The sequence below is a fragment of the Erpetoichthys calabaricus genome, chromosome 6, assembly GCF_900747795.2.
Source record: "Erpetoichthys calabaricus chromosome 6, fErpCal1.3, whole genome shotgun sequence".
NCBI lineage: Eukaryota > Metazoa > Chordata > Cladistia > Polypteriformes > Polypteridae > Erpetoichthys > Erpetoichthys calabaricus.
The window spans coordinates 60,389,986-60,462,074 of NC_041399.2; positions in this window are offsets into that span (position 1 = coordinate 60,389,986).

Consider the following 72,089-nt stretch of genomic DNA (forward strand, 5'->3'; position numbering starts at 1 on the left):
ATAACAAAAATGTAATGCATCCAGGACACAACTTACATAAAAATGTGATTGTGAAATAATGATGCAGCCTCTGTCCTTCATAATCTATAGAGCAGTACTGCTCGAAATAAGTAGACTTACAACATTTTACAAAATGAATAACAGTGTCAAGTATCACTGTGATGAATGTTTCTTTTTTTGTGTCATCTTGTTCCTGGACTCACATATTGATACACATACTCACACACACTGCTATCTCTCCAAAAGTGATTAAAACATGTTCAGGGATAACTTCAAAATATGCAAATCTGTGTTAAAAATATGTAGGCAAAATTCTGATCCTGTCAATTTCCCTAAACCTGTTAAAGGTATTCTCATTGTCAACTGGGTACACATTTTGTGTGTCTCATCTGAGGACATGATACTTTACTTCTTTCACAACACAAAGTTATTATGTTGCTATGTTTATTCTGATGTTTCTGAAAGTATTAAACCTTATAATAAATGTATTTTTCATAACTGCTTTTACTTATTGAGAAATAATAGAATTAAAGGTTAAAAGTAAAACTATTAATTCAGACTATAGTATTTAATTTTCAAAGCTTCACTACAAACAAAAAAGTCTTTCAAAGCTCACCTTTACAAAGACAATGTTTTCTTCTCTCAAAGCAAGAGATTTATGTTTCTTTTTACATTAAAGGCAATTACAATATTGATCAGTTTAGTCCTAACAAATTAGCTTGAAAGACAAGGAGCAATAGATAAAGAAATTACCTTGTAAGCTTTCCAAGAGTTTACTTCTTCTTGAATGCGTACTTTAGATTTTATTATAGTATATGTCAGTTATAATTTAGGCTGAATAATACTGAGGTATTTAATCAATTAACCTAGGAAATATAAACATCACTAGTTAAAAAGAAAATATTAACCCATAACAATTTTAAAGTGAAATCTGAAGTTTCACTTTTTCATATGTTAAATGTCATATATTAATTCAGTAGTGACTAAAATCAAACATGAATCTGATGTCATTAAATTATTACGACAGTTTAATTCATGGTTGTATTCAAATAAAATAACCTTTAGAGGAGAAGGTATAAATTAGAAATAGCTGAAATATTTTGTGAAATAATGCAATTAAAGATTTCTTGAGTGGCAGAACTCTGTCCATCCAGCAATCTTCCTGACCTGACTATCACAGCAGACTATTCCAGCAAGCATGGGGTGCGATGCAGGAATATCTCGACAGGGCGATAGTCCATCACAGGGTGAACATGAACACACATAAACTCACCTGTAGGTAACCAACAGACACAGGGAGAACATTCAAACTCCATGTAGGGAGGACCCAGGGAATGAACTCTAGTCTTCTTATTGTGAGGCAGCAGTTTTACCATTGTGCCATTATGTTGTGAGTGCCACAAATAAGCTTCAGTAATAGGTTTAGGTTTAGGTTTCTTTATTTAGTCATGTTTACACAAGAAAACGTGAAATTTGCCTTCTCAGATGCATCTAATAACAGGTAACAGACAGAATGAAATAAAACAGACAAATAGAAATAAGAAAGGTTAAGGTAAGGCAGTAAGATAAAACATTTACACCAAAAAAAAAAAAGGTTATAGGATATATATCAAAACCTTAAACATTATCTCCGATATTTCTTATTGAAAAGTCGTATGACACTAGGAAGAAAGGAGTTTCTGGAGCGATTTGTGTGGGTTTTCAAAGCAACTATCCTTCCTGATTTACTGAAGTTTAGTTCTACATGTAATAGATGTCTGTCATCAGTTGAGATGATTTCCAGTTTCTTTAGCATTGCCCTCTGACACACACTAGTCAAATCATCTACATCAGCCCCAATAACTTTACCTGCATACTTTGTAATCTGCTGGAGCTTTTTTGAGTTTTGGTTTGTCAGACTATTTAACCAGGCAATGAAACTGAAAGTGATCACGGACTGGATCATACTACGATAGAAGGACAACATGAGGTCCTTGTCTACTTTAAATAGTTTGAGTTTATGGAGGTGAAATAAGCGCTGGTTGCATTTAGAAAATAATTTTTTTTGTATTTGTATTCCAGTTAAGATTGTTATCTAGATAAGTTCCTAAGTATTTATATTCAGTCACTATTTCTACCTCCTCTCCCAGAACTACAATAGGTGAACATACAGATTTCTGTCTCTTAAAATCAAATATTATTTCTTTGGTCTTTTTTACATTCAGAGTGAGAGATTTTTTATTGCACCAGTTTACCATCCAGTCCACTTGATTTAGATAGTGGCTTTCATCCTCCCCAGATATGCATCCTATGATCATGGTGTCATCCGCATACTTAATAATGGAGCAGTGGTCATTGTTCTGTCTCAGGTCACTTGTGTACAGAGTAATACACTGAATACTGACAGCTACTTCCTTCATTTAAAAAATAATAAGTATTTGATAAACCAATGATGTTGCCCATGTAGCTCATTTTCATAAATCCCACCCCAACCTGCCCCTTTCTCGACTGTGGTTGGTTTTGATAAACAAAAAAGACTAAAAATGAGAAACAACTACTAAGAAATGATAAGTGATGTATGTTGAGTAAAAAGTGATGAGGTATGTATAACCATTGAGTGGCAATAAGTAAGTAATGGTGTGAGACGAGTACAAAGTGAAGAGCAACTAGTGAAAAGTGAAAAAGAATATATGATATGGATTAATACTGATGCTTCAAGGCTGGAGATAGGAAAAATGACCATATCCTAAAATGGACACCATGCTACACATTCACTACTGAGGCTAAATTAAATCACATTAACATCATATGTTAGGCAAGAAGTAAACCTTGATAGAATTGAAATCCATCATCGGGCTAAGTTGCTACATTCATCTGTTTTTTTTTTTTTGCTTGTTTTTTTTTAAACTTTATTAAAGTAGTTAATCTCCTCAGATGTGACATTGGCCACAGGCAAAGAAACAAAGATACAGTAAAGAAACAATCTGTTATCAAAAGTCTGATCATTTGTCTAAGCTTATGTGGACTGAAATAAGAAGATTCCGGAAGCTTAATTAACCTGTGTTTTCCCTCCTGCGAACATAGAAGAAGGACAACTGGACTTCACGTGTTCTTTTCTCACTGTCTGCCAAAGCAAAAGTTGTCCCAAAACCATTTTCATATTGTTTTTTCACCAGATGACAATCTTTTGTGTCACCAACTTTGTCAATTTTTATTTTCTTTTTCAAATAATTTTCTTTTTCTAGATTTTTTTGTTGTTATCTGTTGTGAGTTCATTAATATTTTAGTACTATTTTTAGAATAGTCCATCCTTAATAAAGTATCAATATCTGCTATAAGGTTTTTCGCATTACTGTTTCTAACTACTTACCTCATAAACTACTCTGAATATGTAGGCAGAATGTTTATTACCAATGATAGATATTAGCATTCAAAGGTAAAGCGTTCACCAAAAGCACTGATTTGTCTCAAACCTACTGTTCCTAGTCTCTGTTATGAAGAAATTTTTAAACTACTGTTAGAATGCAGGAAAGACACAATAATCAGAGGAAAGAGACACGGTAAGAACAATGATAAGAAGGGTTGATTAAGTGAAACCCTTTTAGGCCTCCACTATCATCTGTCGTGTTTGAAAAATCATAAATATTAATAAGGATATTTAACACTGAGATCATTTGCAATATCTTTTGGAGCATCACTAATTTTGTATGGTTTTTGAAAACATGGATAACAGTAATGGGCATAGATTTGACTGTGGATTTAGGAGGTTTTACTGTATTGACAATGGACCTGATTCAGAATGTTAAGGGAAACAGGTAGAAAAATGTTTGTATTTAATAAGAACATGCATTACAACAAAGCATCACATCTCAAAATAGGAATTGAACATTTAATGCTTAAAACGTTGACTATACTTTTTCCTTGAGGAAAACATCAATTCAAATTTTCATTTTTTTAAAACTTTACACTTATTGGCACTCTGCCTACAGCAAAAGTTTATCGAGAGCTAGTAACTGAGAAGCAAAGAAGAAATTTCTGATGCATCAACATAAACTATAGGAGATTTTAATCCTTAAATTCCAGCCAACAAAGTTTCCAACTTAATGCAATATATCAAGCGCAACAGCTGTAACTCCTTTCTCAATTGGGCATATGGGTGACATAAGAGACTCCCCTAAAGATACTTACCATACAATAAATAAACTCAAATAAAACCAAGTTTGTGATACATGGAATTACACAGCCTGAGTGGGTTAAATCCTCATGCAATCCCATCAGCAACAACAAGATGCTGGTGAACATCCCATGTGGCCCACTTCCTTTGTTGCTAGTTATACTGTATGTTCTCATGCATTTATATTTATATATTGGAAGACATGCAAGTATAAGGTTTGTTGTATGGTTATGAGAATGGTTAAAAATACAGGGAACATTTTTAATGTAACACTTGCTTTAAGCCAATTTCTAGTCCTCCTCTAGACTGGAGGAGGATTTACTTGAGGGACCCTAATGTCACTTTTGCCCAACATCTCTCCTTGTCCGTCTCCACCTCCATTAAGACCAACTGACCATAGAAAAAGTCATCATCCTTGACATGGATCTCATCGAGGACATATGTTTGCAAAAGAGCATGCATGCTGTGTGTCAGAGGGATGCCAACTGACATTGCTTATTTTTTGCTAAGCTTGCCTTTTTTTCTCTAGACAATAAACAACATCACTCCTGTGCCCCAACTCTTTTTATTTATTTCAGAGTGGTAGTCTATATATATATATATATATATATACGAGGGTTGTCTGGGTTCCGCGTGGAATTACTTGAAATAAGTAGCCAAGGATTTTTTTTTCTATTTTTCTCATGTACTTCGATCCTTTTTAAACTTTTTCCAAGTATTCACTGCCAACATCAATGCACTTTTGGGCTCTTCTGACCCACGCCGCAAAACACTCGCGAAAGGCTGTCTTTGGGAGGTTGTCCAGCTGTTCTTTGACAACTGCAATCAGTTCCTCTCGAGTTTCAGAGTTGTGGCCTCGCAGGGGTTCTGTCACCTTCGGGAAGAGCCAAAAGTCACATGCTGCAAGATCAGGCGAGTAGGGTGGCGGGTTCAAAACGTTGACACCACTGTCTTCAATGAAATGCATTAGCCGTGTGGGCTGGTGCATTGTCATGATGCAAAAAGTGCTTTCACAAGTTCTTGGACCGGCCTCTAGCCATCGCAGAAAAAACGTCACGCAGGCACTGAGTGGTGTACCACTCAGAGGTCACAGTTTTCCTCTCCATCAGAGGAATTGACGCAACAATGCCATCGATGTTGAAAAAGATGGCAAACATGGTGCGTTCCACCGAGCGGATTAAACCATCAGAAAAGTCGTAAAAAATCATCACTCGAAAGTCACGCACGCAAGGAGTCGGGAGCTTCGCCGCTAGCGCCAGCTGCGCACTCTCAGTTCGTTTGCTTCTCGTGTTCATTCTGAAGGAAGAGAGGGAGCAAAACATCTGAACAAAAACATGCAACCACTACACAGCAGAACAGGTTTCGAGGCTGACACTCGACAAACGATAAAATTCCGCGCGGAACCCAGATGACCCTTGTACAGAGCTCTCTGTATTGAATTCTTTTGAGAGCCTATCCAACAATGCAGCACACCAGAATGCAATTAACGCGTCTGTCGAGGGCTGCTTGTCTGTCACCAAGGCAACCACAGGTTCACTGGTTTGCAGCACTTCGTAGGTTCGCAGCATCTGTAGCCCGTTGTGTGATACAGGGAACATTGTACCTTGGCTACTGATCTGGCCCCGATCCTGCCCGTTAGCTGTGTCTGTGTGTGGTAGAGTGGTAGCTCCTGCTGCAATAAATAACCTTGCTGTTCCTGTTTTAACCGGAATAAAGCTGGTTTTCCTGTAGTCCTTAGACACAGCTTCATGTTTTAGGTGCAAGACAGCGACTCACACATCACAATATGTATTTTCACACAGTGTAATATATATATATATATATATACTAGTCATTTAGCCCGTTACAATAACGGGCGCTAGAACAGTAGTGCATAAACATTAGTAGGAACAGTCTATATTAAATGGCAAGGGACTTTGACCTCATTCTTTTTGTTGGTTGTATTTTTCTTTCTTTCAGCCTTTCTTTTGTTGATGTTTACTTGCTGAGCTGACCGTTCTTCGTGGGCTGCCGCCGTGTATTGTGTGTCTTTAATTTTCTGTGACAGTAATGCTGTCTTGTACGGCTCTATTCAATAAGGGCGCGTAGATAATTTAGTTCAAATGGCTCTGGAATATGTGAAGAGCAACAGGTGCAGATCTTTATTTACGTGCGCCTTTATTCGCTGCGCCCAATTGAGGTCGTCCTTTTGAGGCTCGCCTTTTTGTGCACGCCCTTATTGAAGGATGCCTGTGCACGCCCTTATTGAAGTATACCGTCTTGTACGTCCGCTGGCTTGTACATCCGTAATATACATCCGTAATATACCTTTAATTTTCTCTGGTGGTAATACAGGCGTGTGCATCGGTAATATGCCTTTAATCTCCTCTGACAGTAATACTGGCTTGTATGTGGCTGTAATATGCGTCACTGTATTGTGTACCTTTAATTTCCTCTCGCAGTAATACTGGTTTGTATTTCCGTAAAACGCCTCTAACTTTCTCTGACAGTAATATCGCGCATAGCACCGTGCCCCGCGCATGCGCACTTCACCAGAAGACACCCACACACGGACACCTGGACGCACATAGGGATTTTATATATACATATATATATATATATACAATATATATATATATATATATATATATATATATATATATATATGTATATATATATACAGTAATCCCTCACCTATCGCGGGGGTTACGTTCCAGAGCCCCCCCGCGATAGGTGAAATCCGCGAAGTAGCGACCTATATTTATTTTATTATTTATACATATTTTAAGGCTTTATAAACCCTTCCCACACTCTTATAAACCTTTCTCACTCTCTTGTTAACCTTTCCCACGCTCTTATAAACACTTCCTATGCTCTTAAACACTTTCTACATTCTTAAACACCTCAGACCAACACTGCACACTGCCTGCACGCAGCGATCAGACGTCAATGTGTCTGCACTCGCTTTGTGAAGGGGGGCAGCTGAACTCACGCTGAGCAGAAATGGACTTTGTGCTGCTTCTGCCAAAATGCCTGCTTGTCGCTCTGCTCGAGGAGTGTGTGTGTGTGGGTGTGTGAGAGCTGAACGCACCTTCGCTCAAACCCCCCCCCTCCCCGGAAGCGCAATAGGCTCCTGCCACTTCGCATTGTCAAGGGGGTGGGGAGCTGAATGAACGCTAAGGAGAAGTGGACTTTGTGCTGGGTTTGTGCTGCTTGTCGCTCTGCGTGTCAATAATTTAAAAGCCTGTACAATCAGGCTTTTAGGTGTACATCACCAATTTTCCTGTCTCACTGTCATGTCTTGCGTGAAGTTAAAATGTTTTATAATAGTGAGATGTTACTCATATCCTTAGCCCGACATCCACATATCATATGTGTTAACAAAGTGTGTTTTATAAGTTTACATGTGTTTAAAGCATGTGGGATGGGTATTTTAAGGCTTAAACTAAAAAAATGTTTATTTATATGGTCTTTCTATATCACGGATTTTCTCCTGTTGCTGATGGGTCTGGAACATAACTTCCGCGATAGGCGGGCAATCACTTGTATTTAAAAATCCGCGAAGTCGTGAATCCGCGAAAAGTGAACCGCGAAGTAGCGAGGGATTACTGTATATATATATATATATATATATATATATATATATATGTATATTGTGAGACATGCCCGGACACCACCAGTCGGAGACCACATTTTTATACAAAACACACGTTTATTTTCCTCCTTCCAATAAACACAACACTGTCCCGCACAGCATACTGTACTCCTCGCACCAATCACCTTTCCTCCGGGCTTCTCTCACTCTGTTCGTGGGCCGCCTTTCCTCTCTCCACGGGAGCTTCGTCCTGCTCCCACTCCCGACTCCAGCTCCCTGATTGGAGGCAGGCGGCCCCTTTTATTCTCACCCGGATGTGCTCCAGGTGCTTGATGTTCTTCCGGCAGCACTTCCTGGTGTGGCGGAAGTGCTGCTCTTGCACCTGGGAGCACTCCGGGCATCCCTGGCAGGATCATCCTCCATTTTCCCGGGTGTGGTGAAAGTACACGTTTCCCAGGCTCCCTGAGGCTCGGGGCGCCCCCTGGTGGTGGCCACGGGCCCCAACGGGCTTGAGCCTCCTTGCTCTTCTCCCGTGGTACCCTCCTGATCCAGGGCGGTTGCCCCCTCGTTGCCCGGAGGATGAATACGCCACCTCCCGGTCCTTCCAGGCGTCCCGGCCAGGTCTGTCCCCCAGCCTATTGCGACACTGCCCCGTCGCCAGTGAAGACTCGTTGGGCGGAGCGGCCTGTCCCATGAGGGCAGATTCCCCACGAAGCAGGTCCTACTGCGATCGAGGGTCTGGTCCTGCAATCCAACACGCAGCAAGAGGGGCGGAGATGCTGCCTGGACACCACCAACTGATGTCCTTCCATGCCACGCACAGGCAGCGCTCCCCCCACTGGCGGCCCCTGGGTGATCCGCGGAACGTCCGCGGTGCGTGTGCAGGCTGCTTCCATGCAGCGCATGTGTGTGGTTGACTGAGGTGCCGGGCAGCTCACAAAATATTTATAATTAGGGTCCCCCGCCTTGGAACAGGCGGAAGGTCCCTGTCCGGTCGCCATTGTGAGAAATGCCCGGACACCACCAGTCGGAGACCACATTTTTATACAAAACACATGTTTATTTTTCTCCTTCCAATAAACACAACACTGTCTCGCACAGCACATGTGCTCCTCGCACCAATCACCTTTCCTCCGGGCTTCTCTCTCTCTGTCCGTGGGCCGCCTCTCCTCTCTCCACAGGAGCTTCGTCCTGCAGCCACTCCCGACTCCAGGTCCCTAATTGGAGTGAGGCAGACCCTTTTATTCTCACCCGGATGTGCTCCAGGTGCTTGATGTTCTTCCGGCAGCACTTCCTGGTGTGGCGGAAGTGCTGCTCTTGCACCCGGAAGCACTCCGGGCGTCCCTGGCAGGATCATCCTCCATTTTCCCGGGTATGGCGAAAGTACACGTTTCCCAGGCTCCCTGAGGCTCGGGGCGCCCCCTGGCGGTGGCCACGGGCCCCAACGGGCTTGAGCCTCCTTGCTCTTCTCCCGTGGTCCTCTCCCAATCCAGGGCGGTTGCCCCCTCGTGGTCCAGAGGACGAATACACCACCTCCCAGTCCTTCCAGGCGTCCCGGCTGGGTCTGTCCCCCAGCCTCCTGTGACTATATATCTATATATAAACACACACAGTGAGTGAAGTTTCTGAAAGTGTTAAAAAAAAAGTTACAGAACATCATTACCACTAAGCTCATCTTTTCCTGGAATTTAAAGCTAACTAAGCAAAACACTTTGGCTTTGTGTTACAACTTTCCCAGCATGCACTACACTCCTTTTAAGCTTAACCAGATTAAAGCTAAAAGCAAAACTCCTATTATCTGAAAAGTTTAAAGTATCTGTTGTGCATGCATTATTACTTATTTTACAGAAAAGTATTTCAAACTTTTTAGTAAAATCACAGTGAGGCAATATTACAGGACTTTAATTTAAAAAAATACAAATAATTTAAACCAAAATGAACCATGATTATGTACATGTTGACTTATTGTTAAGCATCTTACAGTTTTTAGAAATAACACAGTACCTCATAAGCTGTAAAAGTCATAATGATGACATTATAGGCCACCATTAACTGACAGAGAGATGTGCAGTCTTTGCTGAGAGATTGCTAAAAGTGTCACTGTCCCCTTACAGCAGCTGTATTCCTTGAGACTACATGGGTGCAAGGGTTACTTGGGATGCTGGGAATTAAAGGCAGCAGGTTCGACCTCTCCATAGCTAAATGTACAGCTGCCTATGTAGCTGCTAACCAGAGTTGACTTTGCTGAGTGCAGTCTTTGCTGAGGGATTACTAAGAGTGCTATGTTTCCTGAGGCAGAATGACTGGAATGTGTAATTAGGATGCTGGGAATTCCAAGCAAAAGTTTTTTCAACTTTTCTCAACTAAATGACCGTCTGCCAATTGAGCTGCTTACTTGTGACTATTGATGCTACTGGTTATACACAGGAATACATTCACACAAAAGAGCAAAAATGATTCCTCACTGTTGGTGGCAGCTGCTATATGTTCATTCACATCAGTTTGATACATTAATAGGTAAAAAAAATAAATAGATAAAAGTTAATTGCAAAGAATTATTAAGAAAATTAATTGCAAAGAAAACAGATGAAAATGATTTGCAATTGAGTCAGGAACAATTTGAGGATTTTTGTGGTCATTCATTGCTGCAAACTTGTATCCCAAGAATGTCATAGCCCAGAACCTGTTTTTGTATATGTATGTTAAAATCTGTATTTACTACATACAGTTTTTTCATGTTTTTGTGTGGGATTTAAAATTATTCATTTGCAATACACAATAGCCAATTGAGTAATTTTCCATTCAGTGAGTTTACTCTCACATTGAATTTAATTTCACTACTTTTAGTCCAGTACAGGACCATGGGAATACGGTACTTTTCTGTCTGTGCTTTGGACAAAAATGCACTTCCTACATTTGTTGCAAGGTTTTACATGGTTTCATTCTCTTCTATTTGATTAGAATCACAGACTCAGAAACATATACAAAATTGAATATGACATGGAAGATAGGTTGCTGATTAAATGTATGCAGTGGTTATCTGCTTTGGACAAACCTTTTGCAATCAGTTCATTGTAACTAGCAAATGGAACATTTAGGACTTTGAAGTTCTTCAAAAATATGTTATTTCCTACTTTTTCTTTTTAAGATTATTTTCTTTAAGTCCTTGAGCATGCTTATTTTTTAAAGGTGCCAATAAAGTGCATTTTGGACTCCTGAGAATTATATTTCAGTGCTTGGAAATTATGTTTTTGATAAAATAAATAAAGAAATAAATCATAAGTTGTTATCAGCATACAGAAAATTGCTCACAAGAAAATAGAATTTCCAATTTTATTTTCTTTTTAGCAGCGCTTAACCTTTCTCTCACTTGTGAATAGAACAGGTAATGATATTACAATTGTAAGACTGCAAGGTCAAAACAGTCTTATAAAACGATGCACTGTGCAAAATTAAGCATTTAAGCTGCTTATTGAGTTTTAATCTTTTTAAAGTTTCATGGCTGTAAAAGAAATATCTGAAATGCATTTCAATTTGCCAGCACCCAGGTGTGGCGTTCCTTTCTACTTGTGCGTTTCAGTTTTCACTGAAGATAATAATCTTATTTATTAGATGGAGGCAACAATTAGATTCCAATTAAGATTAGATGTTACATCAGGGCATATCCCATGGATAATTTGATTATTGTAAAACAATAAATAATGAATGATATTTCTTACTAAAAAGTAAGCTATTAAATACATATGAAGTAGAAAGCTATCTCAGTATTAACATTTTTACCAAATATAGTAAAATGACTTCATCTTTGCTTGAAAGCACACCGACATACGAATCTTACCATGAGTTAAAAATTTTCATTTTTCAGGGTGCTTTGAGTCACTTGCTACATTTCAATCTAACAAATAAATCAGTCAAAACTTACAGCAAGTTCTTCTTATTTTGTTTACTTAAGTCAGATCAAAATCAACAGCTCTGATACTTGTAATTTAAAGATCAGCAAGTCATTTTGACTTATAAATTAGCTGTAAACTAAGATAAATAATCATTTTAGGGGAATTTAGAATTAATATAGAAGCTGACAGCCTAAGTTGGAGCTTTCCCTCTTTTGTAGATTCTGCAGTGTTCAGACTATAAGATATTCCTCCAGTCAGTTGGATCAAGAGGGTTCATGAAATGGATGGACAGATAGCTCAGTTTCACATGATATACTAAAAAGATTATGAAGGGTTATGTTTAGATATGTGTAGATGTACATCTTATTGTCAGTGTGTTTTAAATACACTCATATTTTTTTTTTTATTTCAGTTAGCAATACTTTCGGGAATTTATACAATTAACAAAATGTGGATTTTAAAAAAGCAACCTCATGTGTTCTATGGGTACACCAGTTTTCTTCTATCAAAGACGAATATGTTACATTTCTTGGTAACTCCAAATTTTCCTAAAGTGAGTGTAACTGTTTATATGAATGTGTCCTGTGCTGTCCAGGGCTAGTTGCTTTTATGAAAACAGTTTTTTGAAGATAGAGCTTCTGTTTGTGGAGAATCTGAAACTTAATTTAATGAGTTCACTACATAGATTCATGGATACATTATTCTCTTCACCATAATGCGATGTATTATCATTTATTTGGAAAATCTATTCTTAAACATGTTTTATAAATTAATACAGTATATGTGTTTGTTTTTCAAAGTATGTAATAGGTACTTCTATATTTCTTTGTATATGTATCTCATTTACTAAATTACTAAGAGAAACAGAACACATTGTGAATAAAACTAAAACAATTATATTCATCTTACTTTTGTAATTTTTCTTCCAGTAATTTACTGGTGTTATATTTAAATTCAATTATTATTTTTTTTAATCTAGGCTAAAAATAAGTTATAATTCAGGCATAAATAAAAACAAATATTAATTAATATCTATTTAGAAATATTGTGATGTAAAGTTAAACATAGCATTTATATTTTATTACATTTTCATTTTTGTTTTGTTATTACAAAATTATACAGTATACTCTATGAACAAATGTACCAAATATAAATTTGACCCATTATTCAGTGTTTCACTAGGAGCAACAAGTTACGTGAACACACTACAGTTGGACATCAGAACATCAGTACAATCAAGACAAGAAAAGGCCATTCAACAAACCAGTACTATCAACTTAATTCTTCTAAAATAATAGCAAGTCTAGTTTTGAAAGTTCCTAAAGTCCTACTTGTCTGCCACACTACTTGGTAGCATATTCCATGTGTCTGTGGTTGTCGGTGTAAAGAAAAACTTCCTTGCCTTTGTTATTTCATCTGGTCTGGTTAACATTAGTCACTTGAGACTCTTAACAGCTTTTTCTGGTGGTCACAGCATCACTAGAGACTTTACATGATAAGTTGTGTCTGGTAGAAGACATAGTAGATGATAATTTGATTTGGTGAATGTGTTCTCCTGATTGAAGTTCTACCTTTATGCATTTAAACTCAGAAGGATGACTCTATAGTCCTGTTGAGAGACTTTAGTGGTCATGTGTAGAATGACAGAGATACTTAGAATGGCATGATTAGTAGAAGCCTGCTTAATCTGAAACCAAGCAGTGAATTTTTAATTGTACCAGAGTACCATGGACCATAGTGTCATATGAACTGAAGTCTTATATTCTGGACACTCAGATGATGAGAAATTTTGATCAGTCAAATGAGCTGGTACAAATGTAAAGAGTGTTCACTTGAATGACATGTAAGACTCAAACAGTTACTGAGGTTCTGATTGAAACAGTATTCAATGCTTCTGTTGGAAAGAGTTACACTTTCACATCCAGAACAGTTTCTGCTTCTCTGAAGAGGTTGCAAGCATGGATTAGAATGGACCCTGTTCAAGTAGTTGAGGTATCTGTAATAACTTGTGGCCAAAAAGTAATTAGTACCTGTCACGATGGTGTTTATAGGACCCATTGGTGGGCACAGTCTGTAAGAGAAGGTTTTCCATGTAATAACAGCAGAAAAGTTTTAGATTCAGTGAGAAGGACCACAAGGCTAAAAAGGCAGCAGCTACAGTAGTGGCTAAAGTAAACACTTAAGTGATGTTGAGCTATGGTGAGGCCATGTAGAATTATTTGCTAACAGCCCCAAAGAGGTTCTGGCAAAACATTTAATGAGGATGGATGAGAAGGATAAAAACCAAGGCTGTTCTCAGCAGTGGTGGAGAAGTGTTAACGTCAACCTGAGATAACATTTGGGGTGGAAAGATCTTTATTAAAAAATGAGAAACATATGCTTTTCTCTATATATGAATAGCCAGAATCATTGGTTGGCAAGGTTTCATGTTTGCGGTTGAGGTGACTATGCTGATTAAAAAATGTTGTACTCCCAATGCCTCAAGAGTGGATGAGAACTGACAGAAAATACTGAAAGCAGCAGATATTTTGTTTAACACACCTCTTTAATGTTTTTATTGTATAGTACGGAAGGCAGGGATAGTACTTCTATACTGGAGTGGCAGTCCCCTTTTAAAAAGCAGGATAAAAAGAGTAGGAGGAGAATGGGCATCCTGGGCAGGGAGGTGCATTGATTATCAGCTGGACAGATGGCCCAAGGGAAATGATGGATGGATTGGCCAGCTGGGTGCAAAGATAACTCCATGCCTGCTGATAAAAAATAATGGATGGACCAGCAGAAGCCAGAACTTGGGAGTGTTTCTATCCCCCATACGCTAGGTGACAATGGCCCTCATATGAGAACCCAGTCGGGGTTAGGGAAATGGATTCAGGAAGTACAACGCTCTAGAGGTCCCTTGGGATTGGTACAGGGCACTTTCAGGGAGGGGAGGACCACCATACTTTGTCTATGGCCCAGAAGTGCTTCCTAGAGGAGACAAAATGGCACCGGAAGTATTCTCAGGTCCAGCATAAAAGGAAGCTTGCTGCCACACATGGGCGAGTCAGAGTTGGGAGGCAGCAGGTAACATTCAGCAGAGGAGAGAAGAAGAAAGGACTGGTGATTTATTGTTCATTTATTGTATTCTGTGCCTTATTACTGAGAGGTTTGTGAAGAGGTGCCTTTTGAGAGAATAATAAACCTTTATTTTACTCATATAACGTGTGGTGTATTGCTGTGTCTGTGGTTTGGGTATTTTCTGGCACCCCCTTGTAGTTATATACCCTTCAGGCTATCTAAGAAAGCACATTCTGGGCTACTGAAATGTGGACTCTGTTTGATATCTGTAGCTCATATACTGGATTTTATCCAGATCATGAAACACTGGAAAAAACTTCTATGTTCTTTTATAGATAATATGAGTTGGACAAATGCAATCTTGGAATAAGTTTATGGCCATGTACCCTGGAAGGTGCTATATGAGTATGGAGTTATTGTATATAATTGGACTTGGAAAGCATGTAAAATATGTTTGTACTTGACGTTAACTCAAGATCTTTAGTGTAAGTACTAGACTCTGTCAGGAGTGCATTTTGTCTTGGCTCCTTTTCATGATATTTATGTACAGACCATCAAGGATCAAGCAAAGTCTGGAGAGGGTCCAGCTTGGAAATGTAAGTCTTGCATGCCAGCTGCCTGCAAATCATGTTGCCTTCTTGGCCTTGTTAGACTAAATCTCCAAAGTCTCTTACACAGTGATGCACACAGAAAGAGAATTCGCAAGAGAATTTTAGGCCATGAACCTTTCCTGGAAAAAACAGCTTTCTTTTTTTTTTTTTTTTTTAATTTTATTTATTAATGTTATTGTAATCATTCCATACAAATAGGTCAATTTATACAAATTAGAATTGAAGACAAATCAAACCCCACCCTTGAGAAGGAGAGCATGGCCAAAGGAGAATTGCTTAGGGCTTTTTAATAGGGCAAAAATAAACAAAAGAAAGGAAAAAATATATATAGGTAAATATAAAATGGAGAAGGGAAAGAAATGCGGAAATAATTATTTCTTCTTATTCTAAAATACTATTGATTAGATCCTGCCAGGTTTTGAAAAAGTTCTGTACAGATCCTCTAACTGAGAATTAGATTTTTTCCAATTTCAAATAATATAAAACATCGGTTTCCCACTGACTTATCAGAGGAGAGTTAGGATTCTTCCAATTTAACAAAATAAGTCTGCGTGCCAAAAGTGTAGTGAATGCAATCAACGTTTGCTTGTCCTTCTCCACTTCAAGTCTGTCTGGAAGAACACAGAACACAGCTGTTAATGGGTTAGGAGGGATTGTGACACCAAGGCTGTCTGAAAGGCACTTAAAAATTTTGGTCCAAAATGATGTTAATTTGGTGCAGGCCCAGAACATGTGACCCAGTGAGGCAGGAGCTTGGATGCAGCGTTCACAGGTTGGATCTTGCCCTGGAAACATTTTGGGCAGTTTTAAGCGAGACAGATGAGCTCGATATATAATTTTTAGCTGAATAATTCTATGCTTTGCGCATATGGAGCTCGAGTGAATTCTCTGCTTTGCTACCTTCCACTCCTTTTCTGATATGTTGATTAAGAGATCTTTTTCCCAATGTCCTCTTGGATCTTTGAAAGGAAGGGACTCTAATAAGATTTTATATAATGCGGAAATGGTGTCTAATTCCTCGAAATTGAGCAGTATTTTTTCCAGCATGGTGGAGGGTACAAGATGAGCAAAATCAGGCAGTTTCTGTTTTAACAAAGTTTCTAATTTGAAGATAGTGAAAGAAATGTGTAGCTGGGAGGTTGAATTTGGAACGCAATTGTTCAAAGGAAGCAAAGATATTGTCTATATAAAGATCTCTGAGCAATTTAATCCCAAATCTTTTCCAGGTATTAAAAACTGGATATGTTTGCGAGGGTTGAAAGAGGTGGTTCTCTTGCAGAGGTACCACAGATAAAAGTTTTCTATTTTAAAATGCTTTCTAAGTTGGTTCCATATTCTGAGTGAGTAAAGCACAATTGGGTTATTAGTATATTTGTGATAACTTGCATTTATTGGAGCGCAGAGCAGGGAGTATAAAGAAGTACTACAGGATTTTACTACTATTGCGGGGCAAGCCTGTGTATGTTCATTTTTTTGTGTCAGGTTTTTATGGCTTGTATGTTTGCTGCCTAATAATAAAACTGAAAATTAGGTAAAGCCATGCCACCTTCTGCCTGAGGTCTTTGTAGGGTCGCTCTTCAGATACGTGGGTGTTTTGAGTTCCAAATAAATGAGGTTATAGTTGAATCTAATTGCTTAAAAAACGATTTATTGATATATATTGGAATGTTTTGAAATAAAAAAAGAAGTTTAGGAAGGATATTCATCTTAACAATGTTAATTCTTCCGGCTAGAGTGACATGTAAGGGTTGACCATCTATGCAAGTCTTGCTTAATTTTTTCCATACAGACGGCAAAATTTTGTTGATAAAGAGCTTTATGTTTACTTGTGATATTTACACCTAGGTATTTAAACTGATCTGCTATGGTAAAAGGTAGGGTGTCCAATCTAATATTATATGCTTGTGAATTCACTGGAAAGAGTATACTTTTATTCAGATTAATTCTGAGACCAGATATCTTTTTAAATTCTGTAAGTGCTATTAAAACTGCAGGCACAGTGTTTTCTGGGTCTGATATATATAAAACCATATCATCTGCATATAGAGAAATTTTCTGTTCCAGTCCTTCTCTGATAATCCCCTTTATCTGATAAAAATTTCAACAGTGAACCGCCAGTGGTTCAATGTCGATTGCAAACAGCAGTGGTGACAAGGGGCATCCTTGGTGCCACGTTCTAGCTTAAAGTAGTCTGAACAAATGTTGTTAATACAAAATGAAGCTTCTGGATTGGTATACAGTAGTTTGATCCATGCACAAATATTCGGGCCAAACCCAAAACAGCTTTCTTCTATTTACCCAATTTCATTTGTGTTTTAATTACACTTGTTTTGGGAATATATGTATTTTGGGCACTTTCTGTTATTTATTATAGGAGATGTGGTTTCTCATTCTCAAAAAAAAAACTTCTTTCATAAATTGTAAATCTTTGCTTTAGTTTATATTTGTGCAGTTTCAAAGACAAACACAAACCTGTCTATGCTGTTATAGCAGCTACTTAAAAAGCAATATTTTCTTTTATATATCAAAGTGGGTGTTCCAGCCAATGGCTGAAAAGGTAAAATTACCTATGATCAAAACATTTTCTTTGGCACATATACATTATAGATCTGCATTGATTTTGGTTATACTGTTGTCTGAAATAGATTAGTGTAGCTGCACTTGTCCAAAATTACCAAAGTTCTGCAGTTTTTAGTTTACTTCATCGAACAATTCAGGCAATAGTGTGAGGCATGTTTTAATTAATTCCACAATCCATGCCTGTTCATTTTAAAAGAGGAGGTTGGGAGCATGTGCTGATTACACACCACACGTCAAACCATCTGGATTGAGATCCGAGTGCAGCTGTGAAGCAGGTGACACCTCAGCACCACACTGAACAGTGTGAGGTTTTTACAGTGGCTGGAATGCCAATCCTGCCACCAATGCCCAAGTTTTCCCTGCAAGTATTTTAAGTATTTGGTCATTTTAAAAGTTTTAGTAAAATTCAAATCAAAACAGTTCACATAAAAATTTAGAAAAATTGTTACTACAATGAAAAGAAAAGTTCTTGTTTTATTTAAGGCTTACTTATCTGGTTTCATTTTGGTCATATATCCATATTATGTGTAGAACAGTCAGCATGGTATGCCAATGCTCTATTTGTAAACTAATCTAAAAGCCCATGCTAGCAGTGAAACAATTTCCTAACTAACTTAATTAACACTGTTTTACATGTATAGCTAACAAAGTTCTATTTCATGTTAACTTACAGGGGGTAAAAGACTATACCATAACCTAAGTAACTATGAGAAACTGATATTGAAATTAAGCAACAACAACAACAACATTTATTTATATAGCACATTTTCATACAAAAAGTAGCTCAAAGTGCTTTACATAATGGAGAGAAGAAAAATAAAAGACAAAATAAGAAATTAAAATAAGACAACATTAATTAACATAGAAAGGAGTAAGGTCCGATGGCCAGGGTGGACAGAAAAAACAAAAAAAAACTCCAGAAGGCTGGAGAAAAAAATAAAATCTGTAGGGGTTCCAGGCCACAAGACCGCCCAGTCCCCTTTGGGCATTCTACCTAACATAAATGAAATAGTCCTCTTTGTAGTTCGGGTTTTTCACGGAGTCACTTGATGCTAATGGTCATACAGATTTCTGGCTTTTAATCCATCCATCATTGTTGGAACATCATGGTGCTTTGGGTAGATGGTGGTGGCGCACGCCACCACCAACAGGACACCGGAAAAAGAAACAGAAGAGAGAGTAGGGGTTAGTACAGATTTTGAATGAATAGTTATTATAATGAATTAGATATACAGAGTATCAGGATTAAATTATAGTGAAGTTATGAGAAGGCCATGTTAAAATAATGTGTTTTCAGTAGTTTTTTAAAGTGCTCCACTGTATTAGCCTGGCGAATTCCTACTGGCAGGCTATTCCAGATTTTAGGTGCATAACAGCAGAAGGCCGCCTCACCACTTCTTTTAAGTTTTGCTCTTGGAATTCTAAGGAGACACTCAGTTGAGGATCTGAGGTTACGATTTGGAATATAAGGTGTCAGACATTCCGATATATAAGCCGGGGCGAGATTATTTAAAGCTTTACAAACCATAAGCAGAATTTTAAAGTCAATTCTGAATGACACAGGTAACCAGTGTAGTGACATCAAAACTGGAGAAATGTGTTGGGATTTTCTTTTCCTGGTAAGGATTCTAGCAGCTGCATTCTGCACTAGTTGCAAACGATTGATGTCTTTTTTGGGTAGTCCTGAGAGGAGTGCGTTACAGTAATCTAGCCGACTGAAAACAAACGCATGAACTAATTTCTCTGCATCTTTCGATGATATAAGAGGTCTAACTTTTGCTATGTTTCTTAGGTGAAAAAATGCTGTCCTAGTGATCTGATTAATATGCGATTTAAAATTCAGATTACAATCAACGGTTACCCCTAAGCTTTTTACCTCCGATTTGACTTTTAATCCTAATGCATCCAGTTTATTTCTAATAGCCTCATTGTATCCATTATTGCCAATCACTAAGATTTCGTTTTTTTCTTTATTTAATTTGAGAAAGTTACTATTCATCCATTCTGAGGTACAAGTTAGACATTGTGTTAGCGAATCAAGAGATTTGGGGTCATCAGGTGCTATTGATAAATACAGCTGTGTGTCATCAGCATAGCTGTGGTAGCTCACGTTGTGCCCTGAGATAATCTGACCTAATGGAAGCATGTAGATTGAGAAGAGCAGTGGACCTAGGATAGAGCCTTGTGGAACACCATATAGAATATCATGTGTCTTTGAGTTATAATTACCACAACTAACAAAGAATTTTCTCCCTGCCAGGTAGGATTCAAACCAATTTAAGACACTGCCAGAGAGGCCCACCCATTGACTAAGGCGATTCTTAAGAATATTATGATCAATGGTGTCAAATGCGGCACTCAGATCTAAGAGGATGAAAACAGATAAATGGCCTCTGTCTGCATTTACCCGCAAGTCATTTACTACTTTAACGAGTGCAGTTTCTGTGCTGTGATTTGTTCTAAAACCTGACTGAAATTTATCAAGAATAGCATGTTTATTGAGGTGCTCATTTAACTGTATAATGACCGCCTTCTCTAGAATTTTACTTAAGAAAGGCAGGTTAGAGATGGGTCTATAATTTTCAAGAGCAGAGGGATCGAGATCATTTTTCTTAAGTAGGGGTTTAACTACCGCAGTCTTAAGACAGTCTGGGAAGACCCCCATATCTAATGACGAGTTTACTATGTCAAGAACATTATCACTAAGCACGCCCGATACTTCTTTGAAAAAATTTGTTGGTATTGGGTCAAGGGCACAGGTGGAGGGTTTCATTTGAGAAATTATTTTATGTAAATCAGGTAAATCTATCCTAGTGAAAGACTTTAATTTGTTTATTATGGGGTACTGGGGTTTAGGAGGATCCTTAGTGTTGGGGAGATATACTATGTTATTTCTAATATCATTAATTTTTTGATTGAAAAATACAGCGATAGCCTCACAGGTTTTACTGGAAGTACTTAGGAGGCATTCCTTTGAGTTACCTGGGTTTAACAGACGATCAATTGTTGAGAATAAGACTCTGGGATTACTAGCATTGTTATTTATAATCTTAGAGAAATAGCAGCGCCTCTCAAGACGGACTGTGTTATTGTATTCTGTTATTTTAACTTTTAATATTTCATAGTCAATAGTTAGTTTAGTTTTCCTCCATTTACGCTCAGCTCTACGGCATGTTTTCTTTAAATCAGACACTCTTTGGGTCTTCCATGGTATAAGAATGCTAGAAGATTTTTTAACTGTCTTTTCAGGTGCAACTAAATCAACAGCAGCCCTCACTTTAGTATTAAATCTTTCCACCTTACTATTTACATTCTCCTCGCTATTATAGTTGGCACTATAAACGGACTGATTGGTTAGAATGTTTGAAAGTTTTAAAGCTGCTGATGAGTCAAAGAAGCGTTTTTTAACAATATGCTTCTCATGAGTGTTTTCTATCATTATTTCTATATTAAATAGTAGAAGAAAATGGTCTGATAGACCAATATCAATGACCTGCTTTATATCAACTTTTAGTCCTTTAGTAATTACTAAGTCTAACGTATGACCTGCTTTATGTGTAGGCTGATTAACGAGCTGTCTCAAATCAAAAGAGTCCAGGAGGTTCATAAATTCTTTTACTTTCTGGTCACATTGATTATCTATATGAAAATTAAAGTCGCCGACTATTAAGAGTGTGTCATAGTTCGTAATTAAGATTGACATCAAGTCAGAGAATTCCTCAAAGAAAGACGCGTTGAATTTTGGAGGTCTATACACGGATAATACTAGAACGTGAGAATCTCCCTGAATAATAATGGCGAGATACTCAAAAGACTTGAATTTACCAAAACTGATAATTTTACATTTTAACCTGCTTGAGTAAATGTTTGCTAGTCCTCCACCCCTCTTTCCTTGGCGATCAGCACGAGTAAAACTGTAATCCGGAGGCGCAGATTCGATTAAAACAGCTGCGCCATCTGAGCTAAGCCATGTTTCACTTAGTGCAATAAAATCTATTTTTTTATCACTAATAAGATCGTTGATAAAAAACGTCTTGTTAGTTAAAGCTCTAACATTTAATAGAGCCATATTCAATGTTTCGGAGGAGCAGAGATGAATACTATGTGCGTTATTGATATATGGAACAGGAATTAAGTTATTTTTATTAGCGCCGCTCTGCGTGTATTTTTTGTTTAATCTATGATATGTTTTTATAGTTTTAATACATTGTTCATCTAAAGTAGTAACTTTAATTAAATTATTGGTGTTTATGCCGTATTGCCTAGATTTTCTATGTGCATTAAGATTGGTTATTACAGTATTTATGTTGTGCACTTTTATGGAAGATTTTATTAAACAATTATCATGACCAAGCACAGGAGTGGCAATTCGGAAGGGGAATAAGCAGACACTTATGTGGATTTAACATTAAAATTCAAAGATTGGCTCTTACAATTAGATTAGATAAACTTTATTAATCCCTTGGAGAATTCAAATGCATACAGCAGAAATATAAAAAATAAAAATACAGACTCTCAGGAATTATAATACATCCAATCAATCGATCGATAAATAAAAATAAACTTAACAAGTACATCGAGTGGAAGCATTGAATTGCCTGAGAGCAGTGGGCAGAAAGGACTCCTAGAGGCGCTTCTTAGTATACTGTATTGGAATGAGCCTGTAACTTAAAGTGTTCCAAGGAGGAGATTTTTCATGATGGCATCCAATTTTGCCATCATCCTCTTTTCCACAGCAGCTTCCAGTGTGTCCACGGTTTGCCCTGTGATGCAGCAGGCTTTCTTGCTATAAACTTTTGGCCACCTACAAGAAACAATTATTATAACCTCTTGACGTCCCTTCTATCCATCCATCCATTATCCAACCCGCTATATCCTAACACAGGGTCACGGGGGTCTGCTGGAGCCAATCTCAGCCAACACAAGGCGCAAGGCAGGAAACAAACCTCGGGCAGGGCGCCAGCCCACCGCAGGGCGCACGCACACACACACCTACACACCAAGCACACACTAGGGACAATTTAGAATCGCCAATTCACCTAACCTGCATGTCTTTGGACTGTGGGAGGAAACTGACGTCATCCTCACTAATTTAACCACAGTCATTCTGTTATAGTCCCACTTTCTATGTTGATCTTTCGAGCCTGAATATTAATTTTAATTTAAACTGTTTCACCTCCTCATTTTCTACCTTGTCTATATTTCCTTAAGGCTGTATAACTGAGCATATATTCTATTCTAAGAGATTTATTACTTATTATTCTCCCATTTCAACAGTGTCAAAAACCCGGGCAAGTGCTGTTGTGTTGTGACATGCAGGATGGTAATGATTACTGTGAGGACTAAAACAACTAGGAGATGATTAGAAAATGAGAAATTGTGTTCAAAAGACAACCAAGGGTCAGTATACTTGAGACACTGAAACAAGAATGAATAGCCAGAATCAAAGGGCAAGACAAAAATCAAAAGTCAGAATCAGAAAAGGGTAGTAACCGGAGCACAAAGTCCTGAGTGTAGGACCTTCTTGAAAATAAAGCTATTACTATGTAGATCAAACGTTTTTACATCCACCAAGGGATAATGCATAGTGCGATTGCTGCCCTGTTTTTGTTATGTCATCTGTGAGACCTTCCAAAACAGAGTTGTGTACACAGAGAAAACAAAGACATTACTGAAAATCTACTTTTTAATTTCAAGGTAAAACTTGAAAATAATATGTGTAAAATATATACTACATGTTGCCACTTGTTCTTGCATTTTGTTTCTACAATTTCATTTTAACAGAGGGAATTTACCATGTTTTTTTTTTTTACAAATCTGTCTACATTTTGGTGTAGTTATACTGTATATGTTAATTGTATATATCCTACTTAGTTCCCTCTGTATTGTTTAGTGTACATATTTGTAAACATCTGTGTTTTTAAAATATTGCAGTCTGAGCGAGCTCTAAGGAAAGAACCAAGTAGTAAGGGATTTCAGAATTATAAGGGAGAACAAAACACCATAAAATGTAATCTGCCACCTGTAGCTGAGGTGGTGGCATGCTCATTTTATGAAGACCGAGTTCTTGATTCCTCTGTGTATTTCCAATCAAAAAGCATAAAAGTAGAATTTAGCCCCTTGATTCCTTCTAGAAGAAATGTGGAAGTTTTCCATGTATTTAATTCTACACATTGGTGATCTCATGGTGATGTAATTATAACAAATTCACGCTAAAACGGCAAAAGGTGACAAGAATTCTGATTGCTTTTATAATAAAACAAGAGTACTAAAAGAAAACCAAAGGGGAAATGGAAGAAGAAGCTAATTTCAAGAAAAAAGCAACCACACTGTGAGGTAGCCATTACCCACTACCCACCTTTGTGCCTTTCTTCTGTAAATGGGAATACCTTTTCACTGATCTTAGCTTAAAAAGATACATTTCATGAGCTTTCATAGCTTGGGTAAAAACTGACATTAACTCAGCAATCACTGTTTTTTCACTTTATGTAATTGTGTAGTTATAATGATGCAAATCATATATTTAGTATATTGTCACCTTTCTGCTGCTTTGGCAAGTAGAATGCCAAGAAGAAACCTGTCCAGTTTATAAGTATGCTTGATTGATGTTTGAATTTTGACGATTCTATAAAGAATAGAAATTGTTAGCCCAAAATCTATGCCATTACACCATGCCACGGATGCTGAGACACCATGAAGGAATAGTCAGACATGCAGAATTTCCAGATTATTATTTATAACATAAAATAACTATACATTTAGAATTCCATTGCATACAGCCCCCAACTCTTTTAAACAGAATTAATGAGAATAAACAGAAATACCATATTAAATTAAATGATATCAAAAGGAAGGGCCCAGGGCTGAGCGAGAAAGAGACTGAATGAAAAATAAACTGTTGTCAGAAATATTGTGCTTACTGGTAGTTTAAATGTGGGAAAGTGGGTGAGCCATCTTACCTGTTATAACCTACCAATACGAAAATATGAGCCAGAAATCAGGGATTTCAAAAACGTAAACCTATGCATTACAGGTAGTCCCTAGGTTACGGACACCCGACCTACAACATACAAACGGGGCCGCAGCTGAGACACATGCACCTCAGTAACTGCCGCTCCGTCATCTTCGGCCCTGGGACGCTGCAAGCGGTGGCTGGAGGGGGTCGATTTTGCTGCTCGCGCAGTGTAGTGTCCGTCGGGCGGTGGCAAGCGGTTTCACTGCCTGCCCCCCGCTGCTGAACGGAGGCCATTGTAGTGTGCCTCGGATAGCTGAATGTTAAATGGGGGGGGGGGTTGCGGCAGGACACCGCCCCTCGCTGCCCCTATTCATTCTCAATAGCAAGCCTGCTTGTACTGTTACGCACATAGCAGGAAGTTCTCTCTTGTCAGTACAGGGTGGTCCAGATCTATTTTTTTTTTTTTTTTTATTAATTTTATTGTAATGATTCCATACAAATAGATCAATTTATAACCAAACAAAATTGAAGACAAATCAAACCCCACCCCTGAGAAGGAGAGCTTAGCCAAAGGAGAATTGCTTAGGGCTTTTTAATAAGGCAGCAATAAACAAAACAAAGGGAGAAATAAACATATATGTAAATAAGAGATGGAGAAGGGAATTAAATGCGGTAATAGTTACTTCTCTTATTCTAAAATAATATTGATTAGATCCTGCCAGGTTTTGAAAAAATTTTGTACAGATCCTCTAACTGAGAATTAGATTTTTTCCAATTTCAAATAATATAAAACATTGGTTTCCCATTGACTTATAAGAGAAGAGTTAGGATTCTTCCAATTTAACAGAATAAGTCTGCGTGCCAAAAGTGTAGTGAATGCAATCACCGTTTGCTTGTCATTCTCCACTTGAAGTCCGTCTGGAAGAACACCAAACACAGCTGTTAATGGGTTAGGAGGGATTCTGACCCCAAAGCTGTCTGAAAGGCACTTAAATATTTTGGTCCAAAATGATGTTAGTTTGGTGCAGGCCCAGAACATGTGACCCACTGAGGCAGGAGCTTGGTTGCAGTGTTCGCAGGTTGGATAGTTTTAAGCGAGACAGATGAGCTCGATATATATAATTTTTAGTTGAATAATTCTATGCTTTGCACATATGGAGCTCGAGTGAATTCTCTGCTTTGCTACCTTCCACTCCTTTTCTGATATATTGATTAAGAGATCTTTTTCCCAATGTCCTCTTGGATCTTTGAAAGGAAGGGACTCTAATAAGATTTTATATAATGCGGAAATGGTGTTTAATTCCTCGAAATTGAGCAGTATTTTTTCCAGCATTGTGAGGGGTGCGAGGTGCGGGAAATCAGGCAATTTCTGTTTAACAAAATTTCTAATTTGAAGATAGTGAAAGAAATGTGTAGCTGGGAGGTTGAATTTTGAACGTAATTGTTCAAAAGATGTAAATATGTTGTCAATATAAAGATCTCTGAGCATTTTAATCCCAAAACTTTTCTAGGTATTAAAAACTGGATATGTTTGCGAGGGTTGAAAGAGGTGGTTCTCTTGCAGAGGTGCCACCGATAAAAGATTTTCCATCTTAAAATGCTTTCTAATTTGGTTCCATATTCTGAGTAAGTAAAGCACAATTGGGTTATTAGTATATTTGCGATAACTTGCATTTATTGGAGAGCAGAGCAGGGAGTATAAAGAAGTACTACAGGATTTTACTTCTATTGCGGACCAAGTCTGTGTATGTTCATTTATTTGTGTCCAGGTTTTTATGGCTTGTATGTTTGCTGCCCAGTAATAAAACTGAAAATTAGGTAAAGCCATGCCACTTTCTGCCTGAGGTCTTTGTAGGGTCGCTCTTCAGATACGTGGGTGTTTTGAGTTCCAAATGAATGAGGTTATTGTTGAATCTAACTGTTTAAAAAACGATTTATTGATATATATTGGAATGTTTTGAAATAAAAAAAGAAGTTTAGGAAGGATATTCATCTTAACAACATTAATTCTTCCGGCTAGAGTGAGATGAAGGGTTGACCATCTATTCAAGTCTTGCTTAATTTTTTCCATACAGACGGCAAAATTTTGTTGATAAAGAGCTTTATGTTTACTTGTGATATTTACCCCTAGGTACTTAAACTGATCTGCTATGGTAAAAGGTAGGTTGTCCAATCTAATATTGTATGCTTGTGAATTCACTGGAAAGAGTATACTTTTATTCAGATTAATTTTAAGACCAGATATCTTTTGAAATTCTGTTAGTGCTGTTAAAACTGCAGGGACAGTGTTTTCTGGGTCTGATATATATAAAACCATATCATCTGCATACAGAGAAATTTTCTGTTCCAATCCTTCTCTGACAATCCCCTTTATCTGATAAATATTTCGGCAGTGAACCGCCAGTGGTTCAATGGCGATTGCAAACAGCAGTGGCGACAAGGGACATCCTTGCCTGGTACCACGTTCTAGCTTAAAGTAGTCTGAGCAAATGTTATTAATACAAACTGAAGCTTCTGGATTGGTATACAGTAGTTTGATCCATACACAAATATTCGGGCCAAACCCAAATTTCTCCAATGCAGTGAAAAGGTAGTTCCATTCAATCATATCAAATGCTTTTTCTGCATCTAATGATAGTAATATTTCTGGGGTGTTTGATTTTGCTGGTGAATATATGACATTAAACAAGCATCGGAGATTGGAAGATAGATGTCGGCCTTTAATAAATCCAGTTTGATCCTGTGATATTACAGAGGGCAGCACTTTCTCCATCCTTCTAGCTATAGTTTTTGAGAGTATCTTAACATCATTATTCAGGAGTGAAATTGGTCTGTATGATGCACATTGTAACAAGTCCTTATTTTGTTTAGGAAAGACGGTGATTAATGCTTGACGAAATGTTAGTATTTGGTTGTCTCTAGCTTCTGTAAATGTTGCCAATAAGAGGGGAGCTAGCTGATTGGAGAATTTCTTATAAAATTCTACGGGGTAACCATCAGGGCCTGCTGATTTCCCGCTTTGTAGTGACTTTATAGCAGGGTGGTCCAGATCTAATTCTGCAGATCCAGATTGTCTGGATGACTTTGATTTATGCGGGGATGATTCCAGTTCGGCGCAAAGATGATTCTTCGTGTCGTCAGTTCGCACACTTCTCGATGGTCTGGGATTTTTCAGGTGATTTTCTATGTAATAAACTGAATAAGTTATAGTGTGACGAAAGTTATTGCATAATTAGATCTGGATCACCCTATACATCAGACGTGTTGACGACTGGTGCCTAATCTGCTGTGATAGCGTGTACAGTGCTGTACAGAAGAGCTCATCTTAACCTTTTGTCTTCACCCTTCAAGAATGTCTCTGAAACACAAATCTGATGCAAGTGCTGGTGCTACAGTAAAGAAGAGAAAAACCATCACCATGGAAAATAAAGTAGAAATAATAAAAAGGTCAGAAAGAGGTGAAACTCCATCATTCATTGGCAGAGCACTTGGTTACAGTCGGTCAACAATAACATTTATTAAAGTAATGTACCTGTTCCGACTTACATACAAATTCAACTTAAGTACAAACCTACAGTCCCTATCTCGTACGTAACCCGGGGACTGCCTGTACTGAAAACAAATTCAGCTGGTTTTGTTTATGACTATTATTCATTAATGTAAACACTTAAGTAAACCAATCGAAGATTAAATCAAAGAATCAGAAACCAAAAACACTAAACCATAAAGCATATGCAAAAAGTTTTGTTTATCAGCAATCTTGAATAAATCTTGAATTATCTGATTGTCATTACATAGCACTGCTACAGCAAAACTGCAGAAAGTTGCCATGACCATGTTCAACAAACATGGAACCAAGAAAAACAAGAAAATAATTCATTTAAAAATTAAATCGGTTGCCATTTTGACAAAAAGTGCTAAGAGATAATATATATAGTAAAACAAAGTAGAAAAAAAAATTAAAACATCAACCTGTCATAACAAGATGTGAGACATTTTTAAAATAAGGGCCTGAAACTACAAGAAAATTAGAGACATCCATAAGCTAATAATCTCCAATGATTTCTGGCAAGTTAGCAAGACCATTAAGCTTCACAATGCTAGCTTCAATTGTCTATGACTTTAGAAGCTTTTATTGACTCAGATGCACAGACCATCTTCTAGCTCTTACCCTTTGGTAATGTTTCAATTAAAGACATTTGCTCAACCAAGACAAACTAAGCTTCTGACAACAAGAGCAAGTGCTATTGATAGAAAGCATGTGGATATCTGTATAACTATTGTCATGTCTGACAATAGTTGCTCAACATAGAAATCACATAGATTTACCAAGGCATATGATCATTGTAGATCATCCTTGACTGAAGCAGCCATAAGGTGGCCTAGCAGTGGAATTGTGGTCTGAAGTATTAAACTGTCACCTCATGTCTAGGCAAAATAAAGCCTCTACGTACAATGAGTTATTTGATTGATTTTTTATTAGTTTATCTGAGGTCATTATAGGCAAGAATAATGCAGTATCTGTGGTGGGTTGGCACCCTGCCCGGGATTGGTTCATGCCTTGTGCCCTGTGTTGGCTGGGATTGGCTCCGGTAGACCCCCGTGACTCTGTGTTCGGATTCAGTGCGTTGGATAATTGATGGATGGGATAATGCAGTATATTTGCCATCTCTGCGATAACAACTGTGTGACATATTATTATGGGATGTTCCATTGCCCAAGGCTGACTTTACTCTTTCTGTCTCACAGACAATGCCCATGAAAGTTTACAAACAGGTAAATCTCTCACCCACCCAGTGGCCTGGTCTTCATTGAGTGTTTATTTAAAAAAAAAAAAAAGGATGAGACACATTGTCCATTGATTACACCAAACTGGATAAGGTACACATTAAAAGTAACTTTACCTAGCAATAAAGTATTGTTTTCCCTCTCTTATAGAGTTTCCCACTTCATTTGGTTGACCAGAGTATGAAATAAAAATATAACAGACTCTTGCCTTTTTTGAAATTAAATCCTTTATTCAGAGCACAGTTCAGCATAACATTCTAAAGTACTTCATAAAGATGGAAAGGGACCAGCCCTGTATCTTCTGTTTTGTGAACTTCTGTAAAAAGTTGCATTTCCTCTTGGAACAAATGAAATTCTATCTATCTATCTATCTATCTATCTATCTATCTATCTATCTATCTATCTATCTATCTATCTATCTATCTATCTAATTTGCAAGGAAAGCCACTACTAATCTAATCCTGCTGAAAGCATGTCCTTGTCATTAAAATCACTAAAAGTAAATTAAATTTTGCATCATATGCAGTACAGTATACACACAGTGGTATTAAAATACACTTACAAGCTGCAGCTAAACAAATCATTTAGGACTAATATTTTATTTGTGCATGGACAATTTTGAGTTTGAGGTTTGAGTGAGACTTATGAATGCCTTTAGATTTTAGTTGCATAAACATGCAAACTGTCATTTTGGAATGTATGTAGACATATCCATATCCATATCCAGACATAATCATGACTTGTACTCTGGATTATTATACTGATAGAGATATATAGTGAATAAAGAGAATAATGAAATAATACAAATAAAGTATCTATCTTTATTTTCTTTATTATTTATCTTTTATTTTGTTTCTATCTGGACAAACTGGTGAGGAAGGCAGGCTCTATTGTAGGCACGGAGCTGGACAGTTTGACATCTGTAGCAGAGCGACGGGCGCTGAGCAGGCTCCTGTCAATCATGGAGAATCCACTGCATCCACTAAACAGTATCATCTCCAGACAGACGAGCAGCTTCAGCGACAGACTGCTGTCAATGTCCTGCTCCACTGACAGACTGAGGAGATCGTTCCTCCCCCACACTATGCGACTCTTCAATTCCACCTGGGGGGGGGGGGGGGGGGGGTAGGGCTAAACGTTAACATTATACAAGATTATTGTCTATTATACCTGCCTTGCACTCTCCACCTTGCTTCTTTTTTTTTTTTTAACTTGCACTGCGTTTTTATTGCTCTTTAATTAATATTGTTTTTTATCAGTATGCTGCTGCAGGAGTATGTGAATTTCCCCTTGGGATTAATAAAGTATCTATCTATCTATCAATCTATCTACAAGGATCAGTTTTTTGTTTTACTCCCAACAATTTAAAAATTAATTTGAAAGAAGTAATACTGTGGACAGTACCAGGTATACTGTGCAAATAAAATTGCTTCTGTGTCCAATAGTTTTTTGTACCATACCAAGATATTCAACATTTTTTTGTTTGAGATATATATATATATATATATATGTAATTAAACAGAAAAATAAAAACATTCCTTAAAGTGTACTTAATTGTATAGAATAGGATCCTGAGTTCTATGAAACGTAATTCAAATATACCTTTCTAGGTACAAGAAAATTATATACTTTTTATACTCAATTCTTTTCCTTGTGTCAAAACAACTCTGCATTAAAATAAGATGCATTTTATCTGCAACCATTTGTCTTATTTTAATGGCAGACCACAATTAACTTCTGTAAATTTCTAATTTCTTGCTCCTTTTCATGGGCAATGTCTGCAGAAGACGAGGTAACAGATTTCATAATGTATTTTTTTAATGTTAGTGAATGACAACATATTTTGTACTTTCTGTATATGCTTCTTCAAGGCAGGACAAAACATTTTTATATATAGTTTTTTCCCCAGTTTCTAAAAATTGTCAGCAAATCCAGTCCACAATGGATTCAGTTAAAGATGCATTCTAATCTTGAGATGTAGCTGCACTAAATCTTCTGATTCAGCTTGCTACACAAGGTTTAAGGCTGACTAAAATGACAGTTTAATCTTCCAGTCATTTCCCATGTGCCGCCGGTTTCTTGTAAAATACTTTATCCTTCCACATTCTTGATGTACTCTCCTACTCTCCAATGACACCAACCTGCTGCTCACCTGCCTGAGCTCATAATTCCACTCTAAGAAGATGAGAGCTATTATTCATCCTGACCTGGCCCAAATGCTACAAATGGGATTTTAAGGACATTGCCTGCTCGTAGATACTGCAGAGTGATGAGGCGTAAGGATCTGAGCGAATCAGGGCACTACTGTGATGGAGTGGTCTTTCATATATATGAGATGCACCATCTGGTTTACTTTTCTTCCTCAGGAAGTGATTATTGTGATAAATATTGTTGTCCAGCTACCTATTTTTATTTTATCATCACTGAGGATTTTGTTGTCTCCTATAGGCATAGATGATGCCGACTTTTGAATACCATATAGACCTTAAAGCTTAGCACACAGGCTTATAATACAAATGTTGCCCCTTTTATAGTCCTAAATGTTTAACAGTTGTCATATTAAATAATTTACATGTCCCATTCATTATATTGTAGAGCAAGGATATTCTCTCAAAATCCTTTTAAAAATATATTGAAGGAAAACATAAGGGAGCGATTTTTGCTCTGGTTCAGAGTCTGTAATATTTTTCATAAAGGATTAGCTGCTTTGACTTACAATTATTTTAAGCAAACTATAAATATTTTCAATACAAAATGTTACTTTTACTCATAGCTATATATAACAATGACCTCTTTGTCTTGTTTGAATCTTCAAATATTAGTAAACAAAATGCTATTATTTTACTTCATATTAATAATGCAAGAAGAGAAACTTAGTGTACAGCATTGCTGAAACTGAATTATTCAGTTATATAATTTGTTCAATGCTTTCATCTCTAAACTTCAAGCAGCATATACAAAAACTGAAATATCTGTACCTCCATTTTTTAAAACTGTTTTTCCAATCAAATTAAACACAGGAAGCAAAAAGTTTCGATTAAACGAATGATCTTCATAAACATACCAACAACAAGTTGGTTAACAGAATCAGCCAAACAATTTCAGATGGACTGCGACTGAGTTCAGACGTAGGCCAAATTTTGGGAGATGAAATTTAATGTAAGTAAATATAAGGTTTTAACACAGAAAGTAAAGATGTTAGGTCTGAAAATAAAATGATAGAAATGTGAAAGTATGTCTTATGAGAAGGATCTTGGAATCATAAAGGAATCTTCACTATCTACATCTTGTCAGTAAAAAAGTAACTAAGAAAGGTAAAATGAGGGGATTAGTTAGCAAATGAGATTTATTAGAACATGGAACAAACCTTAACAAAACTGGTAATGTCATTTCTCAATGTAGTCTCCACCCTTCTCAATGCACTTGTGCCACCTGCCTGGAAGTGCCTGGATTCCAGCAGAATTAAAGGTTTTGTCTTATCCTCGCAACCACTCGTGCACCCGAGTTATTGTTGAACACTACATGCTGAGGGGTATACTACAGTCACTAGGGCAAGTTACTGTGACTTGCTGGAGACCAATGTGAAGCCTGCTATTCAATCCAAGCGATGAGGACTGCTGTCTCAAGGAGTCCTTTTGCTGCAAGACAATGCCCGCCTGCCCACACACACTGCTAAGAACACCAAGGCATGTCTGGAGAAACTTACAGGTAAGTTTGAGGTATTGCCACATCTTCCTTTTTCGCCAGATTTGGCACCTTGTGATTTCCACCTTCCATCTGGGTGCTCATCAATCAAGACAGATGTTGACATGAAGAAAGTGGTGCACGAGTGATTGCGAGGACAAAACAAAACCTTTTATTCTGCTGGAATCCAGGCACTTCCAGGCAGGTGGCACAAGTGCATTGAAAAGAGAGGAGATTACTTTGAGAAATTATACTATCAGTTTTGCTAAGGTTCGTTCCATTTTCTTATAAATCCCATTTTCTAACTTTAGCTTGACTCCCCTTCATAAGATGTGTCATATGATGTATACAGTATAGTCTGATGTGTGGAATCCATGTCAGGGTAGGTTATGCATAAGTTATATTAACACACTTATGAGACCAAAAGAAAGTTCAAAGAGGAATAACTAGACTTATTCTAGAACTCTGACATTTGAGCTATGAGAAAAAAAAGTGAGAGTTTAATCTACTAGTTTAAACATATAGAAATTGAGAAATGACATGATTGAAGTGTTACAAATTATGAGGGGAATTCATATGGTAGATCCTTGGTGATTTAAAAGTTCTTCAACAAGAATATGGAATCATATATGTAAACTTGTTAAAGAGTATTTTTGTCCAATTGTTGTAAAGTATTTCTTCACCCAGAGAACCATAGATGCATGGAATAAGTTACTAAGTACACTCAAAAAAATAATGGTTCTTTAATGGCACTATATGGTTCGTCACTGGATTGTGTGGCTCTTCATGGAACTATTGCTTGACCAAGCACCATTTCATTCTGGGAAGGGTTCTTTGCATATTGAATTGATTTTTTGTGCTTTGAAAAATTTCCTAATAGTAGAAAAAAACTGTGTGGCCACTAGAGGCTGCTGCAGCTCCTCAAACCCAGAACACAAGTGCAGTCACACAGTCAAAAGGCTTCTATAAAATTGGTTTTATTAAATCCAATATCTTACATAGGTTTCAATACTCCTTTCACAGAATTTCCTTCTCCATCTCTCCTCCAGACACGTTTTGTCCACCTCCTCTCAACTTAGCTTACCTGGATGAGGCCAGATGGTTCCTTTTATCCTAGGACCCAGGAGTGCTTCCGGTGTCAAGCGAGCACCTTTCATATAGCTCCCTCTGGTGGCACCCACATACCCCAACAGGGCTGACCTTCAAAATTCCATGTCCCAAGGAGCCCTGTGAGAGTATGAATGGGAGATCTGGCCAAGGGAAGCTGTCACCTAGCGTATTGAGGGAATAATCAGCCCCAGGTACTGACAGCACACCCAGCTGGGATGCATGTCCATTCACCTGGGGCTTCTTCTTTCTTGGTCGGCAGGCCCATACATCCACCTGGGGCCTTTCATCTGGGTAAGGAACCTTCCTCTCTCCTGGTCAGAATGCCGTACATCCCGCTTGGCACTTACAACTGAAATCTTTAATGTATGGTACGCCACTTAATCTGTCAGTATCCTCCTAAGAAAAACTGAGCCTAGTCTGAGTTATTGTGGGCAGTAAGAGTCCTTTAAAAATCATGACCCAATGGTATTTAATATATCTGTTTCCTTCTATTTATGGCTTTTTACTGTGTGGAACCTGTTATGGATCTACAATAAATAAATAAAGGTTCTTTCTGGAACCTTCATGTGGATGAGTTTTTTAAAACCCAAAAATGGTTCCCCAATGACATTGCTCTGAAAAACCACTCTGGCACCTTAATTTTAAAGAGTGTAGCACCGTAGATAGTAGTACTTTGGGGAGCTTTAAAACTTGACTTAATGTTGTTTTGGGGAAATCAGCTAGGATTGATGAGATTTTTTGAGTAGAATGATATGTCCAATATGAGTATGTCCAATACTAAGAAAACCTCATGCTTGAGAGAGAGGTATAAGTGTGTAATATAAGGTAAGAAATACAAATTCCAAGATTTTTTTACAGGAGTAATAAATGAAACAAACTGAAGGAACCAAGCAGGTAATTTTCCTGATGAAAAAAAAGAATTAATACATTTTTGCCATTATGAAGTACTGTATCCTTAAATCCTATTTGTGCTGAATATCATGTCTATTTTGATTAATTAACAATTAATAATAATAATACAGACATAAACATTCATGTTATTTTTTTAAAATAATACAATAATGAATATAAGGTATGCTTTAGATCAGAATATTTTTAAGCCACTTGCTGGATGTCATTGTAAAGAAAATTGTAACAGAATATCTTTCATGTGAAATCTGAATTTATATATAAACTTCTCTGTTGGCATATGTAGCAGAAGAGTACAGAAGAATATGCTGGTAAAACTTACAAAGAAAGCCTTCAGTAGATTTTGAGTTCAGGGGTTCAAAGATGCTGTCCAACTTAACTAACTCACACCCTCAACACCCTTTGCAACTCAAAAGGCATACCACTTTATATTTTAATAACCTCAGAGAAATGATGCTAAAATATGATCTGTTGAAACCATTACATTTGTATGAGGCTAGAGCAACTGCAAGTAGACTATTTATTGTGTTTAGTCAGGTGGTCTTAAGGTTTGGGAAAATCAGAGATGTTTTTCACTATCTAGTTTATGAAACAGCATCTAGCTATCTAGTTCATTGAAACAGCATTTGAAATTGAGTGTGTTAATTCATCTGAATGTGCCTTTAAGAACCAATTATGTCCTAGCTATGAACTTTGCCTGGTTTTACAAATTTAAATTATAATATTCACAGTTTTACCAGTTGTTTCCATATTTGCAGTAGTTGGAATATTCCTCTGCAGTGGGCTGGCGCCCTGCCCGGGGTTTGTTTCCTGCCTTGCGCCCTGTGTTGGCTGGGATTGGCTCCAGCAGACCCTATAGTTAGGATATAGCGGGTTGGATAATGGATGGATGGATGGATGGATGGATGGAATATTCCTTGTATTTGCAATTGTTTTGGTTTGTTCTTAAATAAAATCACTTGTATCTGAATATGCAGTACAAATTATAAACTTTATAGGTTACGTTGTATGCTTTTATGTTATCCTTTCTTTTCTTCTGCACTATTTTGTTCATTTCTATAATGGCCACACTTTCAATGTAAATTGTTTTCCATTTAGATGTTCTTTAGGTTTAGGCATTACTCAGGGTGTCATGTGATGGTACTTTATTATCTTATTTCTACATATACTGTATATGTAAATTTAGAAATGGCTACTGGTTGACTCATTGATATTCTCATGTTCTCTGTTGTATCAGACACAACCAGGCCAGCTCTAGCTTTTTTGCTGCCCTAGGAAAAAGTGAAAATGTCATGCCCCAAACCACAGAGTCTTGATGGCAATTGCTATATATATTATTGCAAATCTTAAAGCAGTTCAGCTGTTTGGTGTTTCTTGCGAGTTGCACATAGATGTCAGATCGAATGGTCAATTCACTCGAGTTGTACTTGAATGTCATATTGAAGAGTTCATCCTTGGAGATTGACGCAAGTCTCTCAAAGAGTATGGAGGGCAGTGGAGGAAGGAAAAATCAGGGACTGGCCCGAAGCTATCCACTCCCAGTACTAATGGCTATGTCTATTTTAGTTAACAAAATAAACAACAAACCACCCCACCCCACCCCACCTCAAAAACATTGCCTCCCTAGGTGACCACCTAGTTCGCCATTATGATAAAGCCAGTCCTGGTCACAACATCCTAAATGATACATTCGCAAAGATCCAGCTACACTGAGAGCTACAGTATGTATTAAATACCATCAATTTTACCCTTCATGCTTTCTTAGTATATGAATCTACACTCATTTGAGCAGAAAAAAATGTAATTTTGATGTCAATCCAGACATCTGAACTCTCCACACATCTCCATATTTTTGGGTCAACATGGACATGCTCTAATGCATAACTGCAGTATATAACTCACACAATAGAGAAATGCACATGTGCAAGCTGTCTAACAGACAGACACAGCTTTACAAATGTACAATGCTTGGAGAACCATCTTATTTGCATGTACTTTCAGGCATGTGCACTTCATACCCACTACATTTTGTGGGAGCCTTTAAAGCATGCAGTATGCTATGGCCTGTGTACTGTAGAACTATCAAAACTATGTAAGTGTCACTCCATCATTGTAAAATAAGTGTTCTACAAAGTCCCCAGAAACATTTATTTACACAACAAGCATATCCACATAATGCTAGAAGAGAGTCCTGATAATTCTGGTTAATGGAGAGTGCTAGAGGTTAAACTATGGGCAACATAATATTCTCAGGTTTCAGGAGAATATCAAATAGCACAAAGCATAAGGCAAGAAACAGACTAAAACAGGACTAACACACACAGGGTCAATACAGAATAACCAATCAAGGTTTGACAGAAAAACTATATCCAGATGAAAATCCACATAGACAAAGAATAAGCAATGCTAAAACAGGACACAACTGAGCACACGATTTGAATTATGGACACTAGATTCATAAGGCATCATTGCCCCATGGTGTCTTTATTATTTTCTTATCACAGTTACACTGTAAATACCTTTTACCTTAATTTGTATGTTTTTCCCTTGGAAAAAATCTTTTTTGTTTAACACTAGAATCCCTGAAGCCTACGTCTGGCCACCTTAAATTCCCTCGCACCTCCTCAGCAGCGTCTTTGTTTTGCTAATGTGTCAATCAGCACTGGCAGGAAGCAGCCTGCTATCACCCAACCCACAGACGCAGCTGAAGTTCACCCAGCTCAAGTTTCTTCATCTGGGTGTGAGCTGCCTGGAGTTGTATTGGGTAAATAATACATCATTATTTCTCAAAAAACATAATAGGAAATTAATGTGTGAAGACTGAAGTCCAAATATCAAATAAAAACTTTCACAAAAGGTATAACAAAACAAGTACAGTGGAACCTCGGTTCACGAACGTCTCAGTACATGTACAAATCGGTTTGCAACCAAAAAGTTCGCCAATTTTTTGCCTCGGTTCACAACCACACACTCGGTATACGAACAAGCCAGTTTCCCTTTCGGTTTGTACATGTTCAGTCTGTCCCTCTGCATTTCCTGTGCAGCGAGCAAGAGAGACAGAGTGAGAGGGCGCGACACACACACAAACACAGGCAGCGCGAGAGAGACAGACGCGCACACACACAAGCAGCACGAGAGAGAGACAGACGCACACACACAGGCAGCGGGAGAGAGAGAGAGACGTGCACACACACAGGCAGCGCGAGAGAGAGAGACGCGCACACACACAGGCAGCGCGAGAGACAGACAGACGCACACACACAGGCAGCGAGAGAGAGAGGGGGCTGGACGCATAAGGTAGAAAGGCAGTTAAAGAATGCACTGGGCTTGATTTTGTTTTCACTTCTGTTTACAGCGATCGGTTCGTAGTGGGCATTGTTGCAATGTTGCTTTTCTTGGTGGTTTATTAAATTACGGATTTTTTCAAATGTTCATTTTTTTCCCTGAGCTTAAAACTCATTTAAAAAAAGTGTTTTTAGCCAGCGGTTGGTAGCGCTATAGCGCGAACTATTTCAGTGTTAGTTTTCTCTGCTGTTCAAGGTTTTCTCAGTGTTATTCAATGTTTTTACATTTAGTTTACTATCACGCTGTGCATTCTATGGTTTAATTAACTACATTTGTGCTTAGAAACTTAAAAAAATATATATATTTACATACAGTTCGTATGGTCTGGAATGGATTAATTGTATTTACATACAATACTATGGGGGAAATTGCTTCAGTTCACGACCAAATCAGTTTACGACCAGAGTTTTGGAACGAATTATGGTCGTGAACAGAGGTTCCACTGTATGCCTTTATTCAAGAATATAACCGAAGAAAAAAGAAATTATTCAATTTACATGTTGCTGTCAATCTGTAAAAACCAAAGCCCAAACATCAATTGCATAGCTGATGTAGAAGTAAAAATGGCTGCTTCTAAATCAAGAGGTTGTGGGTTTGATCCTGGGTCTTCCCTACATTTACCACTATGAGTAGTGAGCTGCTGTTATTATTACTATTATATAATAAAAACATTCACTTGCTTTGAGTCTGTAACAGTTGGAGTTTTTCTACTTGTAAAAGATATCGCTGAAGGGGATATAAGAAGACACACAAATGCTGGTGAATCATGTCTTCTTGGTATCTTATTGTTACTTGAATTTTTTTAATTCAGTTTTATTCTTGAATAAAAGTGCACTTGTTTCGTTATACCTTTGCGAAGCTGTTTATTTTAAATTCCAGTAACCACTTGAATGATATCAGATCTGTCTCTGTCTCTCTCATGCACACTCACACACATCCATGCATGAAAACACAATTATTTGGAAATGCAATGTCATTTGAACATGATTTGTCATTTGAACATTGGACAAGATCGAAAAAAACAAAACAATCTCCACGTTATGGTGCATGGTAATGGGAATACAGACAGATTTCTTCTTTTTGGGCACATACACCATCAGCGTGGCACAGCCAGATCTAAACACTAGCATGGAGAATTGCATGCATACTGAAGTGACTTTAGTGGCAGGTGGAAATTCCTGTCCCACTGTATGGTGCCAAGCAGAGTTGTGTTGCAGTGCAGCAATTTATTAGCCAGTGAAAGCGATGAGAAAAAGTTGTCTGTAGTTACAGTTCTACCTTTGTCCAGAAACAGCTTTATAACCACAGTCTTGGAAAGTCTTTCTCCCTTGAGACGACTGGGATCTTTTCTTAAATAAGGAGTAGCATTGCACATGCAAATTTATCATTTTTCACATGTTCTGCATGGGTGTCTTTGGTGTCAAACTGCACAGGGCATCTTTGATTGCCAGTACAATAAAAAACTTCTGACCAGGCATCAACCGCAGCACCAACTATGGTCATCATGGCTCTTGTGAAAAAAGTGGAGATATCAACTCAGAGAGGGAGAGGCCAGTTTGTTGTACCACATGAACATGACTGAGAGAATAAAACTGAATTAAAAAAACACTAACTTTTGCAAGAAACAAAAAATTACAACAGGTGTTAAAGACTCAAATCAAATGTATGTTTTTATTATATAATAATAATAATAGTAGCTCACTACTCAAAATGGAAAATGCGAGGAAGACCTGGGATCGAACCTACAACCTCTTCATTTAGAGGCAGTCGTTCTTACCTCTAACCCATCCATGGAGTTGATAAATGGACTTTGGTTTTTGTATACTGACAGCAACATGTAAATTGAATAATTTCTTTTTCTTTGGTTATATTCTTGAATAAAGGCAGACTTGTTTTGTTATACCTTTTGTGAAAGTATTTGATATTTGAAGTTTAGTCTTCACACATTATACATTTCATGTCAAATTTTATTAATTTTTACTATAACATGAAGAAAAAATTCTGTTTTAGTTATGTGTTCAACATTTCTTGCCTCACGTTTCCTGTCATGCTATATTTCATTGTAGACACAGAACACACATGAAATGCATGTATTCCAAATAACGATATATTATTTACCCAATACAACTCCAGGCAACTCACACGCAAATAAACAGACTTGAGCTGGGAGAACTTCAGCTGCATCTGTGGGTGATGGGATAGCAGGCTGCTTGCTGCCTGTGCTGATTGATACATTTGCAACACAAAGATGCTGATAGTGAGGTGCGAGGGAATTTAAGGTGGCCTGGGATTATGACTTTTTTCGTAGGCTTCAGGGATTCTAGTGTTAAAGTAGACAGAGACATGTAGAACTGCAAAATGTTATTACATTATTCAGTTCCTTTAACAATACAACAGTGTTCTTTTTCATGTATGTTTCTGGCAAATTAAATGGGATTCCCCATCTTTGTGAACCCCAAACACCAATCAAGAGTCATTAACAAGAACCCAAAAATTCAACCAGAATCAAAACGCTAAGATTTAGAATGGAATAGAGATGTGAAAAGCTATGAATCATTACCAGAAAATCATAGTCTAATAAGCACTAAACCAACACTTGTTCACAATTTAAATCTGTAATTATGGACAAAGGACTAATGGTGCTGCAGTGGAATCTATAAAAATGTCTTCCTGTTGTGAACTGCAGTGCATCCTTTGAGGAAGTCTCTAGCAACCATGCATTTCATTTTACTGACCTGTTAAACACTTGCTAAATTAGTAAAATGGATATATGACACACTTAAGTATAAAACAAAAAAAATTTAATATTTCTTGAACAATGATGTTAAATAAAAACACACACATGGAAGAAAAGCTTATAAATTTGGATCTTGAAATACTAAAATATCTAAACCAGTAAAACAAATTTCTAACAAGAACAAAAGGGTTTTCCAATATGTAATAGTTCTCTCAATAGTATGTAAAGTAGATGTTTATAGAATGCAAATGATGTACAGTATTTATGAGTTGGAGTGATAATTATAAACTCCTAGCTACATAGTTATGTGAAATAAAAAAACAAGGCAGGATAGATGGAGATGGCAACACTACCTACTTCTTATGGGACTTTGGTAATTCAATCAAGTTTAAATTACAGAACACAGAATATGGCAATGGAATATTCAAATGAAATAAAAGATGTTAATATGTTTCCAGACAATATAATGCAAAGAAACATATAGAAGAGCAAAATTTTTTATTAATCCATCTTTACATCTTTTGCTTTTTGATATTACTTTACCTTGTGCTGATAAGTATTGTTCTGCATATGTTCTTGTATATGGAACATAAATAAAATAAAGAAAAAAATGCAAACAGGAAGGATCTCAAAACCTTAAACCTCAATGCCACTGACTTGCACTCAGACATGCTACCATCTACACTATTCTGCCACAGCCATGGACCAGGAGGATCACCCTTTTTTGATTATCAAATGTGAAACATCATGTCTGCTTTTTTCATTAATAAATTAACTTTTTGTGAGGTCAGATGTACGTCTCAGGTTCACAGGTTTGATACATTCATGAAAAATATTTTTCTAAGGTTTTCAGCAAATAGCCAAGAATTTTTTCTCAGTCAGTCAATCATTTACACAAAAAATGAAAGTTACCAAAGAGATGTAGTCGAAGACAAAAGGGAACACTTCACTGAAATTAGAAGCACTTACAAGGCAAATGTTGTTGAGAATTACCCTTTGTGTACAAATCATTTTATCAAGTCTTCCTCAAATGACTAATTAGGTAAAATCATGAGGAAAAAATTCAGATGAAGAATGAGAAATGACAAGTGAAAAGTGACAAGTGAAAATGATTAAAGAGACGTGACAAAGATGCAAATGAAATATACCCGTACAAGGTATGATCCATGAATTACGAGCTGTCAAAAAAAAAAAGATGATACTGTACAAGAAATTCGCATGGTACCTCATTAAGAATAGTTTGGTACATGAGCTGTGATTCTTGACAATAATTATGTGTAATATGAGATTTTGAAAGTCAGATGAAGTAGTAAATGACCCTAAAAATAAGAAAAGGTTATGAAGAACTCAGGTGAAGATGATATATAATGGGCTGAAGCTGTTTTTTGATGGTTGGAGAAATGAGAAATGACAATATTTTAAAATGGAAGTGTACATAAAAAAGGTTGTATTTATTTATTTATTTATGCTTTTTTTGATTGATAAAGAAAACAGCCCCTGAGGCATTGTTCCGGGTTTTGGGTTTAGGTTTGCTGATAAAGAATTTGATGGGTCCATAGTGCAATAAATAAATTTGGCCCCTTTAAACTTTTCAACTGACAGATGTCAGATGATAGGCCTTTATTTAGTTTGAGTTTGGTCAAGCTGAACAAAAATGCAATGTATGCTGGGAGTTGGAATGCAAAGCTGGATTTCAGAGTGTTTTACATGTATATAGTCAGGTTATTCATTAGCTTTGAGTCCCAGGGAACTAACCTTGAGCTGGGTGTATGATGAGTTTGCTGCTTATGAGCTTGAATAATAATGATGTTCTGTAACCGTTATTTCATTTTGTTTTTGCAAATGTTATCAGTGTGTTTTGAGAAACTGTAAAATGTCAACGCACCCTGCTAGCAGAGATGAGAACCTGTTGCTACATAAGCCAGGGAGTTTTATTTTATATTATGATTGGGCAAGAAAGGGGAGTAGAGGGGTTAACACATGGAACTTTTCAAAGAATCTTGTCTCTCTTCCCCAGAAATAATCTGCAACCAAGAAAAGGATCTATCTGGAATTGTTTGCCAGTGTCTTGCTGTTGCTAATGGAGCTGCATGAACACTTTGACTCACAAAGGATGTTTCATTTTGTATTAGCTGTTATTGGTATTACAGTAATACCAAATTAGTTTAGTTATTTAATGAATCCTTAAAGCCAGTGTCTCTGCCTATCTAAATTGTTCTTGCCTTGTCTATCTGCAGTTGCTTAATGAAACAAGGAGATGTCTTTATAAAACTCACTGCCTAGCAGTAAACTGGGTTAAAATAACTGTTTTGACAGTAAAGACAGCCCCAGTCAGTGAGCAGACTACCATAGAGGTCCCAAGGGTTAACCATGCAGAGTGCAGCTGGAACACTGAGACAGCTAAGAGGTTACAGGTAACAGTTAAATAGTTGTGTGTAACATTTCTTTGTATCCCCCATCTAGAAAGGAACCTAAGAGGTTAGTTGGTACCCTTTGTGTTAGGTGTATATAACAAGTGATAATACAATAAACACCTCCTTCACGAGAGGTCATATCAGTTCTATTTAAAAATATAACCATCCTAAATGAGATGTGTCCGGTGTATAGGCTAGATTAAAGCTCAATACTCATAATTAAGCCCTGTGGACCTGTTTGAATGATAACAACATTGACATTTTCATTCCAATGTCAACTAGGTGAGCATATTATTTCTTACATTCTGCTCAGGTCAAATCTGACCCATTTTAAATTTAATTTTAGTGAGAACCCTGTTAAATGTCATCTTTTCTTCCTGACTTTTTCTATAGTCACCCAAAATTTACAAACATAATTTTTACGCACTGTTACGCATGGGCGTCGGAGGACTCCTCTAAAGGTACGCAATAACCCACCAAGACTAGAGGGGGGTTCTGCCACTGACTTTGTCCTGTTGTCCTTCTTCCCTCACAGCTCCAAAAAGCCGCCTGGTCAGGGTACTTAACCTCACCCCCCCCCCCCCCCCCCCCTTCCAGAAGTTGCGCTATAAAAGAAGAGCGGAACGAGCGGAACGGAACGAGCTGCACGGCAGAGCATGTGACTCTCGAAAGATCCCTTAGAAGGAAGAAATCCCTGATCGGGATAGTGCATTGATGCTGTTTTCATTAATTTTCTTTATTTTGGTTGTTTTGTCACACAATCATTAAAAGGGACGACCCGGTTGGTGTCCCAACATTTTGACTGTTTCCAGTGTGTTCTTCCACCGCCCGACCACACCACTTTCATATTTTCGGTGAAGTGCTACAAATATTGTATTTGGGTCAATTCTAACCCAGTCTGAATTATACTAACTGGAGACTTTGGTCCAAATCACTGTCTGAATTGGAAAGTGTGAATGGTTGTGTTGAAACTGTCAGTAGAATTGACTTGGCTCCCATATTGGCAGACCCCTTATTGGTTAGACTCCCAAAAAATTCACAGCTGAGTTATGCAGGTGTTTGTGAAATCATTTGAGTGTAAATATATCATACCTGCTTGTATTGCCACTGCTGCCATACATATCTGCAGATTCTTTGTGATTTGGAGTGAGCTAAACATCACCTGGAAAGCAAACAAGAGGAACCGGGTGGTCATCATTTTTGTTTAGTGACTCTTCTCATTAAAAAGCTGCAGGACATTCCCTATATACTATCCACCGCAGCTCTTGTAAGCACTACACAGTTTGACTGTGACCAAGATGAAGGCACACAAGAAACCACTCCAAAGAGAAAGAAGAGAAGGAGATACAATTTCTGTCCTGCAAAGTGTCCATAGCTACTTTCATACTTGCAAGGAAAAGACTTTTAATTGTGAAATTCAATTATAAAAATGTTAATTATGTTATTGATTAATGTTTCTGTTTGATATTGCCATACTGTAATATTAAAAAATTGTTCTTGACATCTTTTCTGTTACTACAATCCATTTCATTTTTTGTGGTTTTTATGTATTCTTTTTCTTAGTTTTTTTCTTGATTACAACCAGAAAAACTTATCATATCATAGTTGTCATGGGTCCTCCATGCCCCATAGACACCTACCTACACTGCCTATAGTTGCATTCCTGCTACTGACTAATGCCACATTTGGCCTTTCCATGACAATAAGAGCACCTGCCAACGTCTGAGCTTCAGACCTCATTGTGCTGTCTTTGGCAAATCATTTGAAGTTCCCCCTTTTTACAATATTGTAATGTAATGAGCATAAAATTAAGAATATGTTCTCTGATTTTTTTTTTAATTATAAGTAATCTATTAGGTTATAAATTGGTGTAGTGGTTAGCAGTACCTTTACAAACATTTATCATCCTTGGTTTGATTGAGTTTCCACATTCTGCCTGTGTGTACATGAGTTTTTCTCTGGGCACTCTGTTTTACTTCCCATATCTCCATAAAAATATTTGTTAGTCTGACTGCATTTCTAAATTGTGCTTGTGTAGGTGTGCGCTTGAGGGGATCCTGTGCCTTGTGCCAGTGCTGCCAATGGGGCTTTAACCCTCTTTAATCTCTGATGTTAGAAAGGCATACATTAAGAAAGGAAACAACACAGAAAAAACGTTTGAGGAAGCTCTATGGCCCCAAATAATAAAAACAAATGTTAAAAAAGTATCTTTCTACAAAGATGTTTGTAATGCATTTTCTGACAAGAGTCCAATATAGAACTGAATAAACATGCCAAACATCTGGTCATATGGGTTCCAGGCAAGAAGAGATAAGTCTGGAAGGGTGGACAATGGAACTGATGTCAGAGGTGGAATGGCAGTCTGTTCTGCAGAGGGAGAAAGTGAGAAGGCATTAGAACACAACATAACTTATCTGACCAGTACGAATGTGTTAAGTAATACATTTTAATAAAATGGGCAAGAAACAAAATAAGAGTGTTAGGGTGCCAAAGGTAACTCCTTTTAAGAGCTGTTATACTGTAAATGGATTAGGTTGCAAAATAAGTGAAAGTGCAGGGAAGGACACGTGGTGCTTCCTTTCTATATCTTGGTCTCAAATGATGTGACTTCCTGTCTCAGAAAGTATTTAAGTTTGAGGGCTGGAAGAGGCATAGCCAATGGTCTTTAGTCGGATCCTTGTCTTTGCCTTTGAGGGAGGAAAAGGAAAACAACTAAATGACTGTGCTATTCAGAAATCCTTTCCCTGTGTATCCTTCAGTTCCGTTATTTTCCTACCATTGAACATGATAACGATTTTAGCCAGTAAATACATCATACTAAATCTTTCCAGGTGTTACGCACATGCACATAAGGGACAATGTAAGGGCTCTGCCCATCCAGGGACTGGCACTCTATTATAATGCCTTTTCTTATCCTGCCTCTGCAGAACTGAAGGTTAGTGGCTTTTCCACCTCCCTTCTAGTGTCTGTCTGTCCATCCGGAACCAGCTCATCCTGACAGCAAATCTCTTAGTTGGAAGAATCACCATCTTTCATAGTCGAAAACCAAAAATATATTTCCATACACATAGCTGTTAAGTGAAATTCTAGTTATACATGGTTTGCCCACAAGTTCCCCAACACTTCTTACTGTTTCTGCTTGTTTATTACAAAAGATGAAATATTGTTTTCTGATTTAATAAGAAATATATTTCCATACACACAGCTGTCAAGTGTTTAGTCTCAAAGTTAACATAATTTTGGTCATGTACATCTTCCCGTTAATTATGTCACAATGTATAAATTGGGGATTAGAATACCTTGGTATGTAATTTACCAAACCATTCGGTGATCAAACTACATTTTCCTGGCTAACAAAATTGCAGCAATATTGGTTAAGGATGGTCAATCAGAAGCATGAAGTATAAATGCTGTCTTGCTTTGAAACATGCACGTATTTATCTAATAAACAAGAGCCCATCTATGATATTTTACTCTGTAATGCTACCGCATACCACTAACTAAGTGATTACACCCTGAATTGAAATTTGCAGGGAATTAATTTAAGTTGGTAGCTTGCTTACAGTCTGGCAAATATACACACATCACCCTTCTAGCACCCAGTTTCTGACCACAGCTGTCATTTGTTGATATAATTCTCAATGAGTTCCATGCCAGCATTTCATTTGACACTGTTACTCATATCCCGGTACTCCTACTTATCTGAAATTGTCTGTGATCACCTTATTAGAATGTATTTTAATTATTCAGTTAGTGCTTTAGACAGGAGGAGAGGAAATGATGTTTTGTGAAAAAATTGTGTCGATTCCAAATATTGAAAATCAAATTAGCATTATAAAATTTATAATAATCTTTTCATCCACATTGTGCATTTATTATCTTTCCCTTCTGAAGAAAGATTAGATTTCGGCATTGCTTTATTTTTTCTTTCCATTTTATAGTAATTATAGTAATTTGCATATTTGAAATTATCAAAAATGTGTTGCTTTGTGGATGATGCTTTAACATCTTTTAATTTACAGATTAAGGTAATTGAAAAATGCAAAATGTTTGCACTCAACTGTATATAACAAAAATACAATGCATGGGCTCAGAGGTTTTCCTTAAGGCTTTAGTGGCTTAGCAAATTAATTAGAAGCCCATGGTATCTGGTCTTCTGCTTAGCCTTGGTGACTTCAACTCAAAGCCAGTTATGCTATGAAAGGCGTTTCTCCTACTGTACAAGCAAGAAGAGATTAAAAATAAACTGATTTACAAAAAATGAATACAGAAGAAAACAAAAACCTCACTGCTTTGACATCTTGCATATAGCAGGCTGAACTGTGCCATTTTCTATTTTCTTTATGATTATACACTACATTTTCAATACATCTAAACAATTAAGCCCTGTAAGAGTGAAATAATTAAAAACTATCTCAAAAGAGAGTTTTGTGTATGTTTTATGCTTAGAATTCTTCTTCTTCTTCTTTCTATTCATCTTTTCCCACTTCCATATGTGTTCGATGTGCTTGATCAACTTTCTCCAAACAGCTTGGTCCTGCACCTCCTCCCCAGTCAAACTCTTTTCCTTCAGATCTTCTTTTATTTTATCCACCTCAGCTTCAGCCTCCTCTGCTTTCTCTTCCTCTGTACTTTCATTCCCATCACTCTTTTGCCCACATATTCATTTTCTCTCCTCATCACATGTCAAGACCACCTCAGCCTACTTTCGTTTCTTAGATATCTCTCCCACTTTTGTTATACCTCTTATTGCCTCATTTCTTATTCTGTCGCTTCTTTGTAACTTCACAAATCCATCTCAATATTCTCATTTCTGTCACATCTAACTCTTCCCTTACTGCCCATGCCTGAGATCCAGACATAATTGCTGGTTTTACCACTGTTTTAAAAACCTTACCTTTAAACTGCGGCTTAATTCTTAGATTACGCAATACTCCTGGTACCTTCTACCACACTGCATTTTATGGGTTATCTTTGCATCTAATTTTTCTTCTTGGGCTACCAGTGATCTTAGATATTTAAATGTATACACTCTTTTCAATAGCTCTCCCTGCAGGCTAACTTCTGAATCAAGATCATAAGATTTAACCTCATATATTCTGACTTCTTCCCACTTACCTTCAGTCCTCTATCTTTCAAAGCCCTTCTCCATTCTTCCAACTTCCTCTATTCTGGTGCTACACAACACAATGTTATCAGCAAAATGCATGCACCTGGAAGTTTGTTCTTTTAGCTCATGACTCAGCACATCCATAACAAGCTCAGAGAGGTAAGGACATAAATAAGATTCTTGGTGCTTAGAACTGATATTCATTATTTTTCACAGCATAAAATAATTTATAAATAGCACAGTTTCAGGATTCTGTGCTGTAAAGGGGATTTTATTTGTGACCATTGTTCACTGGCAATACTTTTTTCTGATGTTTAGAGGATAATATTTTTAAAACATTAGACCAAGTATATATATACTAGGGGGTTCACCCCCTGCTCGCCAACCCCCCTGGCCTGTGCTACACGCCAGCCACTGCATCTCTGTCGCTCACGTTGTGAAGAGGAGGGCTGATCGCATCCCAAGGAGATGCGGTCACTCTTCCGAAACCCCCTTTTAAACGGTGATACAATGGGAAACAAATGCAGTTGCTTTTTACCTCCTCTTTGTTGAACAGCTGCTGCTGCTGCATCATCATCATCATCATCATCATCTCGCGCGGCACTTCAAACATTTAAAAACCTGTACAGCAGCTGTCCTACTCTGTGTCTTTTATTTCCGGCCCCAGGCGTGCTTAAATCTCTCGCCACAAAGTCTCGTCTCGCGGGATGTGAATTCTTGATATTTTTTAGTTTAAAATTTAATAACAGAATAAAAATCTAAAAATCTAACAACATCACATTAAAGTTCGATAAATTCTGAAAAGAATAATACCAAACATTTATATGTAGGTTTTAAAATGAGCCCGATTTAAAGCGTGACAAAAAAGTCACATAAAAACATCACATAAAATCGTTGCACAAAATCATTGCTCTTTTAGGCTTAGGATTTTATATATATAGAGTAGACAGACTTTTTCTCTTCTCTGCTGCCTCCAGTCCTCTCCACACAAGCTTTGTCCATCACCTCTCAATTCTGGCTCCTCAAACGGAGTGAGGTGGTGTCCTTTATAGTGCACCCAGAACTGCTCAAGGTGCACCTGGATCCTCATCTGGCAGAACTTCCGGGAGTGGTGGAAGTGCTGCAGTCCAGGGCCCCGGGACTGTCTGGGCCCCAGCAGGGTTGAGCTTCCAAGCTCCAACCCTGTGGCCCCGATGCAATCCAGGAGGGTTGCCCTCTCGTGTTCCAAGAGAGGTATTGCTGTGAACCTGTCCTCTCCCTCCGGTCCTTCCGCCACGATATATATATATATATATATATATATATATATATATATATATATATATATATATATACACACACATACTGACAAAGTGTTCAAACAGAGGATGCAAGTTTGTTAGATAAAATTGGAGACACAGAGCCTAGTTCAGTATAATAAACATGATATGAATGGTAAAGTATCAGCAGTGTAATTAACATTCCTGGAATGGAGACACTGACTCAAATATTTGTGGGATTCTTTTATTATTAACATTGCCATCAACTTTGGTTAAACTGAAAAAATGTCTAAGCTATAGACTAGCATCCCACCCTAAGTTTTCTCATGTGTTTTCTGTCCATTGCTCCTGGAATATATTCTGACTCCCGTGTCCAGAACCTATACTAATTCAACTATCTTTGATATTTCAACACCACAGTGGTTTTTATAGCGCCAGAGTCCTGAATTAGAATGCCAGCCTGGGCACTGTTTGCGTCTTCATGGGTTTTTTCTCTTATATCACAAATAAATGCATGTTTGGTTAACTTGCCATTGTAAACTGGTAAAAGTGACTTGCAACAGTCTCTACAATGTATTAATGTGGGCTTGATAACATTTGGATAGATGCAGACAGAGTTGTTGATGTTGTAGACACACAGTTCTTGGTGAATAATAGAAAATAATCTGCATAGCTTGGTTTGAAAAAAAGCCTTAAATTTATTTGAGTAATGTAAAATGAAGTTTGCTGACAATTTTAACAGTTTTTTATAATATAAAAGTCAATAGACACTATTTTGACGTTTACTGTATGTAGTTCTCTGAAATAACATCCCTTACACACCCCAATCCAACACTTTTTTTGTGCCATATAACCCTTCAAAATTCAACCTTCAATTTATGAGCCTGCTTATGTAAAAGTCATTTTCAAGGCTTTTCATTGCTAAATAAAAATTTTATCATTTTCGAATATCCCAAAGCCAATGAACTAATCTCACCTATTTTCTAGCTCATTGATCACACTCTTTTACTCGTGTATAGATGCCACACATTATTTAAGTGACCTTTCCAGTATTGCATTCATTTTTATACATTGATTTAGCATACATAATATTTCTGTCTATGATTAATTGATTTTATATCTGTCAGAATACTTACAATATCATGCCAAGTGCTTGACAAAATGTCTTTTACTAAAATACATAAACATGTCACTGTTTTAATTGGTACAAAAGTCAAGAACTAAATAAATTTGACAGCAGTGTCAGTTTCAGCTGTGTCACAAGGGAACATGGTATGATACACTGTCACTTTCACTTTAGGTCATTTATGACGACCCATTTAGAAGTGCAAATGTAAAACATAATATCATGAAAAACAAAGTCTTTTACTAAGCTTGCCAGTCCCACTCACCTCATTTGTCCAAAATAACATCAAGTGTTAAAAGTACCACTCCCTTCCAAACTACTTTGTAACTCACTCAATTTCCCTTTGTTACTCTGTGTAAAATTTATTAATGACATCAATAATAGAAATCAAGAAAAGTCAGGTGAACAGGTTCTAAAAATAAACCTGCAGCTTCACTCATATACAGTTATATCCATGAGAATACTCCATTAACAATTTAAAGTGAAAGCTGCCCCATGGATCCAAAATCCTGTTCATGCATCTCCACTGTTTAATCTACAGGTACTCTTGTTTTCCTCTTACATCATTTAAAGATTTGTATGTGTAAATTGTCTCAGTGTGTGAGTGAATGTTGGCGTGTGTGAGCGTGCCCTGTGATGGACAGGTGTCCCATTGAGGGCTGGTTCCTGCCTTGTACCTGATGTTACCTGGGATAGGCTTTGGCACCTGCAATATGAAACTGTGCTAAGTAGGTCTGAGAATGTTACAATCTGCATCAACTTATCTAAATCATAAAATGTATATATTTATAGACTGAATTTTTTTCAAATGTATTCAGTTACTGTAGTGTAAAAACTTACCTCTGTTTTCAAAGAAGTCATTCACGGTGACCAGATGAAAATGCAGAACAATTCTTTATTTGTACACAGGTATGCACAAATGTCTCAGTCCATGGAATGAGCAATCAATAATACAATTCATCTGCTTTTATGCTTTTCTGTCACATTACCTTCTCTAATACAGCATGTCACCAGGCTCTTAATATCCATAATAAGCAGAGCTTCATCCAATCAACAAGTGCCACCAGTGTTTTCTGACTCCTTTGTACTCTCCCATTAGTCTGAATATTGGATTGTAATAGGGGACTCTTCTATTGATTTTAGCACCGCTTCATAGGAGGGGTGTTTGGGATTTCCCATTAGTTTATTCCTGGTTTCTAGAGGGATGTTTATTACCCATCTACTTCATTTTACCCTTATCAACTATCTTGGTGGCTCCTCTAAGATAAGGCAACAACCTCACATGTCTAGGCTTAATTGACAAATTAATTTAGTTAACCATTTAGTTACATTCAATTCTTATCCTTGTGTTTAACAATTCATTGTTATAACTTTATATAAGTATGTACTTGTATTAAACTGTAAAATTATATCATGTATTGATTAAAAATATTGATTAAAATTCTATAGTACTTCACATCAATATTGTTATTTTGCAAAAGTATTGTTTAGCACACAGCCATGAGCAATACACTATTCGTTTTGTAATTCTTCTTCTTTTGGCTGCTCCCGTTAAGGGTTGTCACAGCGGATCATCTTTTTCCATATCTTCCAGTTCTCTGCATCTTGCTCTGTAACCCCCCACCACCTGCGTGTCTTCTCTTACCACATCCATAAACCTCCTCTTAGGCCTTCCTCTTTTCCTTTTTCCTGGCAGCTTGTAATAACGTATAAAAATCATGAGTAAGAAAACAATTAATAAAGAATACAGTACCTTTAAAAAGTATTCATCCCATTGGAAGTTTTCACATTTTATTATTATACAACTTTGAATCACAATTAATTTTTTTTTACATTGATCAACGAAAAAATACTCTTTAATGTCAAAGTAAAAAAAACATCTCTGGAAAGTGGTCTAAACTAATTACAAATATAAAACACAAAACAACTGATCACAGAAATATGAATCCCCTTCAAGTCAATATTCAGTAGTGTAAATATTCTCCATTCTTCTTTGCAAAACAGCACAAGCTCTGTGAGGTTTCCTGGGGACTGTGAGTGAAAATTCTAAAATGGAATGAGATCTGGACTCTGACTCAACCATTCAAGGGCATGAACATTGTTGTTTTTAAGCCATTTCTGTGAAGTTTTGATTTATGCTTAGATTTGTTGTGTTGCTAGAAAACACATCTTTTCCGCAATGCACAGGTTTCTCGGAGACTGCATCAAATTTTCCTCCTTCCCGGTAGAAGCATCCCCAAAGCTTGATGTTGCCACCATCTTGCCTCATAGTGGGGATGACTGTGTTTTTTGGTAATGTGCAGCTTTTTGGCTTAAACCAAATGTGGTGTTTACTCTCTCTGAAGGCCAAAAAACAAAATTTTGATCTCATCAGATCATCGCATTGTTGGATTTGGTACTCCAATACTGGTGGTGCAGTGAAGGAGATCAATCACATCCTCGTGGGCAGATGCTGCAGTTTTACAAAGTGCCCCGTTTGTGAATTCTAAACCACAGACTTCTTGTTGCTGAAGATCCAGCTTAGGTCAAGTAGGCTACCACCTACTAGGAAAATGAGGCTGGACCTGGCCAGGCTCCAATATCAGGCTGTTTCCGACGAGTTTGCACACAGTTTGTGTGAGGAACCTGTGGACTTGGGTGAGACTGCCAATCCTACTGTGATATGGGAGACCTTCTGTGACAAGACCCTGAAGGTTGCTGAGGGTTGTGTTGGTATTACCAGTGTTCCCAGAAGGAGATGTTTCATCTTGCAGGGCACTCTGGATTTCATTGAGAGGATGTTGCAGCACACGGCTTGATGGTAACTCCAGTCTGTACTGGGAACTGAGAAGGACAGACGTTTCAGCACTACGGCCATGTGGTGTGATTCCCCGAGAATGTTCCAATTTGCAGAATCCTCATTGTTGAGGACCCGAGTGGCTGAACCAGGCTCAGGGGACGCCCATGTAACACCTGGCTGCGGCAGATAGATGGTCATTTCCAGAGGGTGGGACTAGACTGTATGTCTTCCTGGGTGGTTGCCAACCAGGATCCCGAGCTGTTTTGTCATGTGGTAGGTGTATGGCAACATGCTGTACCAGTGCATGCTCCCCAACCTGACCTGATCACATTATAGATCTTTCTTGCAGCTGACTCCTTTGTCTCCCATAAGTTTACTGGCAAACATCCAACCAAGATGCCCTTTGCATTTTATTAGTGGCTTTTTCTTTGTCACTCTCCTATAGAGCTGCACCTGGTCTCTCTCCAATTTCATCCACTGTAACTTGTAACTCTTTCAGAGTTGTATCCATCAGGACCACATGCCCACTGGGAATGTGTTTAGAACTGTATTCTATACTTTGAGCCTCTGCATATCCCTTCCCAGTAGTCATGGTGAAGATATTAAAACAAGAGAAGTATGGTACAAAAGAAAATATATATTTAACTTGCTTTAAAATGCAACTAACATTCTTAATATAAATTACAGCATATAAAATAATTTTACATGCATACAGCTGAAAAGAAGCCATAGAACAATTGTCTTACAATTCTTCAGTGGGGTCTTTGATTTATTCCATCTGCGTAAGGTAGCTCCTGCTTATTTAGGCTCTGAGAACCTTTATAGAGGCTTATGTTACTCACTGGTAGGAGAGAGATTTGACATGCAGCACATTTTCTAATTTTTAAGAAACTTAACCCACTCATCCATTTTTTAACCTTCTTTCAACAGTTCATAGTGGTGAGGATACATTCCTGGACTGGAGGCTACAAAAATAAAGAGCATCTAAAACCAAACTAACATTGTGTGTTTTATAGATTTGCATTAAATTATCTTACTTGACATCACAGAAAAACACCTTTTTTATGATATTTAAATTAGATTAAGATTCATCATATATAGCTGCAATTATAATTTTATATTTGTAGGCTTTTAAGTATAATTTCCATTATGCATTCTACATGTTCAACTAATGCATTATAATATTTTTTTTAAATACACACACAGTACATTACCAATTATACTGAGTGACACTAGTTTTACATGCACTGTTACCTGTATTTTTGCATACAGTTATAATAAAATTGAAGTTTCTAAATGTATTTTTTTTTAAATATGAAAAAAAAATGATAGCGAGATAGCCACAGCTTTCAGTACAAGGCAGGAACCATCCCTGGAAGGGATATCATTAGATTGCAGGGCACAGTGAACACTTTCTTTGATGTGTGGCATGTTTTTACTTCCATACCGGCCTGCTGCTTGGTTCACTGTAACCCTTGCAGAAATAAACACCTGAGGGAAAGGAATTAAAAATTAAGAAGGGCAAACAGAAAAAAGCAATAAAGAAGACAACTTGCCAGCTGTAGTAGTTCTAGTTACATGCTCTTTTGATGAAGACTGAACCTTTTCCATGATTCTATTATGTGCTTCATTAAGTTTAAAGGCAGGATTGGAGAAGAAGCTGTGACAGAATTTGTTTTCCTTAATATCACTTTGGGCATAGTGTGGAAGATTATTTTTATGGTATGTGCTTGTAGTGATGTTAATAAAACTCAGTCCTGAAAAAATTAGCACTGGTGTCAGCTTGTGACATGGCTTCAAATAGGCAAGAGACTTGTATTGCATGTTTTACAATATTCATCTATTATATTCCTTAACTTCAAAGGTTTACAAAATTAAACTCATAAAAATTATTTTAATTGTGAATAGTTATTTTAATTTGCACTCATGGACACAATAAAAATATAATTATTATTGTTCCATCCAATAACATTTAAGTACAAAATTAAGAAGACAATTTACCTAAACTTAGCAAATTATGCAGTTTATTCATGTGTACAATATTGTTTAAAATAAACTTAATATGAAAATATTTAGCCTAATATTTTTAAACATATATTCAAAGAAAACCACAATACATATTTATTGACTTTTTTATTTTGTTTGATAGCCCAACGTTTGTACACTTTTTGATGTTGGTTTGTCGCTAAGAACCATCCAGCATAGATGGCCACCATACTGATATCCCAACATCCCTGGTACCGTCTTTCCATCTCTTTGAATTTCTGATGGAATCTTTCACTCTGCACTTCACTCTTTGCTCCAAGATTTCAGAGAAAATTTGCCAATCTGAATCCAAAAAGTGAACTTTGAGACTCTTGTTACAACATAATTCTTTAAACTTAACTGATACATTTCTCACAATTTCTTTGTAATTTTAGATATTTATTGTTACCTAACAACTTTGAAATTACTTCTTTGAATGATACCCAAGCCTCTCATTCCAGGTTTTTCATCTTACCATCAAATTCTTCATCAGATATTAGTTTTCTAATGTAATATAATATTATAATATTAAATGCCCTCTTTCAGTTTAGCCTTAGACAAACCCACAAACTTTTGGCACGAATCCATTAAAAAGGCCATTGACAATCTGCTTCAATAAACTGGTAGCAGCACTTTATCTGCATCCACCAAGCTTGGTCTGATGATGTTTTTGGCACTAAGCTGATGATTCTTTTTTCTAGCTAGTCAATTCTTCTGAACCCAATGTCAATTCTTGGTTCTACGGTCCCACTCACAGAGGAAACATGGGAACTGCTCACCTGGTAAGGTACAAAGAACTTTTAGGTCTCCACTTATGAACAAATGGTACTCTTGAAAACATTTTCAAAGTTTTTTTAAACATATTTTTTGATATTCAGACAAACTGCCATAAAGTTAAAATATTGCTATTCAATTAATAATAGTAGTTTAGACAATACAAAACCTATAATTGAAAAAAAATTGATTTTGTGAAAAAATTTTACACGATGGAAAAACATGATTTCATTTTTGAATTTAGCACCCTATATTAAATTCCTATGAAATAATCAAAAGGTTACTTTTTTCAATGTGTACCTGTGCTTTATTTTGTCCATTTCAAGGTTCCTGGTTGCATTATGAACCAAACCAACACATGATATGCAAACACATACAATTGGTCATATTGAACTAATTTAGTGATGCTGGTTAAATTAATAGAAAATGGCATACTGTAGCAGTAATTATTAAGAAAAAAAGCAGGAAAGGTAAGATAAGGCAAGAAAAGAAGGCAAGATAAATACATTGAGATAATGTAATGTAACTACAGATCAAGCTGCTTTTGTTGAGAAACCACAAACATGTATCCTATTCAGAGTATAATGTTCAAACCAAAACAGGAGTAACTAAGCTTTAGTCATCAATTGTCAGCTACAGTGGGATTAAGATTTAATACTTAATCAACAATATGTGGAGTTGAAATAAGATATAACTTCAATACATCAATAAATATTAGCAAATGCAAGAATGCCATTAGACAGAATAGCAGACCACTTTCTAACTCCCATCCAGCACCATGCACTGACAACTCTGTGTTTTTGATCTATTTCAAACAATTGTAAATGTGTCATTTTATTGCTTGGGTGAGTGTGTTTGATATAGAAACATGTGATTTGACTGCTGGGAGTACAAATGCAGTTAAAAGACTAAACATCTTGGTTGACAACTTGTAGAAAGATGTAGGATAGTATGCAGCAGAGAAACAGTTATTCCAAATTTCAGTCCATTTGCAAAGAACATAAATCCCTAGAGAAGATGATTAAGAAGCTCCTTTGATTCCAACAGAAACTTTCAGAAGAGAAAGCACATCTACAGACAGGTTAAGTGACTTTGACTGCCTCAATTTTATTTTACTTTTGCTGAATCTGAGCAAGTGAAGCAAAGTTGCGATTTTTTACTTCTACTCTCCTCTGCAAAGTACTATTAGGTATAGGGAATCATCTGCAGTTCATCTCCGCTTTCCAATTCTGATTCACTCGTCTCTCCTACCATCTCTGCTGACCACCTAGACACTCATGTTATTGATCCAGAGTACAAACTTTTCGACATCTAAACATAAGATGTTTGCAGTCTTCTTCCCTGGCACCCATGTTATGGAAAATGCAAGAACAGTCTCATTAATTTTTGAGCCGAACTAGTGAACATACTGAATTAAACTCCAGTAATAAAATAAACCTGACTGATATTCGTAGAATAATCACACAGTTAACACCCTTTCACAAGAAATCTCTGACTTGATAATCAAAAATGTACTTCATATAGTTAAACATTCACTGAAAAAGATCTTTACATTTCTGTCTTGGACAATTTTAGACATATCTGTAACCTGCATTTTTTAAGTGAAATTCCTGAAAAAGTAGTTTTTCAATCTTTAAATGACTATTATTATTATTTGAATAAAAATTCTGTTTTGGATAAATATCAGTCATGTTCCAGATCAAATCATAGTACAGAAACTGTTTTAGATAATGTAGTTACTGACTTTTGATTGAATGCATAGATATGAGCGTAGCATTTAAAATCAGTGCCCAAGCATTCTTATTGGCCAGTTTAGACAATTTGTAAGTTTTTCTGTAAGTGATTTGAGTTGCTTTCATTTTCTTTCTCAGTTGTGGCAATTATAAATTAGAGATCCATATTGTGCATTGTTATCCACAATATTATCTACACATAGATTTATTTTTCTGTTATACCAGAAAACCTTGATACTCTGAATCCTCTGATCCAGTGTCCTACAAGCATCACACAATGGATGGGTAATAATTTCCCTAAACCTAACAATGAGAAAACAATTTTTATTTTCATATTAATGATTAAAAGTGAGAACTATAGAAATAAATTACATCACCTGGAGCCTCATGTATAAATGGTGCATACGCACAAAAATGTTGCGCACTCCCATTTCCACACTCAAATCGCAATGTATAAATCCTTAACATGCATAAAGCCATGCACATTTTCACGGTAGCTCAAACCCTGGCGTGCACAAGTTCTCTGCTCGGTTTTGCAAACTGGTGGTACCCAGCGTCAAAGCAGTTCTTTTGTTCCAGTGTGGTTTCCCTTTATTTTTTAGATCCACATCCCTGACGCGGCTTTATCATATACACTGAAATTAACTGCATATTGTTTATTAGTTTAAGGCATCTGATTGTAATTAACCTGTAACAATATAATGGTCTACGGAATACACAAACTATTCCAAATACCATAGATGCTTTAGCGTTGTTAATCTCACTGCACCTTCTTCTTCTTCTTTCAGCTGCTCCCGTTAGGGGTTGCCACAATGGATCATCTTTTTCCATATTACTCTCACTGCACCACTCAGAGTATTTATATCACTGTATCTGAGTGTGGAATCACAGCTGTACAGTAGCTGATCAGAAAGAGAATTATCGGTATACAGCATCTAGCACACGCTGCCTCAGCCATGCTGCCTATTTGAACTGGTCTCATACGGCAAACGCTTCAGCGCTTTTCCTGTACTGACTTCGTGGTTCAGAAACAGTTTCATCCCAAGAACTATTAACACAATCAATCAGTCCATCAAGTGCTCCTTGTAGAACTGTTTGTACTTATAAGTACAATTACCTCACTGTAAACTTGCGATACAGTTATAATATTGTATAACATTAGCCACTTTAGTGCCTATTTACATATGATGACGATATAATTTTTAAGATGAAATACAGCAAAATATGTTTATTATATTATACAGATAACATTTTAACATCATTTAAATAATCTATATTGTTAATAATTAAACATGTGAGGACATGGTGTTGCAGCGCAAGGAGCTGGTGCCCCGCTCACGGATTGTACCTGCCTCATGCTGTATTCTTGCTGGGGCTGGCGTGACACTAGAAGGATAGATGGATAGAATAATTAAACACGTACTACGAAGATATTTCAATGTTCCTTAAAAGTTTTGAAGAATCAGCATTCTCAGCTTACAGATGGCTTTACATCTATTACAGAGCTGATTGTGTGGCGATTGGGTATTTGGAGAAAGAAAAGAAAGGACAGGAATTGGGGGTTAGTACGTTTGAAAGAGACAGTACTGCTGCAATAAATTATTTAATCAAAGGTCGCGCACAGCACAGCAAGCATCTGGCGTGAGGCATGAGCAATCTCTGGACAAGGCGCCAGATTGTCACTATCACTGCGCCACTGTGTTCCCATGTTTAATAACATGCTTTAATTCCTATTATAATGAAAATGATATTAAGTATACATCTCTGTATTTAAATTATTCAGAGAGCTGTAATATCATGAATGTAATGGATTCTGTGTCCTGTCAGAGGAAGAGAAAGCCTGTTTAAGAAGCACGTAGTGATTCGCACACATAGAGCACATAGAAGAACACATACAAAACAAAGCATTTAACGTGCTGCTTTAGTTACGATGGGATTTGAGAAACTAGTAAATTAAATGATTTTTAAGATGAAGTTTATGATTTTCTACTTCAATGACAAAATAAACTACATGATTAAAGTGAAAATTTCGAGATTAAAGTAGACATTTTGAGCTTTTTTCCCTACTGTGTCCCTATTTTTTTCTTTTCTTTGTACTCTAATAAGCTTTCATATGACACTCAGACGGTGGGCTACAACTCGCCTTTTCACGGCGACTTTGATATCTGACAACTTCTTTTTCATTTCGGGCACTGTGCGACTTTGTGAACTTGAGCTTTCGAGTTTCTCCAACACTCTATGTCACTTGATCAATTTCCTTTTGTTGTTTATACCACTGTTTAAACCAAAAAATAGTATGTTTTTCCTTGTCTCCACTTGGTATTCGCTGAAATTCTTCTATTTTCCCCCGTGCTTTTGCCATTGCCTTTTCATAGAATGCTGAGCTGAAGGGCTATTTATATTGATTTGCATATTCAAAGAGGCGTAATTCTGGAAGTAGTTTGGGGTGGGGCAGCAGGCGTGTGCACGTGCATTACTTTTTACGCTGACCGGGATTTATGGAGTGGAAGAACATGGAAGTTGCCGTTCGCACAGATTTATGCATCTGGATTTTTTTGTGCATACGAACATTTCCGCTTTTGTCCGTATGCCATGTTTTAGTGTGAATTCTACGCATGACGTTATGCACGAGGCCCCTGGTTTTACAAATAAGATCATAAGTAAAGAATTCAAGGGTCATTCCGATTCAGATATAAACTTCAAGTGACAAATTAAACATATTACAAAAGCTGCATTTGTTCATTTAAGAAACATCACTTGAGTTAGATCTCTTAAGTCTCTTATTTCTTTGCAACATACTGAAAAGTTAGTATAAGTTTTTGTCTTTAGATCTCTAAATTATTACAATATAGTACCATCAGGATTAACTAAAAAAGATATAACCCAGCTCAATTAGTCACAAATGCAGCAGCAAGAATCTTAATTTAAAAAGAAAATCTGAGCATATACAATACAATACAATACAGTTTATTTTTGTATAGCCCAAAATCACACAGGAAGTGCCGCAATGGGCTTTAACAGGCCCTGCCTCTTGACAGCCCCCCAGCCTTGACTCTCTAAGAAGACAAGGAAAAACTCCCAAAAAAAACCTTGTAGGGAAAAAATGGAAGAAACCTTGGGAAAGGCAGTTCAAAGAGAGACCCCTTTCCAGGTAGGTTGGGCGTGCAGTGGGTGTCAAAAGAAGGGGGTCAATACAATACAATGCAGTACACAGAACAGAACACATATCTCACTGATCTTAGCATCATTACTCTGTACAAAACAATTTTAAAATTTCCCACAATAATTGTAAAATACATTGAATAAAACTAATTGTAAAAAATACAATGAAAATTATAATAATATCAGTTTATGTGTTACAGTGTAAGATGGTTTAAAAAGGATGTTTTATTAAACATAAAGATTCTAATTCAACTTTAAAAAATAAAAACTAAAACTCTAAATTCCAAAATGAATTAGAAAATATATTCCTTTTAAGATGAAGCTTAATGGAAACAAACTCATACAACGTTATAGCAAATTAAATTTGTCTTTCATTATGTTCACTGCAATCCAGAGTTAACTGTGTAAATTTTAACATCTTTAGACAGACTCTCATTATCAGCAGGCACAGTCAAAACAACTTCATGCCAACATTATTCAAGGTCGAGTTTATTGTCACTTGTACAGAATAAAATTGTTATTTACACATCTCACCGACATGCAACATGTCACACTCTCTGGCACCATGATCAGCAATTACTTTTTGTGTGAAGATGTATGTGAGTGTGTAAGTATTTGAGTGTGGTCTGCTTGATGGCTTCCTTGCCCCATTTTAGTTTCTAATTTCTGCCTGATGCTGCCAGTATCAACCTCAGGTGCCTTAACAGGTAAAGAAAATGGATAGATTGCTCAAAATAAATAAATTTAAGTTTTTATGTTTTTTGTTATTTAATGTATAGATAGGTATTTATGGTGGATGTAAACTGCAATATCTAATTGTACAGACTAAAAGAGAGAGAGAGAGAGATGGCTATGGATTCACTTTTGAAAGTTTTAGAAGTTTATTACCTCCACTTTAAATATGATTAAGGAAATAATAAAAAAATTGGTTTACTGTATTCACACATGTGTTAGTCTTCTCAAGACAACAACCACCAGAAGTAAGTCTAGATACTAGATGTGGCACTTATTTTTATTTGTGTTCCTATGAAAGCCAGCACATGTCAGTGTTAAGTAATACAGTACTGTAAGTTTGTATTGGATACTGGATATCTTTGGGACTGTTGAGAGCTGCTAATGTAAATTATATATATATATATATATATATGAAGGTTTTCCGCTTGTAGTTTTAATATTTATGTTGTTAGAGATAGAGATGCACTATTGTATATGTATAATCCTACCTCTCTGTTTTACTTTTACTGGCTTACCTACACAATGGAAGATCCAAAATCAAAAATCATTACACAAATTTCCTTTTTAATACTAATGCAGAAGTTAATGAAATATTTCATAGTGTTTAACACAAAAATGCCTCAAAAAAGGCTAGAAAGTAATATTTGACAAAGTAATCTTTTGCTTCTGTTGATGGTGTTTTGAAACAGTGACATGGAAACATACAAGAAATTCATATATGAACTCCAAAAAGCAATCAAAGTGACTAAAGTGGACATGGAATTTAGCAAGCTTTGGCAGAGATTAGGGATGCTGTGACGATGCGGGTTCTGCACCACGCTCCCATCTTGCTTTCGGGAGCCCTTGAACCCGACACCATCGGTAATGTCACCGACGAGCCTGGCAGTGAGGCATAACAATGGAGCAAGGGGATGGTGCAAAAGTGCTTTTATTAAAACCAACAACTATCAAAAACAAGGTGTCCAAATAAAGTTCAGTGCTTTTCAAAATCTTCCTTAAATAAATAATCCATTAAAATAGAAGTGAAGTGGAGGTTAAAAAAAAAACAATAAATGAATCCTTTAAAGCGAGGTTAAAACAATGGCATGAAGCAGTCCTTTAGAAACACAAAGCCCAGTATCTTCTTTTACCTGGCGACTACCCTCCTTCTCCCATTGGGCTTCGCAACAGGAGAGTCGCCCTACCTGCAGCTGACCTTCTTTCCATTCCTGATCTGGAGGCTTCCCAATCCCTGGCTTCGGTTGCGCTCCCTCCAGACCGAGACTTGGCTTTTCCCCAACGGCCAGGACGGCTCACGTTGGGGAATACATCACCCATGCCTCCCGACTCCCGCTGTCTTCCATGGCGAGTCATCCTTCTTGCTGGTCACTCCCGCTCCTTGCAATGCTCAGCGGGAGCGACCACAATCAACTGCCCTAGGTGTTGGCCAAACACCCCGCTAGGGCTCACTGTCCAGCTGCCTGCAAGCACTCGCTCTCTCTCTCTCTCTCTCTCTCTCTCTCTCTCTCTCAAACACACACCTGCTTTCTCTTCATTGCTTCCTGCTTTCTGCTTTCTCTCTCCTGCAACCTCCATTTCTTTTACTTTTTTTTTCTTCGATTTTTCATTCTCCCCTGTTAGCCGTCTCGCACTTCTGTTTAATATTACGGGGACATGGGTCAGCTGTGGCAAATAACAGCTCCCGGGAACAATTACAGATGCAGACGACTCCTCACCTGTACACTTAAGTGAGAATCAAATTTTAATAGTAATAATAATAAACAGATCCATTGCAGTGGTTCAAATTATTTTTCCTACAGGTTACCTCTGTATAGCCAGATTGGACCCGAAATTTTATATACTGCCAGTCTTTTTACTACTTGTGACAGATTCATATTCTTTAATATTTTGTAGATTATCATCCTGCCACCTATGTGTTATTCAAAGCAGGAGTTTATAGGAAAGCTTAAATTGACTCTGTATGAAACTTGCTGCTGGTTTCTGCCAATAACTCTGTCAATGTTTGCAGTAATCCTTGATAAGCAGACTTGCATGTCATCATCAGTGTTTAAGTTGGCCTTCTATATACTTAGTTTTCAAAAACTGTTTCATACAAATATGTGACCTGAGTCAAGACTTTCATGCCTACATTATGAGATACTGTACAGTATATTCATAAGCACACAATAAAACTGTTTTCAATAGCATTTCATGGAAATGAGCTATCTTGAAATGGAAAGCTGCTAAAATTTTTATATCAACATTCTCACAGTGTGGATTTGCAGTACACAAATAACGAAAGAAGCTCATGAGTGTAGGAAAATATCTGTCAAACATCTCAACCAACCTAGACTGGAGTGCTTGATATATGCTAACCCTGAAATTGACCTTTATCTTTTGAATAAATGCATGCATCAATTTAGTGAAAAAACAGATCTTTGTGAAACATGAACCTTTTAGCAATTTCTGAAAAATGCAAACTGAACTTACACATTGCCTTATTTATTGAGATTTTTGTTTTTTTAAATTTGATAACTAATTCATTTTGCTCTGCCTGATCATAGTAATGTCTTTGGCAACATTATTTTTAATACATACAGTATATTTTTTTCAGATGTCACTTTCATATTCTTGTATTTAAGATTTCGTTAAAGCTTGCTTCTGTTTCTTTTCAGTAACTGTATATCACTGCAAAATATGGTATGTACTAAAAACATGAGGGGCAACATCTTTCATCTTGGCAACAGACTTGACCATTTTCCCATCATAGCTGTGGCACCATCTGTGCATGCCCCAATGCAGTTTGTCCAGATGATTTCAGCTGAAGCCATGAATTCATCAAGAAACAGGAAAATGTAATTTGCCATAAACAAGGCATTGAAGTACTTTTACTTTTAAATTCAAGAACATTTTAATTATACTGATACTACTTTAGCAGTGAAATAACCTGCTAGTGAAGGTCTATGCAGCTATACGAGATATTGGTTTGACCCATATAATTGCAAAGCTTTGAGACCACTGTAAAATATACAATTACAGAGACATTATCATTTGCTGTTATTTACACTACAAAGAAACAATGGCAGGCAAATAAATATAAGAAAGACAAAAGCATCATACAGTATGTAAAATCAAGCTTTATATTCACCCTTTCAAAGAAGGAATCACACCTCTGGTGCTTTCAGATTATGTATCTACTAGCCACGGTACCTGTCACAGACATGTAATAGTAATAATTAAAAAATATTTGCTGTCTCTTATATGTTCCTTCACTGCTTTTCCTCTGTATGTGCATGTGTGAACATCTCTTAATCAGTGCTCCCTCTCTGGAGCACGTTCCCATAAATCATATTTCTCAAGCTGTCATTATATTTGAGGCACAGTCACATCATGACTCAAATTATTTTTTTTCCATCTCATGCATCTCACATCAACCTTACTTATTTATTATATAGTAGATTTGATTGCTTAGTTTTACATCTTCTTCACATCAGACACTTAATTTACTGAGCAAAAAAATAAGACGAAATGGGAAACAACACCAAAAAAAGTTAGTAATGGTTCAGTATGTTTAAATAAGTGAGGACAATGTTAATAAATGCCTATTAGATTCCAAAGAAATTTTGGAATGTTCCTGGCAAAGTGAATTTCACTTTTTTTCCTGATCTTAAGTAATTTAGGACATCCATTTCCCATTATGTTATGGCTGGGTTGGCATTTTTTCTAGCCAAGCAAGATAAGGCAGCATGTTGGCAAGTGCAGGACAAGTATCACAAACAGAAATGTTCTATCATGCATTACCCCAAACAGAGGTTTTAGAGAATAATGCTTATAGTGAGCCAAAAACTATTTGAGAAATGAGTGAAGATTTTATCCCAGTAAGGGGCATTCTAAAAATAGGCATCGCTGTGAGGCAGGTCCTTGGTGACATTATTCATTAATCTAAGGCTACAGCACGGTATGTTTTGGATTAAAAATTTTGCATACTGTATTTAGTTTTGAATTGAATTAGAACATGTTTTTCACAAACTTAAGACGGATATTGTATAGGAAAATACATTAAGCTTTACAGTGTCAGATGGCAGGTGATAAGGCTTAACCTGAATTTCGTCAAGCATGTTTTTGATGGGAGACCTGTATCGTGAAGTGCAATTTCAGAGTGTTTTGCATAGTCAGGTTATTTATAAAGTTCAAGTCCCAGGGATCTAACATTAAGCTCTGTGTGGGATATGTTTATTGTTTTTGAGCTTGAGTGATAATGATGGTCTGTACTATTTTCTTCATTTTTTTTGCATATACCTTCAATGTGTTTTGAGAAACTGTAAAATGTCAGCACCTCTAGCCAGCAGAGGTGAGAATTCATTATTAAATAAGCTAGGGAGTCTTGTTTTACGTACCCATTGGGCCAGAAGGGGTGGGGAACTGCTGTCTTTTAAAAACTGACACTTTTAGAGTGTCTCATCTTTTCCTCAGAAAGAAATGTTTTCCTTTATTTTAATTTCTGAGGTAGGAAAACATAATATGCCACAAAGAAGAGCCACCTGGGAATATTTATCAGTGTGTTGCTCTTGCTGAAGACTTAGCCCACCCAGGTTGTACGATTCTTTGTAGATAGATAGATAGATAGATAGATAGATAGATAGATAGATAGATAGATAGATAGATAGATAGATAGATAGATAGATAGATAGATAGATAGATAGATTTTTTTTAAAACAAACTTTATTGACAAAAATATCAGTCAACTATTCAACAACTTACTCATTATATTGTTATATTATTACACATTACATTATTATAAATACATTTTCATGTTAAATATTTTTGGAAATACAACTGAACCCACAAACTACCCTAAAAACAAACCGCAGTTCTTCTTTAATACAGACACATAATATATTATTAACACACCATATGGTTTTAAACTTGTCAAAATTCTTTGTGGATTTGTAAAAATTAAAATCTATCAAAATGCGACTAATGCACAGTATTTTAAAAAGTACAATTGGATCTTACAAACCACCCCATACAATTTTATATTTTCTTGTTTTCCAAATAGATAATTTACTCTACCCCATAATAAAGTTTGCCAAATTTACATTGTCTACGTTTCTTTTTGTTATTTTAAAACTGAACAGAAAGCTCACCCTAGTGTACACCATTCCCAATCCCCCAACAGGCCTCTCTATTAAATTAAACAAAGGCTCCAACCTTGAACAAAACATAAAGCAGTGAAACATTGTCTATCTTTCCCCACAGAAACAACAACTGTCAGACACCCCTGGCGTATTAATTGACAAGAAGGAGATTGTAATGATTTTGAACGAACACTCACACTTCGTCTTAACAGAGCTCTGGGCTCACTTTATTTACACTCGGGCATAGCACATGTGAACAGAACAGCTAGTCGTGTTTCCGACTTACAAACAACGCACGTTATGACGTAATGACGTTTTCTTAAAGTTGTACACTCATTACATCTCCCCTTTTCAGTTTTTCCTTTTTTTTTTTCTTAACAGAACAGAATTAAACATTAACATTCCTGGCTACTGATAAATTATCAACACCTTTCAACAAAACCTTATTTCCCAGTTTTCTCACTGCTTACTCTAACCCCATAGAAGAACATTGTTACTTAAATCTGTAAACCCTTATAACCAATATATTGTTCTTCATCTTTCACCATCTTTTTTTTTTTTTTTTTTTACAAATCTAATCTGTCCACTGGTCTGCTCAATCTGCCAGATCTAGTCACGACTAGTCCTTTTTGGGTCTTTGGGGCCTGAGACAAAGTTGTCTCCATATGCACTGTAGACGTAGGCAGCTGTTCATATATTTGTTCTGGTTGAACTGGAAGTTGGTTTCCTTCTGCTGGGGCAGGGCAGAGCTGTAAGTGACGACGGTTGCGTCGCAGCGTTGCTCCTTGGTGTGTCTCAATGACAAAAGATCGAGGAGTTGTACTGTCGCCTCTGACCACAGCGGCTGTTCCCCAGGTCTTTTGATGATCCAACTTTGTGAGCACCGCATCACCTGACCTTAGCAATGGTAAAGGTCTAGCTCCATTGTGACGATTAAAGTAGAAAGCTTGCTTTTGCTTTTCCATGGAATCTTTTCTCCTCACATCTTCAAGATTTGGCCACTGAGGCTGAAGAAGTGTCTCAAGCAATGGAAGTGTAGTTTTAATCTTTCTGCCCATAAGGAGTTCAGCTGGGCTGACCCCCGTTGTGATGCAAGGTGTGGCCCTGTAACTCATCAGAGCCAGAAGAGGATCTTTCTGTTGCAGAATTTTCTTCGCAATTTGCACCCCTCTCTCTGCATGTCCATTTCCTTGAGCGTGGTGTGGACTGGATGTGATGTGCAAAAAGTCAAATTCCTTTGCAAATTCCTGGAACTCAGCACTCACGAACTGAGGACCATTGTCCGAAACTATTTCATCAGGGCAGCCAAACCTGGCAAATAGTGCCTTCAGTTTTAACACTATTTCTGAGGTAGTGGTTGCTGGCATGTGAAGGATCTCAAGAAATCGAGAGAAATAGTCTGACACAACAAGGTAAGTGTGCTTATTATACTCACACAAGTCAATAGCTAGCCTTTTCCAAGGTCTGTCTGGAAGGGGCGTCGAGATGAGAGGCTCCTTTTGCTGTGTCTGTTTCATTTCAAGGCATATTCGACAGGACTGAACCTTTTGTTTTATTTCTGACGAGATGCCTGGCCACCACACCGATATTCTGGCCCGCTCCCTACACTTTGTCAGACCTTGATGTCCATCATGTATCTTGTTTAGGATATCTTCTCTCAGGACATCTGGAATTAACATACGGCTTCCTCTTGTCAGTATTCCATTGTGCTCAGACAGCTCGTTCTTGAAATGGAAAAACTGTTGAATTGCCACTGGAACGTTGTTTATGTATTTTGGCCATCCTGACCTGATATACTTCAGTACAATTTGCAGGTTATTGTCAGCTTTTGTAGCAGCCCTAATGGCTTCAAGTTTTGGTGGGCTTGCAGGCATGCATTCAGCAACATTAGCAATGTAACACTCCACGTCGATGTGTGTATTGAGATCATTTTTCTTGTATGCTAGTGGGCTTCGGGATAGTGTATCAGCCACCACCAAAGTGTTTCCTGGAGAATGTTCTGCTGTCAGTTTAAATCTCATTAGCCTCATAAGTAGTCTCTGACATCTTAATGGAACACTATCCAAGTCCTTCTTATTCATAAGAGGCACTAACGGTTTGTGATCTGTTACCAACTTGAAGTTTTCAAGGCCTATTAGGTATTTTTCAAATTTTTCACAAGCCCAGCCGCTCGCCAGACATTCTTTCTCAATCTGGGCATATCTGGATTCTGCCTCAGACAAACTGCGTGAGCAGTATGCTACCGGTTTCCAGTCTTTCTCATGCAGTTGCAATAGTACACCACCTATGCCATAACTGCTGGCATCAGCTGACACAGCAGTAGGTAGAGTCACATCATAGAACTTCAAAACTGGAGAAGTAGAAAGGATGTCTTTAATGTGCTGAAATGCTGTCTCCTGAGGACTGGCCCAGGTCCATGTAGCTGTTGATCTCAACAAGTCATACAGTGGTTTGCCTTCTGTTGACAAATTAGGAATGTACTTGCCTAGGTAATTAAACATCCCTAGTATCCGTTTTAGCTCCTGAACATTGTATGGAGGTGACAGCTCACGGATTGCTCTGACCTTCTCAGGATCGGGTCTCACACCTGATTTGTCGATCAAGTGACCAAGGAAGTGAAGCTGATGTTGTCTCAGCAGACACTTTTCATGGTTCAACTTCAACCCCGCAGACTCAATTCTCTTCAATACATTGGTAAGCCGTTTGTCATGCTGTTCCATGGCGTCTCCATACACCAATATATCATCCATATACACCGATACTCCACCAAGCCCTTGTAAAGTTTCTATCATCTTCCGCTGAAATATTTCTGGGGCACTGGTGATGCCGAAAGGAAGACGTTTAAAGGAGTACCTTCCAAACGGTGTTATGAAAGTGGTCAGTTTGCTGCTTTCTGGGTGTAACGGTATCTGCCAAAAACCTGAGGCAGCATCCAAAGACGAAAAGACTGTTGCACCACTCAGTTTTGCAATTATCTCCTCTGCAGTTGGAAGAACATATCTTTCCCTTTTTACAGCTTCATTCAACTTTTTCAGATCTACACAGATGCGAACCCTCCCGTTCTGTTTAAGCACCGGCACCATGGGTGCGCACCAGTCCGTAGGGTCTGTCACTGGCTCAATGACCCCATTCTCTTCCATGCGCTGAAGCTCCTCTCTTACTTTTTGTATAAGAGGCAGTGGAACTCTGCGCGCTATGTGTACCGCATATGGCTGAGTATTGTCCTTAAGCTGGATTTTAACAGGTTCTGTTTTAAGAGTTCCATGCTCACCAAATGCATTGTGAATTTCCTCAATGCGTTTCACCACTCCCATTGAGGATGCAGTGGATCGGCTTAACAAATTGTTCACATTTTGTCCATGGATAACATACACTGGGAATGAGTACACACTTCCTTTATATGTGGTACTGACTTGAAATTTCCCCAAGCACTCAAGTCGTCCTCCAGGACTACACAGTGTAACACTAGACCGCTCCAGCGTTCTCCTGGGCATTTTTCCTGATACTTGTGTTTAATCTTCCCACATCTCCCACATTTTTGTTCTCCTTGCTCTTTATCAAATTTTCTTTTAGGTTTCCATCTCTGTTTTCCTCTGTCTGCTGCTTTCCCTTGTGCTATCTCTTGTACTGCAGCGCACGCCTCCCCCTGCTGGTAAACTTGGAGCGCTACCTCTTCACATTGGCGCACGCTTTGAATAGTTTGAGCTAACGTGAGGTCGGACATTAACTGCAGCCTGCGCGACAGTTCTTTATCGAGTATGCCCACAACTATCCGATCCCGAATATGTTCATCTCTGTATTCTCCGAAGTCACAATGTTCCGATAAATCATACAGAATTCTAATAAAAGTTTCTGCCTTTTCACCCGGGCGCTGTACTCTTTGATAGAAACAGGCTCGCTCGTGAATCACATTCCGTTTAGGGAAAAAGTACTCGTCGTATTTTCTTAACACAACGTCGAATCTCTTCTTGTCACCTTCCTCATCAAAGGCGAACGATTTAAATATGTGTTCGGCTTCGTTACCCATGGCGTAAATTAATGAACTGACCTGTACTTCACCGTCTTCTTTATCCAGTTTGGTAGCACTCCTAAAACGCTGAAAACGTAGCTTCCAGTCAGCCCACTCATTCGGACGATCAAATGAAAAACATTCCGGAGGATTGAACTTCGCCATATTTTCAAGGCAATGCGCTCGTCAAGCACTTCTGACACCATGTAATGATTTTGAACGAACACTCACACTTCGTCTTAACAGAGCTCTGGGCTCACTTTATTTACACTCGGGCATAGCACATGTGAACAGAACAGCTAGTCGTGTTTCCGACTTACAAACAACGCACGTTATGACGTAATGACGTTTTCTTAAAGTTGTACACTCATTACAGAGATCACAGCTAACATCCTTTGTAAAACCCTCCACTGTAAATCGCCCACCCTACTGGTCAATGGTGGCTTGTAC